At 35.8% G+C, this 72,089-nt stretch overlaps 3 protein-coding genes across 6 annotated transcripts; 2 read left to right on the top strand and 1 right to left on the bottom strand.

Moving 5' to 3' along the window:
* Positions 1-10,620: 10,620 nt before the first annotated feature.
* On the top strand, positions 10,621-11,590 carry LOC113052504 (parathyroid hormone-like). Its single transcript, XM_026216918.1, has 3 exons — positions 10,621-10,690; positions 10,767-10,866; positions 10,972-11,590. The coding sequence occupies exons 2-3, from the start codon at positions 10,775-10,777 to the stop codon at positions 11,177-11,179; spliced, it is 300 nt and encodes a 99-aa protein (XP_026072703.1). The 5' UTR covers positions 10,621-10,690; positions 10,767-10,774; the 3' UTR covers positions 11,180-11,590.
* A 2,265-nt stretch (positions 11,591-13,855) lies between these two features.
* LOC113051766 (BTB/POZ domain-containing protein 10) lies at positions 13,856-25,747 on the top strand. The gene is made up of 8 exons (XM_026215821.1): positions 13,856-14,018; positions 17,303-17,487; positions 17,581-17,866; positions 18,813-18,915; positions 20,806-20,926; positions 21,333-21,530; positions 24,214-24,324; positions 24,863-25,747. Exons 2-8 carry the CDS (start codon positions 17,334-17,336, stop codon positions 25,183-25,185), a joined length of 1,296 nt encoding a protein of 431 aa, XP_026071606.1. The 5' UTR covers positions 13,856-14,018; positions 17,303-17,333; the 3' UTR covers positions 25,186-25,747.
* LOC113051765 (aryl hydrocarbon receptor nuclear translocator-like protein 1) lies at positions 25,541-52,511 on the bottom strand. Of its 4 annotated transcripts, XM_026215816.1 has the most exons (21): positions 52,392-52,498; positions 49,568-49,617; positions 45,588-45,655; positions 42,399-42,537; positions 37,973-37,993; positions 37,630-37,698; positions 36,797-36,835; positions 33,371-33,397; positions 33,120-33,277; positions 32,379-32,458; positions 32,196-32,288; positions 31,981-32,098; positions 31,276-31,425; positions 30,939-31,185; positions 29,254-29,360; positions 29,017-29,167; positions 28,854-28,942; positions 28,511-28,607; positions 28,315-28,411; positions 27,660-27,753; positions 25,541-27,591 (listed from the first exon to the last, which is right to left on the bottom strand). In XM_026215816.1, the coding sequence occupies exons 4-21, from the start codon at positions 42,527-42,529 to the stop codon at positions 27,440-27,442; spliced, it is 1,920 nt and encodes a 639-aa protein (XP_026071601.1). In that variant the 5' UTR covers positions 42,530-42,537; positions 45,588-45,655; positions 49,568-49,617; positions 52,392-52,498; the 3' UTR covers positions 25,541-27,439. The 4 variants fall into 4 exon arrangements, with proteins under 4 accessions (XP_026071601.1, XP_026071602.1, XP_026071604.1 ...); XM_026215817.1 differs by lacking the exons at positions 37,630-37,698; positions 49,568-49,617 and having other exon boundaries at positions 52,392-52,511; XM_026215819.1 differs by lacking the exons at positions 37,630-37,698; positions 37,973-37,993; positions 49,568-49,617 and having other exon boundaries at positions 52,392-52,511.
* Between the last annotated feature and the right edge of the window lie 19,578 nt (positions 52,512-72,089).

Genomic DNA, 72,089 nt, shown 5'->3' on the forward strand with positions numbered 1-72,089 from the left:
TAAAAAATAAATCTCCCATCGATGTCTTTTTATTTTATTTTACTGATTTAATGAAGCAATGGAAGTTGACAACTGTGACAGCTGCTAATGTAACAAACTGCAGCAAACTTAAATTATAAGTTTTCTTATCTTACATTTACTTTTTTTTTTTACGTTTATATTATAATTGTACATGTGCTTTAGTTACTCAACACATCAAAATAAGTGTATACGTTTTATAAAGCACAAGAAAACACCTTTTAAAAGTGTAGTTAAATGTATTTTTTCATTCAATTTTTTATATTATGTTGATTTAATGGAGTTCACAAATATTATTAAGTATCAACATGTATGAAGTCTCTGATGTTTATCTAAAATAATGTACGCAAGTTGAAACAAATGTGGCAGTTGTTGACATCAATTATATAATTTGGTCCTGAAATAATTTGATGAGTAATGTTTGAGATCATGTTAAATTCTCTGACTTTTCTGCTGGGATCTTTTTATTTCAGGAGAAAAGTTGTGAAAAGCCAGAGACTTGGATGCAAAAGTGTCCATTTAACTGCTGTCTGGGAGAAACTAATTTGTTGATATAAAGCTGAATGACATAATGGGCTTCAAAAGAATGAAAACAAAGAGTTCCCTTTCAGTCGGTCACGTTCAACATTACGAATGGGATCTCGCCCGAGAGCCCAATCACCTTCGAGTGGTACAAAATGAGCCAATGGTACACAAAGTACCTTGGTCTGCGGAATTTGCATCACGGGCTCCACCCCGCAGACCGGGTATATAAGGAGCAACACGAGCAACTTGCATTCAAGTCTTTGCTGAGGAGCCGAGCCAGTGACCCGGCCGTTCAGCGGAACAGCGATGTGGCAAAGGGATGTAACGTCTCCGTTCCCTCCTTCAGGGAACGAGGGTTACATACGTAACCAAGACGTTCCTTTCAGTCGGTCACGTTCAAGGTTATGAATGGGGTCCCTTACAAAACTCCACATGGCTGTCTTCCAGTGACTCGTGTGACTGATAGCACCCTGTCATGAGGCCAGCATGAGTGAGGGCCTATAGCTCGCACAGAATACACTGGGTAGCATATTCCACCTGGACATATGCTAGCAGGCTGCCTGCCCGTGGGAGGACTTACAGAAGGCAGGTATCTACCAAGGTGGTGATACATAAGAACTCTGAGGTACCCAGCCCGCAGGGTGGAAGTTTCGACGACAGAGCTGGCAAGGGGCTTGCCAAGGGAAAGACACATGCTGCGGAGATACTTACTGTGGACATACACACGTGGGATTACCCAGAAAAGGGGAATCATGACACATGGAGGCACCTAGTCCCACAGAGGGCTGACCAAAGGGCATGTACGCAAGTGTTTGACATCAACAGTGCTGGAGGAACCCAGGGTTCTGACTGACAAACTCACCTGAGGGGAATAGCGCACGCATCCAGTCCACGGAGTGGCATGGCACAGCAAGCGGATTGATACCGAGCAGGTCCTTACTGGCCCGAAGGGGCGAGTACCCGGGAGGACACGGGCTCTACACGGAGATTAGAAAATCTCGCGAATGTGTTAGGTGTCGCCCAGCCCGCAGCTCTACAGATGTCTACAGATGTTCCCTTCAGGGAATGAGGGTTACATACGTAACCAAGACGTTTTCCCAACTATTAAAACTCTCAACTGTGAGAGGGAATTAAATAATGGCTCGTTGCTGTCAATGCGGCCACAATGTTGGCTCATTAAACACACTTTCTTTTGTTATCCATTGTTTATTTAGAATCACTTTAAGTGTATTGCTTTACATTATTGCAACCCACCACCAAAAAAAAAAAAAAATACCAATGAGGACTTGTTCTTGGCTGTTTTACTAATACATAAATAAAAATGTGAAAACTCTCAAAGGGCTTGTTATTTTTATTGTAATTATTCACAGATCTCACTAAATCATAGCACTGGATTCTTACCCAGGATGTAATTAAGAATAGGCCCGCTTTCTTTCAGCAGGGTATACAAATAACACACACACACCAGACATGTACACAAGTCTTTCATCTGAAGTCTGAGCCTGAAGTCAAGTCTCAACAAGTGTGTACCAGTGGGCAGGGCTAAAGTGGCAGTGATGTAGAAGCAGTCGTTGATCTTCTCTTGTGGAGGCAAAATTTTCTGAGCTTGGTTTCAATAAAAGCTGTTTTTAAACTAATAAGAAAGTTTTGAGTTTTGCAACTTACAGTATGTTTTTATTGTACATTGGCCTGTTATGTCAAAAGATCAAGGAAAATTTGTGAGGGAGTCATTCAATCATTTATTTTACTTACTCTTAGCATACTATGATAAGAGTCCAGTCAACATATGGGGAAATACGTGACGCAGATATTGTAAATGCATATAACCAAATCCCAACTTTCTTTCTTATGTAGTTAAAGGATAATAGACTTGAGTTGTATTTAAAATATTCACGAGTCCTTCTTGCCGAGTCAAGTCTGAAGTCTATTAAAATGAGACTTGAGTTACCAACTAGATTGCCCATCACTGGCACACACAAACACAAAACAGTCTACGTGGGAGCTCTGTCTAATTGGCAGTGTGTATGTACTGTATGACCTGTGTCTAATACATGGGACATGAGTTTTGCTCTCCTTTAATCATAGCTGCTTCATCTTGAGTTGAGTGGCACTGACAGCATTGAATATAATTCAATTACAGTGGCCACAAATAATAATTTATTTATTTTTTGTTCTAAAATCCAAGCATTAAGTTGCAGGTTTTGATAGGGTGTAGTCGGGATTAGCAGACTTAGTGTCAGGATGGTTCTCTACTGTCTCAGGAATCTGTTTAATACCCTATACATGGACACTGCCCAGCTTTGTGGAGCAGAACCGGTCATGCTTAATCGCCAGAAAAATTTTACTGGAAGACTTTGTGATACAGATTCTGACAGAATTCTGTTAGGATGAAAGACGATGGACTTGAATTTTTGACTTGACCCTTCTGTCTTTCTCTATTCAACACATGCGTATGTTTAAGTAATGCTAAAACAAAAGACAACTAACTCCGATGTATCCTAGTGAAAAAAAAGAAGTACAGTTTATCATACTTCACCTCACCAAATAATAGCATATTGCATACTTCAAGATTAATTGCATGTTAATTGCAATTAAATGGTAATGTATCAGAATATAAATGTATATTAAAATCAGTTATCTGATGTACTTTCATAATGACTTAACTACCTTTGAAATACGGTTAAAGTGTACTGCTGAATGTACTGACAAGCATTTATGGTAACTAAAATTTTCACAGGGTGCTACGGTGCGGCAGCACGGAGTCAGGAACAAGGAGACCAGGAGTACAAAACCAAGGAGTTTAATTATCTCTTGGGGAATCACACATAGTACAGGAAGTAGATATCAAAAATACCGGACAAAGAAACATGGAACTGAAAACTGTTAACAAAAAATGTCAGTTTGCGATCTCTAAACCAGAACATAACCTGCCCTGCCCTGATAAAAAATATATTGCCGTTAATCTATTCTCAAAGTTGGGTTGGGAGCTGGGTCCATACTTCATGAGCTATGATGACTTTCACCTTGATATTTTAGGGCGGATGTATACCTAGCCGAATCTGTAGAGGGCGAGAACGAGTCTTTAAACCTGTGTATATTCCTACTGTGAAATTACCACATCAGACGTGACGTGCTAACATGGATGCAGCTGAGGCCGCCGGGTTTGCTTCAGGGACATTTTTGTATTTTTTTTAAATAAGCTTCCCAATGGAAACCTCGACAAGACTCACTTTTGTTTCACACATACTCCGTCTGCAGTGCGTATGCAGTCCGTGTGCAGTCCGTATGCATTTTGTATGTGTTGCAGAAGCAGCACGGACTCATACTCATTGTGCTTTCAGACGCAACGCTCCTGGAACGCACTGACAGACTGCAACCGCATGAATGCTGGAATCCGTTAACATGGGTGCGTAAAAAAATATGCAACGCATACGCACTGAAGACGGATTATGTGTGAAACAGGCGAAAATTTTGTTTGCACCTTGTGCAATGTGGAATTCGTTTACAGCTTTCTCAAGCAGTTTGTGATTCATTTTGGAAACAGGAGATGAGACCCTGGTCTAATGCACCACCTGTCTTGAGAAACCCATTCTCAAAGACTTAACGTTACTTTTAGCCATTATTTTATTTGGGTAGCACACATATTCTGAATGCTTTTGGAGGAATTCAAATAAACCATTTTAATCTAGATTAATTTTAAGATTACAGTGAGATTAATCTAGATAAAAAAATGTATCTATGCCCACCATTAATATATATGATAAATGATTTGCAAGTACAGTTAAATATATATATATATTTAATATTTTAAGTACTGTACACTACAAATGAACATTCAGTACAGTTAAGCACAATTCTATTTCACATACACATCACTAGAAACTAAAGATGATCATTTCATTGTTTATGTCAGCACTGCATTTATTTGCATACGAACTGTTGACTGTTTGACTTGTTTCATTAATCCATTTATCAATAAGTGGGATTAATTTAAGCATCAGCATTTTTACATATTATCACATACTGACACCTTGTGGACATCTTACATGTAATTTATTTGTTTTTATTTTTTATATTTTTTGCAAGTCATCATAATAAATTCTGAAATATTGTGGCACATGAGTTGTGCACGAAATAACTGCATGAGTAAAAGTGAGAAGTTTGACTTGTATTTGAAATATAGATGCAGTAATACATTGTTAGAAATACATGTAAATTGTATGTGATTGACCTTGAAAATAAATAAATAAATAAACAACCATATAACAATTTAAATACTAAACATTAAATATTAAAACTCAGTGTGTTAAGTGATGCAGAAACAGTGAATTGACGTGAAAACTGCAGTTTTATTGCATTGTTTTATTGTAGCATTTGTCATTCAAGGTTACAGTGTAAATGGAAAATGGTTATAGTTTTGGAGGAAGTCGGGGACCCACTTTATATTAAGTGGCCTTAACTACTATGTACTTACATTTTAATTAATAATTTAGTACAAATATACTTATTGTGTACATACTTGTTTTTACATTGTACTTATTTTTTATTTATCAGTTTATTTAACAGGGACAATGCAGTATAACATTGCTACAGTTTCATGCAGCCGATGCTCTACATATAGGCTTCTAGCCAATGGCTAATTTGCAGCCCCAGTCCCTGGTTAGGCTAAAAAAAATAAAATATAATAAAAAAAAATAAACAACTAATTCTATGTACAACCATCAATGTTCACATATCTGCTTTTGTTTGAACCACTTTTTCAGTTTTGTTTGAAAAATATTCAACTGTGTTTGCATTTTCAATTCAGCTGACAAGCTGTTCCATAACAATGCACCTTGAACTGTAAATGTAGATTGTGCAAATTTAGTTTTTCTCTGTGGTGCTATACAGTTCTGTGTAGTTGCACCTCTTGTAGCGATCCCCCTACTACTCTGTTTTGATATTAATTCGCATATAACTTTTGGCGCAAGATTGTTTAAACATTTAAAAAACATTTTAATAACAGATGAATTTATAAAATTTTCAAAACTAAGCAAACTATATTTTTGTAAAATGCTACAGTGATGCCATCTGGTTGGTTTCTTATCCAAAACTTTTAGTGTTTGTTTATATAGGGATCTAACAGGTTTAATAGTCAGTTGAGAAACCTGACTCCAGACAGTCACACAGTAAGATAAGTGTGAAAAAATCATTGCATGCATGTATAACTTGGCTGCTTTCAATGATAAATATGGTCTAATCATGTAAAAACAATTCAGATTTGTTTTGATTGTTCTACATAGCTTCTTAACATGCATATCAAATTTCAAATGAGAGTCTAAAATAACACCTAAATATGTAAAATGATTAACCGTTTCAATTTCCTTTTGATTGATCTTAATTATAAAATCACTCATTTCCTTCTTTCTGATTGAAAAACACATTGAGACAGTTTTTGTACAATTCAGGGTCAAACAACTGTTCTGTAACCACTGTGTCACACCAATCATTTCATTTGTTAATATTTCTGCGGCTAAACTTGGAGTCTTTGCAGATACATAAATGACTGTATCATCTGCATATAACTGACATTTTGTTTGCTTACAACAGTTTGGAAAATCATTAACATATAAGGAAAACAACAATGGGCCCAAAATTGACCCTTGAGGGAGACCCATATTATTATTTCGTAAAGCTGATCTTGAATTATTAATTTTAACACACTGATCTCGGGATTCTAAATATGATCTAAACCAATTCATTGCTTGCTGAGTGAAGTTAAATAAATTTAATTTGTGTAGGAGAATTTCATGATTCACAGTATCAAATGCCTTTTTAAGATCTAAAAACACTGCACCTACTACATTACCTTTATCTAAGGATTCCTTAATAAATTCTGTGAGATAGCAGTTTGCCATTTCTGTTGAATACTTAGGCCTAAAACCAAACTGTTTAGAATAAAGTAAATCATGTTTTTCTAAATAATTGATAAGTTGTTCAGCTACCAATTTTTCCAGAATTTTTGAAACTGCAGGAAGAATAGAAATTGGTCTATAATTCTGAACCTCATCAGCTGATCCTGTTTTGAAAATTGGAGTTACAATACTAGTTTTCCAATTTGAAGGGAATTTATTTTCTCTAATTGATAAATTTATCAGATTTACCAAGGGCTTTATCAAACAAGCACTATATGTTTTTACAAATGCAGTATCCATTCCAAATATATCTTTAGCCCTTGAGTTATTCAGTTGATTAATAATTTGAAGTATCTTATGTTCATCAACCTCAGAAATATGAAAGGATGAGGGTGTGCCATTTATTACATTTTGAGGTAGTTGTATAGTTTTAAAACGCATAGCAAGCTCTTCCACAGACTGAGTAAAATATCTATTAAATTCATTGGCAATTTCAGTGCTATCAGTACTTAATCTACCATTTATGTTCAGCTCCACTAAAGGTTTTCTTTGTGTACCCTCTTTTTTTAGAAAGTTTATTTATACACTTCCAAAGAGATGAGCTATTTCCTCCTGATTCTGTAACCAATTGCTCAAAATATGCAGTTTTTGCCTTCCTCATATCACTAATTACTTTATTTCTTAATGATTTAAAATGTATAATATCTGTCTGCGTTTTTGTAAGCAATGACTTTTTCAAAGCTATATCTCTCTTTTTCATTAGTTGATAGATATCTGAATTTAACCATGGTAGAGATAAATTTTGTCTACATTTTAGCGGTTGTGTGTATTTTTGAATTATATTTTTTTAAAAAGCTACATGTAATTACATCTGTATTTAATTTCTGTAATTACATTTATAATTACACTGTTGACCCATACTTTACACCTTAACCCACCATTAAACTTACCCATACCTCCAACACTCTCTCTAACCTTACCCCTATCCCACCTCAATAGCAGCAAAAGTGTTTTACAATACAATATGAACACAATAAGTACATTATTCTTATTTTTTTATGTAATTACATAGTAGTTAAGGCCACCTAATATAAAGTGGGGCCGAAGTTGGCTCAGGGGTTATATACTTTTGTTAAAGTAGGATTTGAGTAAAATTCCAGTTGAATAAATAAATATTTGTTTCTATGATTTATGATATTTTTATAGTTGTCATGTGTAATTTTATACAGTTAATAATAACGATTGTCCTGACTCTGGAATTTGAATTCAAAGAAGTCATGAATTGTCTTACATCTTTTTAATTGTAAAGAAATTGTGACAACATATCCCATTTATGTATGCATATGCCCTGCTATTGAGATGTACAACAGGTTAAAATATCCTCATTCAGCTGCACGTTTATTTACTTTTGACTTAAGTGTTATCATCTCAAGCCATTCATTATTTATGTCTTACAAAGAATAGCTGAAATGCATTTGAGGTTGCATACTCATAATTTCAATTTCTCACACATGCCCAGCTAAAAATAACTCTCCAATTATTGACAGGCCCAATAAAAAAGCACTGGCTTCAGCCAAAGGTTAAACAGCTCTATGTCTAGAGCTCATTTTAAAGAAGACCTGCGTGATTTTCATGTGGCATTTCTGACATTGTTACAAGGGGGTGACCCCTGTTAATGGTTTGTAAGCAATTCTTCACCTTAATCCTAAGCGGTTCACCCGCACACTACTGCTGCTACATGCCATTAGTTAGATGACAAACATTGTGACCACATGAGGTAATGAGAACAGTTTGCTTGTGTTGACTCAACACGTGTTAAGTCTGTACACCAATCCTCTCTCAGGTACACAAAAGTTATTAATGTACAACATAAGGTAAGTTTTCTAAGCTTGTTGCCACTTTAATTGGAGCATATGTATTAACATGGGATGGACCTTGAAACAAATAAGCCATTTTCTGATTTTAACAATGTCCAAAATTATTACTTATTTATTATTTTGAAAGCATTAAGTAAGCAGAAATATTAAATTATTAAATTATATTATAGAATGATTATGGTATGCTAATATATGTGCTGTTATTTTTTTATTATTTTTTTATTTTTATTTTTTTCAGTAATGTAAAATGGGCAACATGTAGAGCAACATGGCTTACATGTGATATGTTTTTTTTTTTTGTTGTTGTTGTTCTTTGTTTGGCTGCACAATAAAACATAAATAAATAAATAAAAGAAAAAACAAACAAACAAGGGAATCTGTGTGTGATATGTTGAACTGACCCTTCTCAACTCATCTGACACTGTAATAACTAAAATAGCCTACTTTGTGACACTTATCACACTCAGTAAGAAAATCCTAGACATTGTCAGAGCAATGCCAGGCTTCAATAACATGGTTTTGGGGGGGACATCTTGACAACCCAAATCTTTAATTTTGTATGCAATAAAGCACTCATTAATAATTATTGAATATTTAAGAAATATTAAATATATATGAGTTATTGCAAAGTAAGAGAGGTTTATAAATACCACAGTGACATTAATTGAATGGCTATACACTGTATCTGTACTGTGAACCGTTTTATCAATCACTTGTGGTGTTCCTCAAGGCTCTGTGTTGGGAGCAAAATTGTTTTGCTGTGCATATTACTTTCATTTGTATTCATCCTTCAGTTTTAATGATCTTAATGGTTTAAATGTGTATGCATTGCAAATGTGCGTATGTATATATATATATATATATATATATATATATATATATATATATATATATATATATATATATATATATATATATATAGTACTGTATTTCTTAGACTTATCGTCCCAAATATCCAGCAATAAGTGTAAAATCCAAAGTTCATATTTGTTGAAAACAACTCTCTGTTTTTATCAAGGAAAACAGGTACATGCTCTGAGGTTTAAGGATACAGTGAAACCTAGACTTGGAAATGGTATTGGGGAATTACTGAAATTGTAATACACCTTAGAGACGAATCATAATCATATAAATGCATAAAATGCTGACCATAATCAAATCAAACATCCTTGAAGTTTTCATTGATTTAATATATATTTGTTTTGGTTCTTTCAGTTTGGTCACTTGCTAGGACTTACTGCATGTGTCATGACAGCCATTCCTCTTCCACATTTAGAAAACTTCTCTCATGGTTACCTAACGTGTCCCATGAGAGTATGGCAAGGTTATACACCTCCCATAGATCACTTAAACTTCAGGTGGGCCTCGCTTGCACATAGATGTCTGGCACAAACTGTTGTTTTATTTCCTCTGTCTAGCCTGATAAACTCCAAGAATGAAATACCAAAAAAAAATAATAATAATAATAATAATAATAATAATAACTAAAACAATAAATCGTATGCTTTATCTTATCATGAAATGTCATAAGCAACACGCAAAATGAGTTACACAATTTACTCTGAATTCTCCCAGTTACATATAGGGCAATCATTTTCACATGATAAATGAATAGCTGGGTAAAAATGTTGGCTATATAAATGAAAATATCATCCTTGCCAAAAGTTTTTCCCCCAGTAGACAGTTGTATTTGTCGTTTCTCAACAGTGCCACTAATACATCAGTTTAATGTGTGATTTAAAGTGTAAGAAAGTTTGCAGTCACCAATAATGATAAGAATAATAGTGTGTGTGTGGGGGGGGGGGGGGGGGGATTGGGTATAGGATTGAATCCTTTATTCTCTAAGCAGCATTCCACAAAAAAAAAAAAAAATCTACTAAATGAAAGTAAAGTATATATATATATATATATATATATATATATATATATATATATATATATATACTTAAAATCTGTCTTTGGAATAATAATTATTTAATAATGATTACTAATTCATTTTTAAGAGTCTCTGAACATAATATAATGAAATGCATACTTTGTCGAAGGTGGCACCATGTCTGACCGTCAAAGCCGTACATGGTACTAGTTCTCCAGCACTGTGATCATGGGGGTCTTGACCAAGGTGTTGAAAACAGAATTAGTGGGGGTGTTGGTAGCCATGTGTCGTCATGTGCATGCCAGCCTCCATCAAAGCATGAATGACATCACCATCAATAATGGAGATAGCTCATCAATGACCAACGGGAGGGGGCTTGTGCATATAAAAAGAGGAAGAGTAGCCCCAACACACAAATACAACACTGAACAATACATGGGCCCTCTCAGCACAGCAGCTACGAAATACTGAAGCAGTCAAATTAAAGACAACAAGACGTGGTAAGTTTAAAGGCCAGTTGTGGACACATTATCTTGCATATTATAGAACTTATCTGATCCTTAACTTATTCTACAGGTATCACTATGTTACCCATACGTTCTTTGGAAAGAATCATGCTTATCATTGTGCTGTGGGATCTTTGCAGTTTGTTATATCTGGAAGGATTACCACTTAAGTAAGAGAAAATAGGATGCAACATATTGATCCAAAATGCTCGTGTTCTTTTTAATTTTGTGATTTCAATTCCAATCTGACTACTTTATATCTCCATCTGCAACAGTAAGAGGTCAATCAGTGAAGTACAGCTCATGCACAACGTTCGGGAGCACAAGGAGATGTTAGAAAGACAGGACTGGCTTCAGCTGAAGCTCAACAATATCCTCATACCCTCATTTAATGTCTCCCAAAAGGAGCAAAAAGGGAAAACCAACAGCCCATCTATCAGATGTTTAAGAAAACGGGAAGGTGCAACATGGATCTTAAATTGACATTGTCAGAACTGATGTTTTTGAAAAGCTAATGAACTCAAAAAAAAAGAAAAAAAAAAAAGAAAAGTGATTTCTCAGTAACATCAGTGCAGGAGGAGGACACAGTAAGTGTTATTTAAAATATACTATTGTATTTGGAGAAAGAAAGTGCACTGCTCTACTAACATATTTTTATTTATTTTCATATAGTATTTATTTGTAAATCATTGTTTCTATTTAGATATTGTAGATATTTGTTAGTTGTTATTGTAGGCTTTTTGTGTGTGTGTGTTAGTTGTAGTACCGTACTGTCTCTTTAAATGTGCTTTCAATTTGTACCTTTATTTTTTAGGTATACAACAATTGCAATAAAATGTGGACCAACTGGATGTTTCTAACTGTCCACTTTCTATTACATACTCAACAAATTTACCCACCATCAAGACTTTCTTTCTTTATTTCTTGGTCTGTGTATCTTTTGGTCATTTGATTTTCTACTTAAACAGAAATAAAAAGAAATGAGAAACAGTTTGATTTTAATGTTTTCATTTTATTTAAGAAAGGGGAAACTAAAAAGTAGCTGGATTTTTTTGTATTTTTGTTCATGGATAAAAAAATTGATTATTCTTTAATATTTGCTTTAAAAATTATATACAGTACAGTTTGGAAACATTAATATTTTTTATGTTTTTGAAAGAAGTTTCTTCTGCTCATCAAGCCTGCATTTATTTGATCAAAAATACAGAAAAAAATGTAATATTGTGAAATATTATATATATATATATATATATATATATATATATATATATATATATATATATATATATATATATATATATATATATAAAATATTATTCAAGGCTGCTGCATGTTTTTGACAAAACTGAAATTAATTTATTCAATGGCATTTTTATTTTTACTGCATGTGATCTACAATGATGAATAGGCCCATGAATTTTTTCCTACTCATTTTATTCTATGCCTATTTAAGAAAAAAACTCAGGTAACATTTTTTCATTTGCTACTAGCAAGTAGTTTACTGCACTTCTCCGGTCTTCTAATCCTGATCCATACGTGCCATCCCGATAACAGCAGAAAGAGCTTCAGTTTCTGTAACGACTCAGAAATTAACTAGACTCATGCATCACAGACACAGAACCAAGTCTATAGATAGCTCGAAATGTCTACTTTTAAACTAAACAATTTAAATAGAAAAATATATAATTTTATGTTTATGTAATTCATATGAAACCAATGAGAGGTGCAGTGTTTCCCGTCTGAACTCATTATCTGTAATGTGGTAACAACCACTATATTCATATGGTCATCATCCACAGAATTTGTGAATTCAGTTCATAATTCCAAAGTATATTTTGGATTTAAGAATTACAGTAGACTAATTATGGTGAAAACTTAAAGGGATAGTTCACCCAAAAATCTAAATTGTGTCATTAATAACCTCAGTTTATCTTCGGAACACAGTTTAAGATATTTTAGATTTAGTCTGAGAGCTCTCAGTCCCTCCATTGAAGCTGTGTGTACGGTATACTGTCCATGTCCAGAAAGGTAAGAAAAACATCATCAAAGTAGTCCATGTGACATCAGAGGGTCCGTTAGAATTTTTTGAAGCATCGAAAATACATTTTGGTCCAAAAATAGCAAAACCTATGACTTTATTCAGCATTGTCTTCTCTTCCATGTCCTTTGTGAGAGGACAACACAGTGCGTTGTCTGTGTTCATCTTCAGTTCTCTCTTCACAGCAGTTCAGTCAGTGTACTGTTTTAGTAAATTAATTACTCCGGGATATTGGTTTGTTTTAACTCAGAGGGAGTGTCAACCACATTAAAAAAGTTAACAGCTTAAGTCATTTGTGGATTAATGCGTATTGGAGATGCGAACAGGTTAAAAATACAGTTCGATTTGGTGTACTGGTTCAAAAAGATCCGGTTACATCAAATGATTAGTTCGCGAACCGGATATCACAAACTGCTTTGTTTTGAACTCTCTCTCACAACAGACATGGAAGAGAAGACAATGCTAAATAGTTTTTGCTATTGTGGGACCAAAATGTATTTTCGATTCTTCAAAATATTCTATCTGACCCTCTGATGTCACATGGATTACTTTGATGATGTTTTTCTTACCTTTCTGGACATGGACAGTAGACCATACACAAAGTTTCAATGGAGGGACTGAGAGCTCTCAGACTAAATCTAAAATATCTTAAACTGTGTTCTGAAGATAAACTGAGGACTTGGAACAACATGAGGGTGAGTTATTAATGACATAATTTAGATTTTTGGGTGAACTATCCCTTTAAGAAAAGATGATCTTGTAAGCCCACTAGCAAAGAATCTGCAGGATCAATAAACTCAGTTGAGTACTCTAAAAGAGTTGGGCGCCTCGTGGTTGCCTCCAATCGGTGCAGTACGAAAGTAATGAAAGAGGGGTTTCAGCTCCGCCCACACATTCAAAACATATTAAAGCATAATCTCATTTTTTTTACCCATGAACAAAAATCCTCGTTTCCCGTCTCTTAAAACGAAAATCAAACCGCTTATCATTTTTCTTTATTTTTTTTTTTAAGTAAAAAATCGAATGACCGAAAGATGGACCTTTCTTTCCTTCTTATTTTTGTAATTTGATCAATTTCATATAGCCCGTTGACTACGTGACGCAGTTCTCGCGATACTTTAGTGAAGTCGCGTTTCCTGTCAGCAGTTGGTGGAGATCAGATTCGCTTTTTCAGAAGAGCTGATTGTTCTCTTCAAATTTTATAATTATTACTTTCTGTTTACCTCACGAGAGAACACCAGTAATTAGCTATTTTACAAACTATGCCCACGACACCGTAAAAAGGTAAGGATTTGTTTGATTCATAATCTAGACGTCTGTTGGGTTGTTGTTGTTTTGTTGGTTAGCTTCGGTGGCTAGCTAACGTTAGTAGTTTCTAACGTCCGCTGAGGTTTTTTGTGTGAAGATGAGTCCGCTGCCTAATAGCACACAAGACCCATAACAACACATTTAAGTTAATTATAAATCCCTGTTTAATTAATGAGTATGACGAATAATGACAAATAGCGCTTTATGTTTATGTTGTCATTTAAGCGTTTGGACGGATGTCAGTCCTGTGGTTTTTAGATCAGATCACAAGACTTTTTGTAACCATTTTAAATAAATAATGTTATGAAATCTGGCTATTTACATATATTTTCCTCTGGCCTTAAAATTATTTGTACCCTCTGAAGCATGAACTAATAGTTTGCATAGGAAAAACTAAGTTTCTTTTTACTTCAGAACAACGCTGTAATTATTTTGAGCTTATATATATACATGTATGTGTGTATATATATATATATATATATATATATATATAGGGTGGGTGTTGTTAATAGAACTTTACAGTAAACAGTAAAGCTTTAGAATAAACTACACATTAAACATTACACCAACATAAGTTCTTTTGAAATGTAGGATAATTTGTTATGTGGTAATATTGAATAAATAGCATGTTTTAACTGTATTGTGTATAACTTTTCCTTTTAAAATGACTAACCTTCTAAAGTAAAGAATACAACAATTTCTCATTCTTATTTCACTAAATGCTGTTTGTGCACTATAATATATAGAAGAAATGCTGAATTTCTTAAAATGTCATGATGAGAACAGGCATGTTAAATTATGGGAATGTGTCAAAAGTAAGTAATGTCATGGTGGATTGGTTGTAACATCACATCCATAATGGTTCAAAAATTAATTTTTGTTGAACAAATTCCACCACACACATCAGAGGATTAAGCCACACTTGAAAATGATGTCAATATTAAATACTTAAAACATTTAGAAATGTTTTTATTGTGACTTAAGTCTCCAAAATTTAATTGTAATTTGAATCCCCCAAAACATTAATTAGCAAAGAAACATAACGTAAAAGTGACTGTTGTGTAAAAACAGTACAGTGGTTGTTAATTAATGACAGTATATCAGGTTATGAGTCTGCTAGTAGTTTTGAGGCACGACCAGCATCACATGCGTTGTGAAAAGTGTGTAAACACTACAGATTACTCACACACTGCACAGGATGTTAAATGTAGCAATGAACTTCCTTGTAAATGTTTACTAAAACTACTGGTTTATCTACTTATTAGTCACTTAACCTACATATTTCAAAGGTTAACATTTTGTGGTTTTAGAGACTTTTTAAGACCCTTGACTTTTAATTTTGTGCAGCAACAATGTTTTTTATTTACTACACTGACTTTTTTTTATCTATCTAGAGTAGAATATATGGTGCTTGGCACAATATGTAGGAATGGGAAACTAGCCAACGGGTTTATCAGAAGTCCTCAGCTATGCTATCTGCACAGTTATGGGTGAGGAACAAAGGGGTGGTCTCTGTCTCTCTGTATTTGTTGTTTTCTTTTAAGGGACTTGTTTAAATGGACGACTATCTTAGGAATTTCCTGACTTCCTGAGCTTAAAAAAATAAAAATAAAAAAAAACACACACACACACACACTGGGGCTGGGCCGAGGACAGAGGGAGTGGTGTTGTACACAAATGTCTGATTCATATCCCTTCTTAATGGTTGTCCAATAAGTTTTACATATTATGACACAAAGTAATAGTGGTACTTTTTTCATTTATGTTCTACTGGTGTGTATGCACACAATGAGCCAGCAGTGTGACAAACACCAGGCCCAGCCCCGTTTCTCCTGTGTGTTACACTTATGACATCCAGCTGAATTTCCCCAAGGCACTTCCCTGATCAACTGGAACAGAAGCCGTTGAATCACACCCTTCTCTCACTCTTGTGTGCTCACTCTCATCTACTGCCTTAATTTAATCTGCCACATTTCTTTTTGAGCGTCCGGCATAAACAATTATCATAAATGTGGTGTTGTGAATTACTACGTTAAAGGGTGTCTTTCGGAAAAGTTTATTGGTTTATTTTCTCCTTTTTTCCCTTTTATTTTTTACCACCAGTAATTATGTGCTTGTTTTACAGTACACATACTAGTTATTTGTATGTGACTAAGGGTGGTATTTATGCTTGCTATATACACTGCAAAATATACAGTAAAAAAGGCAGCTGTGGTTACCAGAATTATACAGTAAAAAATACGGTAACACCATTTTGGGTTTAACAGTTTTACCTTAAATTTTATAATGTTAATATACCAATTTATTGAAGTACTGAAATCAGTTTTGTATCTTTGTAATACACTGAGCTTTCACCAAAAGCAGGTGGTGATGAGAAAGTCACATGATGACACAAAGCCCATCACAAGCAGCTTTTAAATAATAAGGTACATAGATACATAGTCATTCACACAAGCACTAAACACCATCATGGTGAGACTCGTTAAACTGAAATATGCAATAAACATTAATTTAACAACATTTATATGTAATATACAACCATAATAAAAATATCAGGTAAAAAACACAGAGAATGTCCATCACCTGCTTTCAAATGGAGCAGCACTTAATAGACAGAGCTGTAGTTCGCTGACAAGCTACGCAATATCGCGTTCATAATCGCAGGTGAATCGCATGTGTTTATGAACGCGATATTGCGTAGCTTGTCAGCGAACTACAGCTCTGTCTATTAAGTGCTGCTCCATTTGAAAGCAGGTGATGGACATTCTCTGTGTTTCTTACCTGTTATTTTTATTATGGTTGTATTATGGTTGTATGGTTGCGAACTACAGCTCTGTCTATTAGAAATTAGAAAAAAAAAACTTTGTGTTTTTGGTCAATATTTTTTATTTTATTTAAAGTTCTTAGTTATTTAATTATTTGGCTACTTATAGTTAATTATTTCAGTTTTAGTTATTTTAGTGCATCAAGTTAAAGTAAAATGAAAATGATAAATGTTTGTTTCAAATGTCATTTCAGTCAATTTCTATTTTATTTAATTTTTATTTTTTAATGGTAAGTCTAACTATAATAACTGGTCACGGTTTTTCTACACAGTGATGTGAACAATCCTGACATTAGCTCTCTGTGGTGTTTTGGGAGCCAGTTCACCTTATATTACAAATATAGTCTGTTCCTCTCAAGGGGTTCAATTATGACACTTGGACTTGTCTTCAGAGGTGTTTTTTTTAAGGTTTCGCTCTTATTTTTACTTCCTGCAGGGGCCAGATGTATTAGATTGTCCAGGTGGAAATGAACATGCATGGTGCCAGTGGAGGCTGTGACCGATCCAGAGATCGACGTCGCTCCGGTGACCGCTCTCGGGACTCCTCACACGAGCGTGGAGAAGGCCAGCTTACACCCTGTATTCGCAACCTGACCTCACCCACACGCCAACACAACAGTGGTGAGAAAACAATTTTTATTGTTTAGGTCCGATGTGGCTCTTCATTTAAGTCCCATGGTTTGTCATCATCTTGTATACGTGTCATGTGTCCAGATCGTGAAGGCGGCTCATCACGGCCCAGCAGCCCCAGGCCTCAGAGGATCTCTCCCAGCAGCAGCAGCAGCAGTGGGGTGGCCAGCAGCCGCAACAGTAGCTTGTCCAGCTCGGAGGGAACATACAAGAGCATGGTCCCCGGTGAGATGGTCTTCATCTACGAGAACGTCAAAGATGGAGCCCGCAGCGTCCGCACATCAGAGAAGGTCACGCTTATTGTGGACAACACTCGCTTCGTTGTGGACCCCTCGATTTTCACCGCACAGCCCAACACCATGCTGGGCAGGTTAGGAGCAGACCAATCATCTTTCAAAGAGTTCTGTCTTGAAGGTGTCTGTTAAAAAAACATGTTCAGAAAATATTTGTGACCACATTTGTAGCGTTAATAATAATCTGCCAGGTTTTATATTTTAAAATGTGATCTCAATGCATGTACGACACCTTACTTCTGGTTTTAAAATCAAATGTTAGACTTTTTATTAAGGCCTGCACAAATAAAATCAATACTTTTTGCTCATTCAGAACAAACCTGTAGTTTCCAAAGAAAACTGCATGTTTAAATAAAAATAAAACATTTCAGTATGTATTGAAATCGATTTACATACAACATGTGTCAGTGCATGCAACAAATTAGGTTGATCGACATTGTATTTTGATGATAATAATCCTTCAAGAGTTTTCACATTAAAACATGCAGTGCTCACATTTATGTAAATAATTGTTGCTGCTTGCATATTTAGTTTGGGCCATATCACGATTCCTGTTTCTCCATTACCAAATTTAAAGGGGTAGATCTCTCAAAAACAAAATTCTGTCATCATTTACTCATGCTCATGTTGTTCCAAAACCATACGACATTAATCTTCAAAAGATAAATTAAGATGTTTCTGTCACCTCCTTTGGAAGTCCAAGTAACCAAAACTTAAAGGGATAGTTCCCCCAAAAATCTTAATTATGTAATATTTGTGTTTTAAGGATTAAGTCTTATGGGTTTAGAATTGATTATGTAATTTTCATTTATGGGTGAACTATCCTTTTAAGATCTCTCAAAATAATAATGGAGCCTTTTGTTACACACTTTAAGACTTTATTACCTTACATTTGATCAAACTGAATTTAAGACATTTTAAGATCATGCAAGAAAAAAGAATAAATGACATGAGGGAGAGCAGATGTTGACAGAACTAATCCAATAACCCATCTCAATTAGTTTTTTGTTTTTTTTTCTGTAGAATGTTTGGATCTGGACGAGAGCACAATTTCACGCGGCCCAATGAGAAAGGAGAGTATGAGGTGGCAGAGGGCATCAGCTCTACTGTATTTAGGGCCATACTGGTAGGTCACTGTCACTAAAAATCTCACCTTCACTGTCTCACTGCACACATTAAAGGATTCATTTATTTTTGTACGGTTCTCTAAGGTCCACTTATAATGTTTTCCAAGATATTTTACATTAAAAAACAAAACAAAAAAAAAGAATGGGAAATTAGAATGTAAAATTTTCTGTCCTGTTTTGACCCCCTCATCATGAAAACGCTGTTTGAAATGGTGTGTGGCGAATTTTAGACTTGAAAGTAAACACCCACTGGTATGATTGGCTAACATTGGTATGATTGCAGTTTTCCATAGATGGACGCCGCTGTGATTTAGGTTAAAAACGCATAAATACTCAGTTCATATCAAACAATCTGTAATAACAGAAAAGCAATAGTGACCACGGTTAGTAATAAAAAGAGTTACACTTGTGTGGCACGGCATTACTGTCAGATCATATATATTCGACACAGCATCGTCTTTTAGTTTCAAACATGCTGAAAATCTTTGTCACTTTGTGCCTTGTTTGTAAACAAAACCACAGTGAACACAGGATGAAGTTCTTACTGACTCTTTCTGGAACTTTGTTAAAAATAAAGTTCAGGCAGAAATGTAGACGCAGACCTTGATCTTCTGCAGAGGCTGTGTTTAGCCAAACTATTACGTAATAAAATGGCACATTCCACAACCTGTCACTTGGCTTCAATAGAAGATGTTTTAGACTACGAGAAAGTTCTCCGTTTTGAAACCTACAGGATGTCTTTATAATACAGGGATCTCCATGTTAAAAGTGCATATGCAAAATGCATATACAGAATGATTAATTTTATATATGATTCCTGTGCCATGTTCTACATGTGGTGCTTCTTGTCCCATGTGTAACCCACTTAAGAAGCTCAAGTCTATCACAAATCCTTAGCTTTGGTTTCAGGAAACATTAATTTGTTTCAAGGATATCCCAAATGGACTCATGTGTATGACAATGAATGGCAACATTTTAAACTTGTTAATTTGGAGACCGTGCACTGATAGATTTGCATGGGGAATATTAAAGTTTAAGACAGGTCTGTGTTTTAGTAACAAGCTTTCACTGTGGGCCGCTTCAGCTTGAGAACATCTCATAATGAGCTTTCAGCAACAGCTTTTAAATAATGCTGTTAAGTGCAGCATAAGTCTGTCATCAGCTTTGCTGTATATCCCGGTATAAATAATCCTTCACTTCAGTAAAATCTGATAAAATTAGATGAGTGCATTCAAACAATGATACTGACTAGTAATCCAGAGAGAGGATGTGTTGAGTGTGAGAGCTTAAACAGAGACGCATGCATTTGAAGGAACGATTTGAATGCAATACAGTAATTACTGTTTTTGTGGAAGAAGGAATGAGAGGGAGAAGCTACATCAGCTTTGTGAGATATTTGGCTCTAACGTGTCATGGATATATGGTCTACTTTTTACTGGGACTTTAAAATGTTTATACTGATAAGCTAAAAAATATTTTTATGTAATGGACAGTAACTGATAATGGCCAGTATTAAAGTTTCATGCTTCATTTTTGCATTAGTGCCAAAATAATACAAATTTGTAGTGCTGCAAGTGAACTTGGGCATCACAGCATAATATGTAAGGTATGAAAATTGGATATTAATTATTATATTTCCTAAAAGTTGTTTGTTGTTCAATTCTTAAGAGTTTTTAGAATTGAACCTGAAGTGAGTGAGTGATTGTTGTTTTGAGAGAGTGAATAATTTAATTTTAATGAAACTTAATTGTAGTGTTAAGTCTAAAATAAAATAATCAGCACTTGCACAGTGCAGTGCACATGGATATGGCCTACATCCATGTGTTTTTAAGTGGTGTAGCTTCTGTAATAGCATCTTTTGTGTTGTCTGTTCTGTCTCTAACTGGCAGGATTACTATAAATCTGGGATAATCCGCTGTCCTGATGGAATCTCCATTCCTGAGCTGAGGGAAGCGTGCGACTATCTGTGCATCTCTTTTGATTACAGTACTATCAAGTGCCGAGACCTGAGTGAGTAATTCCTGAAATGGCCTTCCTGATACACGAGATTCAAGTTGATGGAATAGTTCACCCGAAAATAAAAATGTTATGACCATTTACTAATTTTCAGACCAACCAAGATGAGTTTGTTTGTTCATTGAAACTGATTCTAGAAATTTAGCTTTTACATCACTGCTTCACAAATTAATCCTCTGCAGTGAATGGCAGTCCAAACCATCATTAGGGCATGTCAGAGGACTATTTTTCATTTTTAGTTGAACTATTCCTTTAATCTTCTATCAGTGAACATGTCAGAACTGTGATCTGATAACTGTAGTATTTTAACATTGTTTTCTGCCTCATTTCACAAAATGCCAGATTTGCCTGCTTCGGTTTTCCTCAGGTTTTCAATTATTGACCCAGTTTGTTTCTTAAGGTGCCCTGATGCATGAACTGTCCAACGACGGCGCTCGGCGGCAGTTTGAGTTCTATCTGGAGGAGATGGTGCTTCCTCTGATGGTGGCAAGCGCTCAGAACGGAGAGCGGGAGTGTCACATCGTAGTGCTCACAGACGATGACGTGGTGGACTGGGACGAGGAGTACCCACCTCAGATGGGAGAGGAGTATTCACAAAGTAATCACACACAACTTTCTGTAACATCTTAAAAACATTTTAGAAGTGTTTTTAGTGATGCACCGACATTTTTTTCACTGAAAATCACTGAATTAATCAAATTCATTTCATAATCAACACTCAAATAAAAACAAAATAATGATAAGAATGAAAACAAGGCTGTGAGAGCAAGAAGTACAGTGTCCAATCTAGGGATGTCAAATTTCGATTATTTCCATGATCGATCGTCGTTTAAATTAACGATCAATTAATCGATTAATCGTTAACCATAATACTGCAAAATGCGTCTATTGCAGGCACGCAGTCAGCGGTATGACAGGATGTGCAAAAGCCACACACACACACAAAACGGTGTAAATGGTTTTGTGGTGCTCGTTGTTGTATTTTAAAGCACAATTGCAATGTTTGCAATGTTTTCAACTGACATTATTGTATAAAATTATCCGAGATGTGGAGCGCGTGTGACTGCGCTGCACATTAAGTGAACTACATCGGCGCTGCTGCACCAAAACACAGTTGCTCACATTAATTTGATCCTGCTGGATTCTGTCCTAGAAAATGTCAGATTTTAAAAAATCCGGCATACAGCGCATAAGATCGTGACAGTGCATGCGTGCAGACGAGGATGAGCGAGCGCGGCTTTGGCTAGATTTATTTGGAGGTTATTGCTCATGTCTCGTTCGGCACAAATCGAAATGTTTCCATATTCGCAATGTATTTGAATGTTAAACTATTATTTATAATGTAAACTAGGCTTGTACTTAACACGCATTCGCATATAGACGGAAAAGATGATCCTCTTCATATGAGCAAAAACGTCCTTGGCATAACAGCAGAGTGGCCCGGTATACTACGGTCTATTTAAACTGACCAGTGTAACCTTTTAATGTTTAGTTGACATTTTATTTTGATAATGAACAGACTGCGATGTAAGTTTGAATCGCTAGAATATACGTGTGCAGCAGGCTCCGGGGCGATCGAAACAGCTGAGACATTAAAAAAATATATATATTTTCCGCAAAAGTGTTTACTTTCATTTGTGCACACTCACAATAAAAACAGAAGATTTGTGCTCTTGTAAAATAAAGCAAACAAACAGAATGCGTTGTCATCCTTTTTTTTTTTTTTGTGAACTTATGGAGCGCCCACACTTCTGTTTTAAATCCGTTAATCTTAATTAGCCTATTTAAGTCGGATATATTTCGCATAGCCTATTAAAAAAAAAAAAAAAAAAAAAAACATGAAAACAAATTGTTATTTTTATTTTGGGCCTATTACTTAGTAGGCTATAAATTTTCCTTAAAGCATCCCATTTTGTCCCAGGGCTTAGAACCTGTGCCCTAGTCAGGTCCATGCAGAAACTTGTGAACGATGCTCGGCGTCACCGTTTAGTGACAGCAGTGAATGCTCCAGGAATGTGTCGGTCACAGCGCCTATTAATCGCTGTTTTGAATCCAGCAATTATTTATTTAGAAATGATAAGATCTGATTATTTATATTTATTAGAGGAATAATAGGTTAACTGGAAAATGTTAGATTGCGACCATGCTTTTGGACCCCATAGTCTTCATTTACGCGGCTTTGTTCTGGTTTGCCGGTTGGTCACGAATTTCCACAAATTCAGTATATTTAGGCATCGTTTCTTTTCCTAAATCTTCATAGTCTAACCCTCTAATTTCCCAGGTTTATTTTATTATCTTTCGCTTTTAATAACTGTTTTCGCATCTCTTACTCTGGTAAACATGGGAAGGGAAATTAAAGATTTCATGAATTAAGAATTCGTTCGATTTATTAATTTGTTCCCTTATTTCACTTAAATCATGGGTTATTTAGGGAACAAAATTAATGAAACATGGACAATTGCCACATTAATAATTCGTAGGAATGAATTAACAAGTTGTAGGAATGAATAGACTACCTGTCCTGTCACTGTGTCCCGCAGCCCTGCAAAGCGCACGATATAAAACAGTTATCTGATGAAATGATTAGTAACTACATTTCTATTGCATTTAATGTTGAAGAACTTTTATGTTGTTTCTATTTTAATGTACTTTAAAGTTTAAAATCACATTAAAAGCTTAATTTGTACATTGTGAATGAATGATGATGCTTTTATATATCGTCACCGTCACTCACAGCCGCTCGCACGTGTTGAGTGCGCACGAGCCGCACGCAGCCCAACATTGAATCGGTTAACCGACCATCGATAGCCTTAATCGATTGCATCTCTTATCGACAATTAATCGATCATCGATTAATCGTTGACATCCCTAGTCCAATCAACTGTACTGTCAAAAGTATGCAATCTAGCACCTTCGTGTTAAATTCAGTTTGCCATCTAACCTCATTAAGGCCTGTTGGATCCAGGTGTGTGACAAATAATGTTAAGTGAAATTTTCTTGATGCATCAACAGAAAAAAAAACATGGATTGGGATTTAAGAATTCATATTGGTTCATCAAAATGAAGATTGATAGAAATTGAGAGATTGATATTGTCAACCTATTCCTAGTGTCCACATAGCTCACATTTTTACCTGTTGTTGTCTAACATGCCATTTCAGCCCTCCAAAACCATTTCAGGAGAATACTTTTGTTTGCTGAAATTTCAGTGCATCTCTAGTGTCTTTGTCTTTGTGGTTACAGCAAATATATTAAAACAATTATGTTTTTTCCCCCTTTTAGTTATATACAGTACAAAACTGTATCGTTTCTTCAAGTACATTGAAAACCGTGACGTAGCCAAATCGGTTTTAAAAGAGCGAGGACTTAAGAAAATTAGACTTGGTATCGAAGGTAAGAATTCTTTGTCTTGCATGCTGCCTTTACAACATTATACGCATTTATTCGAACATGCAATCTAATTTTAATCATTCAAAGGGATAGTTCATGCAATAATTGCTTCAGTTCTCTGAAGAAGCAATGAATCAAATATGGCAGCAGATATCAGGCTTGACATTTGGTCCGACAAATCTGAAAACCAAAGATGATTGTTACTGTCTTCGAATCTGATGTGATGTTGATATATCTACAAAGTAGGATGGCCGGAATGCAATTAAAGCCAATGAGATGCACACAAATCTAATAAAATGAAATGTGAAATTACTTTACACAGTATTTATTCAAAATTCACTACACCATTTGAAAACACATTGAGAAAGCAGAGTCATTAGAACTGGGTCTAGACATAATGGCCAAATATTGGCTGATATATCAGTCTTCCTCCAGTCGAAAGGTGCCATATTTGATTTGAAAGCTACAAAAAATTGCAAGAGTTTACATGATATTATGTAAATATAATGATAGATTTTGAGTATCAAATCTGCATCTGTAGGTTATCCAACATACAAAGAGAAAGTGAAAAAGCGTCCAGGCGGTAGGCCTGAAGTTATCTACAACTACGTCCAAAGACCCTTCATCCGCATGTCCTGGGAGAAGGAGGAAGGCAAGAGTCGACACGTGGACTTCCAGTGCGTGAAGAGCAAGTCTATCACGAATCTGGCAGCAGCCGCGGCAGACATTCCCCAGGACCAGCTTGTGGTAATGCATCCCGGACCACAAGTGGATGAACTGGACATTCTCCCCAACCACCCTCCTCCTGGCCCTCACTACAGCAACAACGAGCCTGACCCCGACGTCCCCTCGCCTGCCGTCTGAGAGCAGACGCCCCTTCACTGCATGCTGCAGCATGAACCAGAGTGACACTATAACCAGATTGCCTTCTGCACCTCCTCCACAGCCTTAGAGCCTCAACTGTCTAGTTACTGTATTTAAAAAAAACAAAAACATCATGGACTTGGGATACTGGCTTGGGCAGTGCTCTCGTGTTTCGTATTCACTGTTCTCTCTCTTTTTTTATTTTATTTACTTGACCAAAGGAAATTTATTTTTGTTTGTTTGAAATGAAGTTAGCAACCTCACTTATTTTGGGCCTACAGTATTATATAAATATTATGACTATTGTTATTTTCCATTTTATTATATTTTACTTTTAATTTGGGTTTGGTGCCACTTTTTTTTTTTTTTTTTTTTTTTTTTTTTTTTTTGGGAAAGCTCTCCCCTTGATCTCCTCAGAACTCTTGTGTCTCCTCAGGAGGTCCATTTGTCTGGTGAACGAATGGTGTGTTTTTCTTGGATCTACATTAATTTATCTGCTTAAGGTCCATCTGTTCAAATGCTTGAAAATCATTGTATTAATAAAGGTATATAATATAATGTACAGTGTTTGACATGAAGAGTAATTTTTGGTTGCTTTTGGTGTTTTGTTGATGGCAAAAATTTAAATATGATCAAAATCGTACCGTTACAGAATAGATGCAGAGAACCTGAGAAACAAAATACACTGTAATACAATGAGCTAGAGCTATTTTACTTTGCAATCAAGTTTAGGAATACTTGGTATTCAGTTTAAAAGCAGATCTTAATGTAAAGAAATATATGCATATTTTATATGTTTGCAGAGAATGTAATGTCTAAACCAATTCATTGTTTGGATGCTGATCTAAAAATTTCAGAAAATGCTGATCTACTTAGATTTTCATGCACAGCATTCTTTAGGGCAGGGATAGGCAACTGCCTGGAGGGCCACTATCCTGCAGAGTTTAGCTTCAGCCCTCATATAAACTCACCTGCATGTATCTATCTAGTAATCCCGAAAACACTGATTGCCTTGTTCAGGTGTGTTTAATTAGGGTTGGAGCTAAACTCCCTCCAGGACCGGAGTTGCCTATCCCTGCTCTAGGGATTATTGAAAATGGTCCAAAAAAGAGAAAATATACAGCGAGTGGCTGTTCTGTGGGCAAAAATGCCTTGTTGATGTCAGAGGAGAATGGCCAGACTGGTTGGAGCTAATTGAAAGGCAACTGTCATTCAAATGACCACTTTTTTGCAAATGAGGTATGCAGAATGACATCTCTGAATGCACAACATAATGAACCATGAAGGAGATGGGCTACAGCACCAGAAGACCACACTGAGTGCCCCTCCTGTCACCTAAGAACAGGAAACAGGCTACAATTCACATGGATCACCAAAATTTGATTAGTAAAAATATGCAGAAACGCACAAAAAAGATCAGAAATGCTGAGGTGGTGGATATTTATATAAATCTGTAAGCTCAACAGGATTTGTTACATTTAGTTGTTTGGCATTAAGTGCTCTATTCTGTAGACTGAAACGATATCCTTAGTTATTGTACAAGCAATGATAATGGTGTGTCGCAAGATGCTGTGCGATTGAAGATCGTGTCCCAATCAGGTCCTATAAACCAGTTTTTGTCCTCAATTAAAGTAAAATGGTGACAATATCATCTATTTGACACCAAGTTTGCCGCACACGTTCTGAAAAGTTAAGGTGGGTGGCTGCAGTAGAGGTCACAAACCATGTAAACCAATGTAAACGAATGGGACTTAAGCCAAAAAAAAAAAAGAAATTAAATTATACTTAAAATCAACTTTTCCCAAAGATAGTTTCTATCATTTCAGATCTTTTTTATCACACCAAAATATGTTTAAATGTTTGGAGTCATGAGCATGAGACTGTGATTGGGTCTGGGGGAATTTGCGGGGAACTTTGATACCACCTCACGATCAGTACTGTGCAAACACGGGCTCCAAATGAATCACTACTATGCAAAATCTGTCTCAGAATCATGTCGTGTTTGCAAGATGACAGTGGCAACAATGGGATGTTTTGGCTTCACTTTTCATAGTAGAGGAAAGTGGAGATGTGTCATCCATCTTTTTTTTTTTTTTTTAAGTCTATGTTTGGCACATTTGAATATAAAGCTGTGGAATGAGGTTGAGGACCAATAAGAATTGGCTGTGGGTGCAGCTTCCTGAGTCACTGACAAAAACAAATGCAATGTCACCAAAAAGATGGAGATGGATTGTACACATGATGGGCGACGGTCTCACAGCGGCCAGGGCAGGTCACTGAAGTCCACGGGACCTCCCAGACCTGCATCCGCCTCCAGCAGGCTCATGATGATCGCCATGGCAGCCTCATCACTGCTGGAGCCCGGCTCATCCATGAGGTCTCCGATACCGATGTGGGAGTTATCACCTACGGATCAGAGACAGTATTGTGAACCATTTCAAAAGCAACACAGACAAATCAGATTATAAACTTACTTAGAATCGAGCTGTTAGAGTAAGGATATCCTGTGTTGTCCTGAGCCGACACCATCCCTGCTGAAGGGATGTCTGGAGTTCCACCATTTGAAATCTAAGCAGTTAGAAAAAATGTAATCAGATGCTATTACAATTAGTATTAACACATAAATGTAGCATTACGTGAATTTTTTGTACATGAACCTTAAGGCATACTCCATCCAAAAATGAATTCTCACATCATTTACTCACCCTCATGTTACTATGACTTTTGTTCTTAAGATGAACACAAATTTTATTTTTTATATTAACCGGAAAGTTTCAAAAGCGCTTCAAAAACAGCCAAGTGAACTTGAAGGTAACTTCATATGTGGATGAATCAGTTTCTCCTAAATATCTAATTTGTATTTATCTGAAGAAAAAAAAAAACATCTGAGATGTAAATTTGTGTTGGCAGATGTAAAAAATAATATATATATATTATTATTATTATTATTAAATTTAGTAAAATAATGTCAGTTATTTTTATTTTTTTTACAAAAATAAATAAATAATAATAATAGTTTTAAGGCCCTTGTATGTGTTTTTATAATTTTAATCATTATCAAAAAAAGCATGTCTAATTAAACGAAATTACGAAACGTACAATTTAACAACATTTCAACACAAAAGTTACCTTCCTGCCCTCCAGCGAGGATGTGTCAGGAGGGGGTGTGCTGTTGGTGATGTTGAGGGGACTTGAGCCACAACTAGAGGGGGATGAGCCTCTTATCCTGTCAATCATATCAGTGAAAGGTAAAACCAGCGGCAAGGTCATCAAGATCATGACTCAAACGCAGGTTATTCTGCATTTTATAAACTGATCAGCATACCTTTGTATCTCCATCACTTCCTCAGCGATCATGCGGCCGATCTTTCCTGCTCCGGGTCTCGTGCCTCCAGGGATTCCAGGGACAGTCTTCCCTGAGCCTGCAGCAGAACAACAGGAAAGGTTCATCACAAAGTTTCTGAAAGGTCTCTAATACTCACCAAGGCTGCATTTACAGTAAAAACAATAACACTGTCAAACATGATTGCAATTTAAAATAACTTGTTGGCTGTGATATTGAACTGAAAAATGACTTGTCGCAACTTTTTGTGCCTGGTTAGGCCATGCTTTAACATTCACTTGTGTTTTGTTCTGTAAGGTGTCAAGATTAAATGAGATCTGCCTACCATCACCAGCTGTAAGGACGCTGTGCATACTCTGGAGTGAGGCAGTGAGCTGAAGATAACCAGGCTCTGCTCCATCAAGAGAACTGTCTCTGAAAACACAGCCATTTCAAGTTAGTAAGCTAAACATATGGCAATCCCATCACTGCAGATTTTGTTCACTCACGAGACGACTGTATTAGTCGAGACAATGTACTCTACTTCTTTGGTCCAAGGGTTCATGAAACTGAACCAGCGACTTCTTAAAGTTATAAAAGAGCCATCTTTAATCTTGAACTTGTAACAGCTGGTGTTGATCTTCTCTCTCATCTGCAGCACTGCAAACAGAGACATTCAGATCGCGAGGTCAGCACCAGAGATCTGGCCATGCTGCACTTCATGGAGAGCATCGCTCTACTATTACCCTGTCTATGGCATTCAGTGAGATGTCCGATGTCATCCTGATGGAAATACTCATAGAACGACGTGCCCAGCAGCTCTTGAGGTAGATAGGCTAGAATGGCTGTGGCCCTAAAATGAAACAGAGGCATCGGTCAAATACAGAAGAACGAAAGTGTTTTTACAGTGCTTGCAAGCAGGTAGCTCTCTAATGCTCAATATAAAGTATACGTTTTGTAGATAATCTCAGCCCTGAAGGGTGTCCATAATGACAGCATCAAAACAATCGAAAGTTGTTAATTTTCAGTGAGAGTTAGCAAGATCTAACACTCTGCTTTTTCTGAGTTTTCTAATCTTTTCTTTAAGGCTTTTTAAACTTTTTGCATGTATTCAAAATGGTATTGTGCACAGTAAAATAAGGCACTTTTATCGAAACATTGTAAACCGACAGAAACAGCAGAATTCTCTTTGGTGTCATATAGAGTTCAAGAGCTGGGTTCCAGAATCAAAAACTCCAATTATTAAATTAAATTAATTTTAAATGATAACTCGACCTTTTAAAGACAGACCTGTTGTGATCTCTGATGTTGTCAATCAATAGTATATGCTTTTGTCGATAATCTACATTACCCATTATGCACCAGAGAGTCACGCCATGCAAATTACTGCCAAAATAGTTCCCCGTAAAAAATTTTTTTGCTTCAAATGAAATGTTCTACTTTTCTTTCTACTGCTCTCTTTCTTACAATCGACTGCAAGCTCACATTTAGATCTGCCTCTCTTTTTGATTGCAATGTTTCTCAAACAAAGAAGTCCCCATTATTCTTTTTTTTTTCTGGATAAGCAAAAACAGTATGTTTAGCAGTAGACTTTAAGACCACATACGTAAACATTAAGACTCCACAGGTGCCGCTGACATATAAAAACCAAGCAGTGTTTTTGCCATTGTATTTTTAGGTGCACTATGTGCCCTATATTTCTAGCCAGACTGTGACATTATGTCTGTCTGCACCATGGCTGTATTTGTATTATTGACTTGCATTGTGCTCGCAAAACCAAATAAGCTGCCATGATAACTTAAAGATTGGTCATACAGTCAGCATAGACACCAAACGTTTAATCCAAGTCAGTTTATCCATCAGTAGACAAAACAAACCTCTACCAACCAATAATCAATTTTACCTAACAGTTTGCTTACACTTACACTAATTTAATTAAGAGTCTGGAAAATGATACCATATTATTCAAGTATGTCACATTTTGTAGTGCACTGGCATTGTTTAAGGTTACTGAGCAAGTTAAGGTGTGCTCACATTCACCATTGCTATGAGAAGGAAAGCAAAATATCCAAAGCTATTCTTGGCAGCTTACTAACAAACCAACCAACCATTAAAAAAAAAAAAAAAAAAAAAAAACGCTTTCCAAACAGCCTCTTAATGGAAAATGTAGTAATTTCAATAAGTGGTGGTGAGTAAACACTTCCAGAATGAGTGCCACTCCCACCGAGGGTCTTTAGTTTTGCTTGTTAAATTAAAAATCTCATCCACATATAGAGGTCACTTTTGAACCAAGAGTCTTGCTATTGGTTGGCGCTGTGAGTTTAGTGCTGATTCCCATTGAAAAGGCCTGGATCTAGTTTGCAAAATGGTAAATGTGACCACACTTTCAAACTGAAACTGCATTTCAAGGCACCCGATGGCCACCACTTGCCTTTGGTCCACAAAGACAAACTTCCCATCGATGGCATGGCGTGAGACATACTCTGTGGGCTTCACCCGGATGTCTGCATTTATGGGTTGTGGGATAATATGAGGATGTAATCGGCCAATGGCCACTAAGCAGCTGAGATTACAGCCTTCATTATCAGGCTCATTGTCTTCATCTAAGCCCATCTTTGTGGGCGGCCAGCTCTTCAGATAGCCAGTGCTGTGGATGGTGCAGAAGCTCTTGGGATCGGCTGCAGGGAGAAGAAATCAGAAGTTATAGCAATGAAACACTGTCTTTGAATATTGAACAATATGTAAAGTAAATTAAAGAACTGATTTACCTTTCTTTTTGGAGCAAGTTGATGGGAAATCTTTGTCTTCCATTTTGACAAGGGGTCTGTTGCACTTCATTCTGCAGAAGAAGGAGCGTCGGGCCCCCGAGCACAGTCTGGAGGGACTAGGGGCAATGTCTGTCCTTACTGGGAGCCCAGCTGAGAAAATAACAATGTATTGTAAGATAAGTTCAAAAACTAATACAACCAATGAAATTTAAGTGAATAAAGGCTGGTATTCACTACTTTTTGCCCCAAGATTTTTTGCCCATTTTGCAGTCTGGACGAGTCAGAGCCAGTCTGCAGATTTTAGATAGAGTGGATAGATTTCACATTAAATCATATACTGTATTGTATGATGGAAACATTTTAGATTTGTTTAACTATGATTCCATCCAGTCAGAGGATGTCAGACATACTTGATAATATGAGCTGATTTTAGAACACAAATTGTTTTCATTTGTCATGTGTCTCTAAGCAACAACTGACATGTTTCTGCATGAGTTTGTTATGTTTGGAATGACTTGCAAATCTGGTAGTGTGAGATCCTCAGTCATTTAGTGCATGATGCCCAGCATTTACAAAGTCAGCAGTATGAATAATGCAAAAAAAAGCTAGACTTTTAAAATGGAAAAATATAAAAATCATACAGTGTATTCCAACCTTTAAAGTTTTTCTGCATAATGGTGTATTTATTAGCACGTGCTAACTTACTTTTAGCATCGATGAGTCTTTCACGTGGGGCTGTGTCGGAAGATGATAGCTGCTCTTTGACTTTTGCAATGTCTTTAGGATGTAAATAATCAAACAAACTCTGGCCAATCAGGTCATTCTGTGAGACAAAGAGAGCAGGCGATATAGTGAGTCACTTCAGTCTGATGATCCGTATAAGCCGATTGGTGAATCATAGTAGCATTAGAAGGCCTTACCTGACGGTAATTTAAATTTTTATAGACAGACTCTGACACAAAAAGGATCTTTCCCCGATCACAGCCCACAATGAACAGAAAACCGTCAGCAGCCTGAGATGGAAAATGAATCACCAGTGAGTCACAGCCAGGGTTTGTCACTCAGCAATAACACAAAAAGATTCATTTCTGTAGGTCACCTACCCTTAATATTAAGTGCTTCAGCTCATCTTCTGATAAGAAGGCTGGCTTGTAGTTAGCTTCAGTATAAGGGTTTGCAGCACCTTAACAAGACAGTATAAAATAAGCATTTGTACAAGTAATCAACGAACTTCTTGCGAGTACTTGTGAACCAATTATTCAAATAGACAAAACATAATGTGAAGTACATGAATCACTTGCTGTAGGAACCAATGAAATATGCTTTCACGCTAAATCCTTCCTAGATTTCGCTGTTACAACAGAATGCATTGGGTGGCAATGTTTATATGTGACATTCATGTAATGGTACGCTTTTGGAAAAGGAAAAATGATATCATATCATCACAAAACGTTTTCATTCCCAAGTGTGTTCACTTTGCGAAACTTTTGTGAAACTTTGTGTTTGTTCGCAAAACTTTTGCATTCTCTCATAAAAGTACTGCATATTGCAAAATACAGTTATTATTAAAAACTCCATTTATATTATTTCAATCACTAGTTTTGTGTTTGCTCAGGGAGCAAATGCAAAAGCATTGAAAGTTTTGTTTTCTTCACCATGTCCACAGATTGTTAAATTAAACTGTTTTGCTTCCATTATTGGTGATATAATTGTTTGAGATGTACATGTCATACTTTTTTATGTACAGGTACAGTATTCAACTACAAAATAACTTGAGTGCACATCTCTAGTATAAATGGTATGACATTAAAAAGCTCTGCTGAGAATGAAAGTGTGAATCTCACCTCGAAGTGTTTTCATATGCTGGACCGCCATGCGCAGCACCGTGAGTTTGTCCAGCTTGCGGGACATGGCATTGCAGGTAGGCACTAATGAAGCCAGCTGATCAATAAAGATATTCATCTTGTCTCTTCGTCTCTTTTCTATCTGACTGTGAGCCTCCCTGTTGATGACCAAGAGTCCCAAATAATGATACACTTGGAAGAAAATGCATAGGATCAACAACAGCATATATAAATGCTCTGGATTACAGCACCTTGCATTCTTAATCTGCTGATCGAACCTGTTGAGAGAAAAAAACAGTTTAACGTCTGAGAGATAATTAATCATTTAGCCCAAGTATGAACACCAGATAATCAGATACAGTCACAGGTGGAATAACTAATAACCATTTAATATGTAACACTGTAGATTAGGGAACACATATTCACTGTTAATTAAGAGTTTTCCCTCAATAAACAACTAATTTGCTGCTCATTAATAGTTTTTAAGGTAGTTGTTAAGTTTAGGTATTTGATCGAGTTAAATGATCTAGAATATGCACATGCAGAATAAGGCATTAATTTGTGCTTTAAAGTACTAATAAACAGCCAAAATGCTAGTAATATGCATGCTAATAAGCAGCTAGGTAATAGTGAGAATTGGCCCTTAAAAATAAAGTTTTTCCATTTAATCTTGAAAATGTATCATACACACAGTGGAGTTAAAAAATCTGTGAACCCTCCAGAATTGTATATACAGTATTGTTCAAAATAATAGCAGTACAATGTGACTAACCAGAATAATCAAGGTTTTTCGTATATTTTTTTATTGCTACGTGGCAAACAAGTTACCAGTAGGTTCAGTAGATTCTCAGAAAACAAATGAGACCCAGCATTCATGATATGCACGCTCTTAAGGCTGTGCAATTGGGCAATTAGTTGAATTAGTTGAAAGGGGTGTGTTCAAAAAAATAGCAGTGTGGCATTCAATCACTGAGGTCATCAATTTTGTGAAGAAACAAGTGTGAATCAGGTGGCCCCTATTTAAGGATGAAGCCAACACTTGTTGAACATGCATTTGAAAGCTGAGGAAAATGGGTCGTTCAAGACATTGTTCAGAAGAACAGCGTACTTTGATTAAAAAGTTGATTAGAGAGGGGAAAACCTATAAAGAGGTGCAAAAAATGATAGGCTGTTCAGCTAAAATGATCTCCAATGCCTTAAAATGGAGAGCAAAACCAGAGAGACGTGGAAGAAAACGGAAGACAACCATCAAAATGGATAGAAGAATAACCAGAATGGCAAAGGCTCAGCCAATGATCACCTCCAGGATGATCAAAGACAGTCTGGAGTTACCTGTAAGTACTGTGACAGTTAGAAGACGTCTGTGTGAAGCTAATCTATTTTCAAGAATCCCCCGCAAAGTCCCTCTGTTAAAAAAAAGGCATGTGCAGAAGAGGTTACAATTTGCCAAAGAACACATCAACTGGCCTAAAGAGAAATGGAGGAACATTTTGTGGACTGATGAGAGTAAAATTGTTCTTTTTGGGTCCAAGGGCCACAGGCAGTTTGTGAGACGACCCCCAAACTCTGAATTCAAGCCACAGTACACAGTGAAGACAGTGAAGCATGGAGGTGCAAGCATCATGATATGGGCATGTTTCTCCTACTATGGTGTTGGGCCTATTTATCGCATACCAGGGATCATGGATCAGTTTGCATATGTTAAAATACTTGAAGAGGTCATGTTGCCCTATGCTGAAGAGGACATGCCCTTGAAATGGTTGTTTCAACAAGACAATGACCCAAAACACACTAGTAAACGGGCAAAGTCTTGGTTCCAAACCAACAAAATTAATGTTATGGAGTGGCCAGCCCAATCTCCAGACCTTAATCCAATTGAGAACTTGTGGGGTGATATCAAAAATGCTGTTTCTGAAGCAAAACCAAGAAATGTGAATGAATTGTGGAATGTTGTTAAAGAATCATGGAGTGGAATAACAGCTGAGAGGTGCCACAAGTTGGTTGACTCCATGCCACACAGATGTCAAGCAGTTTTAAAAAACTGTGGTCATACAACTAAATATTAGTTTAGTGATTCACAGGATTGCTAAATCCCAGAAAAAAAAAATGTTTGTACAAAATAGTTTTGAGTTTGTACAGTCAAAGGTAGACACTGCTATTTTTTTGAACACACCCCTTTCAACTAATTGCCCAATTGCACAGCCTTAAGAGCGTGCATATCATGAATGCTGGGTCTTGTTTGTTTTCTGACAATCTACTGAACCTACTAGTAACTTGTTTGCCACGTAGCAATAAAAAATATACTAAAAACCTTGATTATTCTGGTTAGTCACATTGTACTGCTATTATTTTGAACAATACTGTATTTCTGCATAAATAAGACCCAAAGGATCATCAGATTTTCACACAAGTACTGAAAGTTAACAAAGAGATCCAATCAAACAAATGAGATAAAAAATATATACTTTGTAATTTATTTATTCTGGGAAATGATCCAATATTTCAAATCTGTGAGTGGCAAAAGTATGTGAATCCTCAATTTTTAGCAGTTAATTTGAAGTCCATCTATTGGTGATTGGAATCAGTGGGGTGTCATTCCCTGTCCTGTTTTATTTTAAGAACAGGGATCTTTCAAAGTCTTATCATGTTTGTGGAAGTGATTCATAGAATGAACAAAGAAGATCTCTGGGGACCTCAGAAAAAAAAAAAAAAAAAGTTGATATTGCTCATTGGGCTGGAAAATGTTACAAAACCATCTGTAAAGAGTTTGGACTCCACAAATCCACAGTCAGACAGATGGAGGATTCAAGACCACTGTTAAACAAGACATGTAATAGACTGTGAGGTTGCAAAAACCCCCTTTCTCTTCTTGGTTTCTGAACACTGCTGCTGGTCTGCAATTTGCTACAGATCATGTGGACAAGAAGCCAGAGGGCTACTGAAGAAATGTTTTGTGGGTGGATGAGACAAAAATTAGTTTAAAAAAAGAAAAATGGGGGGGGGGGGTAAATGAGAAGTGCTATGTTTGGAGAAAGGTAAACACTGCATTCCAGCAAAAGAACCTTATCCCATCTGTGAGACATGGTGGTGTTACTATCATAGTGTGAGCCTGTTTTGCTGCATCTGGGCTAGGACTTGCCATCATTGATGGAACAATGAATTCTGAGTTATAGCAGCAAAATTCTAAAAGAACATCTGTCTGTAAACTGAATCTCAAGAGAAAGTGGGTCATGCAGCAAGACAACAACCTCAAGCACACAAGTCTTTCAACTAAAGAATGGTTCAAGAAGAACAAAGTTTGATGTTTTGGAATGGTCAGTTCAAAGTCAGGACCTTAATCCAATCAAAATGTTGTGGAAGGACCTGAAGCAAGCAGTTCAGAGAATGAAACCTGCCAATACTGTACTGAGGAATGGGCTAAAATCAAGCCGTTGTGTGGGACTGATCAGCAGTTACAAGAAACTTATCGCTGCAGTTATCGCTGCAAAATGTGGTCAGACCAGATACTGAAAGCAAAGATTCACATATTTCCCCACTCACAGATGTGTAACACTGCGGTGACAAAGAATATATTATTGTCTCACTTGTTTGACTGTGTTCTCTTTGCCAACTTTCAGAACTTTCAAATTCACCAAAGGTCATGTACATACTGTACACAAATCAATCATTTAATTTACCTTCCATGTTGTTTGTCCTTGTCTATGTCCATACTGTCCCTTAAAAATGAACAGTAAACAAATACAAAGCTTAAATAGTTCACAAGTCAACCTACATAAAGTCATCTGAATGGGAAGATGTCCTGATTTTCAAGTAAAAGGGCAAATTATTTCTCAAAACCACATGAAAAGTATTTATTACAAATGAATTCCTCTCTTCCTCGTCTATAAATGACTAGGATAAGAACACATCTGATTAATTTCTCATAATTAAATGTAATTGCAGGATAAGGATCCCACAATATGGTGAAAAGTACACTGACTTGATATGATCTCATGCACCATCAGCTCCAGTTTGGTTGTTTCATAATGACTTGTTTCCTAACTGACCAGAATGAGAGGAGTTTTACACATTGTTTTCCTGAGGGCTTGACACTGATAACATCTACCACAGATTGTATTTTCCTCTTTGTTAAATAAATGTGTTTTTTTTTTTAATTAGAACAGGCTTTTTACTCACCTAAACCTGTATGATCTCAAATATAAGCTTGATGGATAATATAATACAACTACATACTCTTATTTGTAAAAAAATAAATAAATAAATAAATACATCACTTGATACTTTTTATAAGGATATGCCAATTTTATCTTTTTGTGTAATGTTTGCACCTGATTCACAAAAGTATTTTCTGCAAACATTTATGCACAATAATTGCCCTTAAAAACGCTTTGCTCTTTCTCTCTGCATGAAGTTAGAATGCAGATACCAAAGTTGCTGGACTGCATTTGTCTTAAAACAAGAACAGACTGCACAGTTGTCAGTTGGCATGTTTTCATCCATACTCACTGACCATTCACTCTCAGCGGATTGTGTAAACTGTGAGATTGGGATGAGGAATCTCATCCATGAAGTCTCAGATCTAAGAGGATAACATTTTTATTGTTCTCATAAACAAAAGGGTAAGTTAATATATTTCTATATTTTTTTCTTTTTTAATACGATGAGTAAACTGATTGTCCTCAAAAAGAGACACACAAACGAAAAGGTACTCTGACAATATCATGGTATACTGATGTTTCAGTGATTATATATATATATATATATATATATATATATATATATATATATATATATATATATATATATATATATATATATATATAGTAATTTACATGTTTTGTTTTGATACTTACTCAAATGAAAATCCATCAATTCTGTGAAAAGAAACATAATTCATATGATTTAATTAAATGCATATTTCTCCCCAAAATAAAAATTATCACAATTTACTCTCCCTGAAGTTGTTTCAAACCTGTATGATTTTCTTCTCTTCTGTGGTACCTAAAATAAAATATTTAGAAGAATGTGGGTAACCAAACAGTTTCGATTCCCATTGACTTCAATTGCATTTTTCTTTTTTTGTCCATTCCATTCCATTTAAGTCAGTGGGAACCGATGAACTGATGTTTGGTTACCAACATTCTTCAAAATACCTTCTTTGTGTTCCACAGAAGAAAGAAAGTTATAAAGGCTTCCTGAGGGTGAGTAAATATTTAATTTTGTTTTGACTAAAAACTATAGAATATGCTAAATCATAGAATGTTGATGAAATGGTTTAGAGCTGATGAAAAATTTAATTATGTGACAGATAAGTACAAAATCAGGAATTTAAGTGGAGAGCATCACACCAAGTTCCCTCCCCACTCCAATTCAAGTCCATTCTGGGTTTTTTCAGTTTCTTGCTTCACACCTGCTTCCTGCTTCTCACCATTTACATATGAGAGGGACACATTAGTATAATGATTAGACTGTGTGAAATAATTTTATGGTTATGGATGATTAATTTTTTAAAAAACTTTTTATCCAAGAGCCAAGAGTGATGTATTACCCACAATTTTAATGTTTACATCAGATTTTATTCATGGTCTCATTCACATGAATCCATCAGTTTTCTTCTCATTCATTTACAGTGGGTATAGAAAATAATCACACACCTTTAAAATAATAAAATTTTGTTGCTTTGCAGCCTGAAATGAAGACAGACACAGTTTTATCTAGCTGTATTTCCTCAGTGCAACTTATTAAATTCAAGTGAAAGACATAACACCAACATGTTTTAAAAAAACAGAATCACTGAGTTGAAAAAAGGATCACCCCCTTGTATCAGTATTTTGTTAAATCACAATTAATTACAGCCTTTAGTCTGTTGGGATGTGTCTCTACTAACTTTGGACATCTAGACTTTGCAATATTTGCTCACTCTTCTTCGCAGAACAGCTCAAGTTCAGTTCAGTTTGATGGTGAGAGTTTGTGAAATGCAGTCTTAAAGTCATTCCACAGATTTTCAGTAGAGTTTGAGTCTGGGTTTTGAGGACATTCACCCTTTTCTTCTTCAAAACTAAACTCAACTACTCCAGTCCCTGCTTTAGAGAAACTGCCCCAGAACAGGATATTACCTCCATGATTTACTGTAGGAATGCTGTTATTTGGATAGTGAGCTGTATTGGATTTCCGCCAGACATATCATTTAGTGTTGAGGCCAAACAATAAAATTTTAGTCTCATCTGCCTGAGAATCTTCAATGTGCATTTTGGCAAAGCTTAGTCGTTACTGGATGTGGCCTTTCTTGAGGAGTGGCTTTTTTCTTGCAACCCTCCCATACAAGCCACATTTGTGGAAAACTTGTGATACTAGCCCCATTTACATGAAGCATTGTATTATAACCAGTTTAAAAGACCAATCTGACTGAAAATACTCCATGTAAACACCTTAATTGAAAGAAAATGCCCAGACCATTTGAAATTTTTCAGTTGGATTGAAAGAGATGGTATAAACCTTTTCTTGAACCAATCAAATGAAAAATTACACCATGTAAATGAGCTGATCTGAGTACTTTGTGTGTCTGTCCTTCTGTGCATGCCTGGTTTTGATGTATCAGGTGTGTGTCCTCAGAATACAAAATGGTGGCGGCGGCAAAATCAAACTCCCACCTGTCGTTGTTATGCACCTTCATCCACATGCTTCGGTCTTCCAAGGAGGGAGGGTAGAAAACTGATGCTTCGTAGCAAAACACCATGACCAAATAGGCCAGATTCTTGCACCCACCTTCTTCTTAAAGTTTGCAGCAACAATGCATAGTCTCACTGTTACTTGATTAAAATAAATACAATGCCAAACTAACGCAAGGATTAAATGATTCACAAGCTGTTTTTGCATGTCACAAAATTGGAGTGGTGGTCAGCACACTTAAACACCAGGGACGTATGTATTAAACTTATCAGAAATGCTCTTAAGAATAGTCTTAAGATTTGACTTAAATGCCAAAATTCTGAATAACAATAGTAGTATACACTAATAATGTAACTAACATAAAACTATTTAGTTAAGACACAATATTTTAGTATTTAAATTATTGATTTAATGCTTTGCATTGTACACAATTATCACAAATTGTTACTGATCTATTGGTAAATCTCCTTGTTTACTTTTGGAGCACTGATGTGAACATCAATGGCTTCAACAACTCTAGTAAAGGTCACAATCACAAAGTGGCTTTATTTGAAGCATGGCTTGATGGTTAGCTGGAAAGTCAAGGAACTGCCATATAGTAGTGGCCAAAAGTGATGTCTGGCCTAGGAAAAATTAACATCTTCACCCTTAAAGGGGTCATATGATTTACATTGTTCCTTTCTCTTTGGAATGTTGAAAGCTCTTGGTGCATAAAGAACATCTGTAAAGTTGCAAAGACTATAGTCTCAAATCCAAAGAGATATTCTTTATAAAAGTTAAGAGTCAACCACTCCTACCTAAAACAGTTCATTCTAACACACCCCCACATGCCTACGTCATGATTTGGGAAGATTTGCATAACGTCTCCCAAATGTTCATGCAAAGAAAGAAGCTGTGTTTTTTTTGTTGTTGTTGTTGTTGTTGTTGCCACCACCATGTTGTGGAGATGCGGTGTGTTTCATTGTGACAGCTAAGCTACTTTGTTTGGCCTTCCAAAAGAGGGCACAGCTAGAAATCAATAGTAGTAGTAGTAGTAGCCCTTTATTGTCACTAGTCACAAGTACCAGCGAAATTAGCCATCAACCTGTCCATACATACATACGTACAATATGACATATAATATAATATATAACATTTATATCTTCATAGGAAATCGTTCTCTCCTCCTCTTTGCTGGCATCTTCTTACTCCTAATTGGTTAAGGAGACCTCTCCAGTTCTCTTAAATAATTTTTGGAGCTGATATCTAGTATTAACATTTAGGAACCTTTATGAATCACTCTTATTCTTAAGACCAAGAAAAAGAGTAAAATTACATCATTCTTAGAATTTTGACACACTTGAGACTAAAATTTAACTTTATATAGCAGCTTTATATATATGGGCCCAGATCGGTTTATATAACATCCTATTTAAACAGTCAAAAATAATCCGTCAAATCGGAATTATATCAGTCAGAATTGCAAAAAAAATTGTGATTGTGAACAGGGCTACTGTTTTCACATGCACACAATGATTACTCTTTGTCATAAATTCCTGCAACTGCTCGAGAGCTGTAGGCCTCTTGGTCACCTCGCCCAGTTTGGAGTGACGTCCTGATACAGGGAGGGTCTGTGTTGTACCAAATATCTTCCACTTCTAAATAATAGGCTTCTATGTGCTTCAAAGGCATTGATAAAGCCTTTAAATTTTTATTTTTTTATCCATCTCCACCCTTAATTGATTGTTTGCTTCAGTTGCACTACCAAGGACTGAAATGCTCCAGGAAAGCTCTTTTCATGCTGAACTGATCGAAATAAGCTGATCACAGTTGAAAGTCAAATGGCTTTGAGCACCATTGAAAAGCTTTTTAGTAATTTTTAGGAGGGGGGACTGATCCATTTTCCAACTCAGTGATTATGTTTATTTATTTATTTTCTGACATATTGGAGTTATATCTTTCACTTGAATGTTATCAGTTGGACTGAGGAAATAAAGCTGGACAAAATAAAAACTGTGTCCGTCTCCATTTCAGGCTGGTGATTCTTTTCTATACGCACTGTGTGTACAGTATGTGTGTGTGTATGTATGTGTGTATAGTTTTATCAAATCCAGATCATCATATGAGTCCAATACGTCATATCTTAGAAGTAGTAGTAATAGTAGTAGTGGCCCTTTATTGTCAAATATATATGTTCATATTTCATTAATACATTATTTTTTCAATCTTATTGCTAAGAGAGTATCAAGTTTGTGCTCAAAATTATGGATTCATAGTTGTATATGTGATGTTTGTTTTAGAGTGATATCAGTGATATGCTTTGTACCACTTACGTATTGTAAAACATTGTACATTAAACAGTATTACAAATATACAATATTATACATTATACCATAATATGCATTTTTGGGGGGAATGTGATACATTGTACTAGATTCTCCAAATTACAAAGAATAATACTTATCTGAAATATATATTTTTTTACCATTATAAATGTCTCTGCTGTCACATGATCAATTTTACTGCATCCTTGCTGAATAAAAGGTTTTTTTTTTTCTTTCTTACTGACCCCAATCATTTGAATGGTGCCATATGAACAGAGTAAGAGGATCTGTTAGGACTTGCTCTTACTGATAGTCGGTGATGCTGCCCTTCCTCTTGCGGGTGTAGTCCATGACCGTTGAGCTGCTGATCAGATCAGTGGAACTGGGAGACATGAACTCATTCATCGTGGAGGAGATGTCCATTCTTTGGTCTGCCATTATATCATCTGCAAAAAACAAACATAAATTTAACCCTTCAGTTTCTTGTAATCTGTTATGGTAACAAAAATATTGAAAGAATTCTGCAATTTCTTAACTACTTAAAAACTTAACTAGGCTCTGCAAGGGAAGAAAGTTGTGGTAAAGAAGGATATATAATCTCCATCTTAACAGAGCTCGAGCATTTCATAACCCAGACACGAGAGAGGGTTTTAGATGATGTAAGTGAGCAGACAGCCACTCCTGAATGTTATACGCAAGTCTGAGCAAAACAGTGAAAATATTTTTTTTAATCTAAAAAAATAAACAAAATTTTAACATTAACAGATTACATTTAAAATATAAAACGAAATGTTATGGCCTAAAATGAATATATTGCTGATTTCCTGCAGGGATGGGCAGTATTTTAAATACAGGTATTTGAAATAATATTTTGTTTTTAAATACATTATTTTTGTATTTAGTATTTTTGTAAACTTGTTGATACAGGAAATCAGCAGTCTAATAAAAATACTAAGATTAAATGTATTTAAATACAAAATAATTTTACATGCATTCTGTCGTCGGACTGATCATTTACACTTTTTTAAATAGTTTTTATACTTTATTATGATAGTTTATACCTTATTCTGCACAAGCTATAGTAGATTCATTAATCCTACCCAATACCTATAGTTACACATTGATTTCTGCTGTGAAATCTTTATTGGTTTGTAGAACGTAAACAAACAAATAATTGTATTTTGTTAGTATTTCATGACAGAAGCAACCTAGGTTTACTTTATTAAACACACATCATTTCTAGAAAAACTGTGTTAAATAAAGGTAACACATATTTTACTCAACTTAAAACACAAAGGCATTTTATTTGTATTTATTTTTTTCAATAAACTGTTCTATTTCAAAACATTTGCTATTGCTATTAATATACAGACAAAATCTTTAACTACTTTTTGTATTACAGAAATACAGAATTTGTATTTTGATATACTGTAAATATCCTAACTGCTTCATTTCACATTATGTGAGGAGACATAACCCGTTACCCCCAGATTACCTCATCTGTAGATTAACTCTATTACGTGGACGCTTAAGATATTGCTTAGCTTCTCAACATAGTCTAGTTTTCATCTTAAAATAGGATACATCTTTTTATTACATATTACTGTTGTAAGCCACTAAATTCCCAGAATCCATCTGTCACAGACTTGTCATATTACTAACTTGTCTGTATGCTTCACATTCACATTTCATGATGCAAATTACAGGTGTGAATAGAAGCAGACAGGTGTCAGTCTGACTTGATACTGTAAAGAGAACAGATTGTGCCAATACATAATCGAATGTGGGCTGCTGATGGCGTGGAGAGATCAGGGTATTACAATACCAGGTTTAATTGGGTTTCACGGCACTCTGGACCTGTCAAGTGTCAGCTGGTGAAAAGTAGGGCAAAGATTATGTCAAGTCATGTCAAAAGTCATGGCCTTATGACAGTAATAAGAAGAAAAGAAGCCATCTTGATTAATTCTCTACATTTAATCATCATGCACCCCGATGACAATATCTGTGAGGAACTGGAAGTCAAATGAGAAAATATATATTCCCGTGCCTAATACTTAATAATAATAAATTACATCCAAAATTTTGTGCCTTCTTGTGCAGGACTTAAGCAATCAAACATACAATTTTCATCGGGTGGACAATAGATTAGATTTTTGAAAAAAAAATATAAAAAGATGTGACCAGAATATCATAGAGGCTTGGGAGTTGGCCAGTAAGTGACCACCTACTGTAGCAACCATCCAAAATGCCCTAGTAACCATCTAGAATACATTTGCAACAATGTAGCAACACCCTGGAAACCACTCATATTCTCAAATAGGCAAGAACCATTCACATTTAATAAAACAAATTGCTCTATAGATGAACGTGCAGTCAAAGTTTCAAGAGTTAACCTCCTGAACTTTCAACAGGTTATAAAATGTTTTTGGTTTGTCAAAAGTATAGTTTTACATAAGAGATGTAATGGCCATTACATCTAAGCAAATTTATCCAGGTCTAAAAATATTTATAATGCATATAGGTCATTTAACAATGTATAACACCACATTAAGCTAGCTAGTTTTTTTTATGGATCAAAGAATTGAGCCACCATTTTAACTTAGCCCATAACTGAAGTTAAGTTAAAATAAAAAAAAATAATTGTGTTTCCGCCAAAATCAGTATTGTTTATGGGCGGTATTTTTAAAGTACATTTTTTATTTTTTCACAAAATGCGATATTCGCCGAGTTATTAGGTCATATTTTATACCTTTTTTTCCAACCCCCGACAAACGGCAGTCTGCTTTTTTTGCAGAATGTGATATATATGCTCAACCAATCACAGCGCACCATTCCACACACTCTAGACAGTAACAGCAGCGCTTTGAATACACCTGGCATCTTAGTTTTCCTCATCTACTTTGTACTTTGTTATCAACAAACAAGTGCCACACAATAATTCGCATTTGATTGTCTTGTGCATCTCATCAGTAAAGCCGGTTCTTTGATTAATAGCCTACTAGTAAATCTCCATCACATGCTTTTAGATCGAGCGACATTTAATACACAGAGCGGAAGATCACTGACAAGCTGCACTATATCGTGTTCATTAGATGAATCGCATTTGATTATGAATGTGATATTGCGTAGTTTGTCAGTGTTAGTGTTTCTATTAATGCCATATATATTTTTGTTATTACTGCACATTTCAGTAATCAACTAAATGAATGTAACATGGCAAAGATGAATGTACTTTTGGAAGTTGAATGAAAGGGAAATGTCATTTTGGGATTTTCGTGGTCTAAAGTGATGTTGTTGTTCATGTTCTTGTTCATGATGACATTTTCTTGTATTGCTGTAATTAATTTATACCATTAACAAGATGACTCATTGAATTCATTCTGGAAGTGATGACTGATGGATGTACTATTTTACTATCCCCAGTCACCAGTCCAGTCACTAGCTCAGACCAGTGTGAACTACATTTCTCAGCATCCCAGGACAAATGAGGACTTACCCTGCTACTTCCTTGGGTACTTACCTGTCTTCAGTTCCAGTCTTCACTAAGCATTCACTAGCCAGCATCTAGAACAAACAAAGGACTGGTTAAGCCCAAGCTAAGTGCTTTCTAGTGATGAGAGCGAATTGAGGCACAATTGTATTGGGAAAAAATTCACTTCTCTAAGCTTTTCAACATGGTTTATGTTGTGGCTGTCTAGTGGTCATAAAAATTAATAACACTTTCCAAATTTCTGTGTTCTATTATAGCTGCTGCCTGGTTTCACATCTGGTTCTACAACTGATTCTTTGTTTTATTGTATTGTATAAAATTGTCCATATATTTTGTATAAATTGTGTTGGTGTAATGGCAGTAAAGTAAGTAAAATAAATTAAACAAATTAATATATTGAATCTGCGATCTGTCTATTTTAACTACTTGGTTTTCAGACGAACTAAGCTTCAAATTTCATTGATCACGTGCTTTTGGTAAAACTAATCAAGCTCCAATACAATGCTTTGATGCGCAGTGTGCTGCTTTTTTAATACAAGCTTCGGAGCTTCCATGTTGAGCATAACATCAATAGTCCAAACTTCATTGAATTATATACCCACCTCTTTAACAAGCAGCTTTTCTGAAATACCTAAGAATAAAGACTAAGGGCCCTATTTTAACGATCTAAATGTAAAGTGTAAAGCGCATGGTGCAGGTGCATTCAGGGCGTGTCCAAATCCACTTTTGCTATTTTAACAACAGAAAAACAGTTCGTGCACTGGGGCTGCATTTTTGGAATGGAATTATCTTAATGAGTAATGGGCGTAACGTTTAATAAACCAACCAGAGTCTCCCATTCCCTTTAAGAGTGGATCGCTATTTACATGTCGGAATTTGTTGGCGGAAAAGCTGAACGCTTCTCAAGCAAAGAAACTGATCTGCTTGTGCTCGCAAGCAGATCATCTGCGGGACAAGCAGGAATCCACCAAAGCTCCATGCAATGAGTCAGTTAATATATATGTGTTTGTATTGCAACAATTGTTCAATTAATTAGCCAATTTAATTCATCATTATAAGTAGTAATAGGCTGAATTGCCTATAAATATAAATAGGTAGCCTAATTATAATAGACGTAATGACTATCCAACATTACATTTTTATATTTATGTAGCCTACACAATAATATTATTTTACACCGTAATCCTTTTGTTTTTAATATTTGGCATGTTTGTGTGATGTGCATCCCTGTGTGTAATAAGCAAAGTCAATGCGCACGGTGGACCTGCCCAGAGGCAAATTTTCAGCCAACGTGCTCTTTAAATAACAAAAAAAATATTGCACCATTTACTTCAGACTTTAGACCAGGTTTGAGTTGGTCTATGGTCTAGTCTATTTTCAGCTCCTTAAAAAAGCAATGTGCCAGCAATGCACCTGAACACACCTCTTTTTTAGACCAGCACACCCATGGGTGCACAATTGGGTGCAAATGCATTTGCTAATTAAACGACATCGTGTTGAACGGGAAAATGCAAAAATGCATCACATTCCGCCGGGTGTATGATAGGGCCCTTAGTTGTTGACATTATCTCTGAGACTTTTCCTTCTGTACTTGTGTCAGAAACCAGACCTAATTCCAACAACTATGGACACCCTATCCTCTAACCCCGTGAATTTCCTCCTCTCCATTTTCCAAGATGGCTGTCCAAATTAAGGATTATGTCAAGGAATTTCTCTATATTTCCTACAGGGTACCACGGAGTGATGACACCCTGAAGAGTGCAGATAAGACAATGATCTGTTTCAACAGATACCGGCATCAGCTACCACTTATTCTCTAAAGCACTATCTTGATTATGCACTGTGGCTAAGTGGCTTGTCCCTCACTGTTGGTGAGGTCACTGACTGCCCTATGGATAAAACCGTAAACCCCATGTCTTCGGTCTCTGCTGCGACAGCTTCAGTATAGTCACAGCAAGTGCTTCCATATTCCCTTGGGTGAGGAAGGCTATCTTAAATAGCACAGCTTTGGTGGCAAAGCTTGCGGATCCACCTGCCTTGTCCATCAAGATGTCTCTGGAGATGAATTTCACACCGCAGTGCTCAAGTCCAGAATCCAAACCCAATCAACAATCATTAATTAATTCCAGTGAGTAACAGTCCCAAGATCTACTCCTTAAAAGTGTCATTTCCAAAATTTGTTCAAATAAATAATTTTCTCATGCTCCTCAGGTTCCTGAAAATGAAGTTATGGATTATGTAATTCCCAAACCTAACACAGTGAAGCCAGCCCTCCAGATGGTTCCAAATCAGCCGGCCGTCCACACGGTCCCAAGTCTGACATCCTTCCAGGACATGGCCTTTGAGGCTATCTGCTTTACATTCCAGTCCATCCAGATATGCTTCGGCACCATCTCCGCTACCGTGGTGGTGGTCTGCTCCACCATGGAGATCTTCAGTTCCATCTACATTGCTTTGGTGGTCATCTGCTCCAGTATGGGAATCTTCTTTTGCTCTGCCATGGTGGCCTTTGGCTCTGTGTCAGAGGGACTCAGCTCCATCTGCTGTGCCTTGTTGGCTTACTATTGGCTGGCTCCACCCTGGCTTGAATTATCCTGGTTTCTTCCTCCCTCTACTGCCCAGTTGGGCCTATTTTTGTGTGAGGTCACACCCTCCGGGAGGGGGGAGTACTGTCACGATCCACAGTGACCAGTCCATTCACTGTCATAGTTCTCAGTCACCAGTCCATTCACTAGCCCAGTCCACTGGGAAATGCATTTCCCAGCATCCCTTCTGGTCAAAACTTTTTATGCAGTAGTCATATTAAATAAATATGACTGTTTGTAAAAGGAAAATGTATTATTAAATAGTTTTTTAAAGGAGGCAAATTTATCTTTAAAATTGCACATGGGTTTGAATCAGATTCAGTTAGATGGTCAGTTTACACCCAAATGGTGCATCTTACCCACTGACTCAGATGAACATACCCCTGGGGTAAATTTAGCACTTTTCTATATATATTAACAGTTAACAGCTTTTAAAATTATATTAAAATATAAAAATTATATATTTATAATATAGAGCTCTGAAAACATAAATCAAATGAAATCAACCACAAGATCATATCAAGACGATGTAGGTTACATGAACAGAGAGGAAACCAAAGGCATAGCTTGTGAAGGTCATAGAGGAAAAGAAACAAGCAGAAATTCACAAAAGCGGCAGTGAATGTAGGTCACTTGAGTAAGTCTGATCACTTACAAGATGTTATTATCCTAAAAAGACAGGAAAAGGTCTTACGTGATTTGTGTTGATTACGGTTTTCATGAACAAAATGATTAAATTATATTGAATATTTTGGTATTTAGGAAGCATAAAATAGTTTAAAATAGTTCAGTACATTGTTTAATAATGTCCAAAACACAGCTTTAAGCAACAGTTCACCCAAAATTTTAAATTCTGTTATAATTTACTTACCTTCATTCTTGTCATAATTTTGCATTACAGTATGCCAGACTCGGAGATGAGAATAGATATGACATTACATATTAAAAAATTGCTAATATTGCTATTGCTGTGACCCTTACGTTTTTGACATGTCAAATCCTTTTATTTTGGTGGAATGTTAGTGAAATGCTGTAATCTAGTATCTACAAAAAGTTTACAATTATGTGAATGCCAATTAAAATAAAGTGAACTAAGTGCACATTCCTTACCCAATAGCACATTAACCACATTAACCCTGCTTTTAGATAGATAGATAGATAGATAGATAGATAGATAGATAGATAGATAGATAGATAGATAGATAGATAGATAGATAGATAGATAGATAGATACCTTGGTATTCATAGTGCCACATTATTGATTGATTGATTGATTGATTGATTAAAAATCTGTGATTTAAGGATGAGTAAATAAATATATATGTATATTGCTGGATGAGCTATACCTTTAAATTTGTTGGGGACATTAATTTCCAACATTATTTCCAAATATCCACGTACCTCAAAAAACAGCACTGGCTTCTGCGGAAATACACAAAACAGGCACTGGACTTAAGAGGGCACAGACCATAGACAGATGCAAAAAAGAAAAAACAAAAAGAAAGAGCATATAAACACTGGTAAAGCAGCATTGTTCCACTGAACTGCTGGGCAGATTGTATGAGGAATCATTGGTAGTATCAGCTGTTGCGATGAGTAATGTCTGTGACTGCGCAGACAGCAGATAGGTTCTGTGCACAATGCTGTACAATTAGCAGAGGATCATGGGAGGACAGAGACTCTGAGTCCAGCTGAACATGCTGCTTAACTGTATAATCGCCACCCAAAGCAGCAGATGCTGTGACCTCACCTGCACAGTGTGAAGTCTGTCAGAGAGGTGTCAAAGTGCACTCTGATGCAGCACACTGCCTTGCAAATAATCAAGTGTCTCACAGCATGAGAACCAGGCTGATTACTGAGGCTGAATAAGATTTATCAGTGAAGATGGTGGGAACATTCTTCACTGTCTATCTATCTTTACCTAGATCTTTCTCACAGAACTACTCACTGCTAAGACTTCCTGTTGTACACTACTCATCAGATTAAACACAACTGAACCGATGTTTCCCATGATCTTAAAATCATACAATTCTTAATTGAAATGCTTAAAATAAGTCTTAAAATTTGTATCTAAAGGCTTAACGATAAAACATTTGAAATTAGTTTTGCAGACAAATATAAATTGTGCCTGTGTATGAAATTTTTAAACTGTTTAACTTGTTAAACATTTTTGCTTTTTAGTCACTAAACAGTATTATTTTATCTTTTGTATGTATTAAGAAACTCCTTTTTTATTCACCAAGGATGCATTCTATGGATTAAAAGACAACTATGTAAGTATAATATATTCAATATAAATACTGTACTTTTAATTTTATTAATCAAATAATTCTAAAGATGTATCGGTTTCCACAAAAAAAAAAAAAAAAAAAAAAAACATTATTAAGCAGCGCAGCTGTTTTCATTGATAATAATAATACATGTTTCTTGAGCATCAAATCAGTAATTAGACTGATTTCTAATGATGCTGAAAATTCAGACTTGCCTTCACGGGAAGAAAGTTATGTCACAGTTGATAATTATACTATTTTCTAAAGTATTAGAAACATTAATAACAAAGAAAAATAAAATTACCGTAATTAATATGTGTAATATGACTAGACTCTGATAAATAGATTGCATTTTAACATTCTGTCTCCAACTTACATTTGATGACAAAAAGTGAAACTACACAATACCACAGATTGTTTTTGGACATATAGTCATACCATGGTATTATTTGAAGTATTTCTGAGTAACATGTAATGATAATTAGGGAACAGGCACAAACCAGCACTAAGGTACTGCCACAGTTTTAATGTTGAAGTGAAGTTCAAAAACTTTTCTCTTTCTCTAAATAATTATTATCCAGCTACATTATTTAAACTTCTACTGGCTGATCCACTGGGTGATCCACAAATATGCTACACACACAAATGAAGGTTAAAAATGCAACTACGTTGCCTAAAACACATGCCTAATGAGGGATGTTTAGACATGCTGTCTTTACCATGACAGAGCTGATGAAGCTCTAATGATAAGAAACATCTTTCAACAAAATGAAGTCAGCTGCTTATTACTCAAGCTTTTGCTTTAAAATTTTACATCAGACATTAAGGGGATTGAGAATAAATGTTTATGTTTTAATATGTTTAAAGTTTTCGTTTTTTAGTCACTACATTATTTCCCATACACATACATTATCATTTTGGGTCAGTATTATATATATATATATATATATATATATATATATATATATATATATATATATATGTATGTATATATATATATGTATGTATGTATTTATTTATTATTATTAATTGTTTGTATTAATATTAAAACGAAAATTATTACCAGTTTTATGCTTGTGTTCATGCCCCTCTTGACACTTAAAACATACTTTGCTAGTATCTTTGTTTTAAAAACATATATGTGTGTGTGTGTGTGTGTGTGTGTGTGTGTGTGTGTGTGTGTGTGTGTGTGTGTGTGTGTGTGTGTGTGTCAGTGTATAAAAAAAAATCTAATTCTCTACTCACTTTGCTTCAGTGTTTTACATCAGACATTATAGGGTGAACTAACAATTCAAACTCAAAACTGAAACTCAAAAATGTTAAATCCAAATTAATCCCCAAAACACCTGAAACTAATACTTCTGTCTCTGATGCCCAGTGATTCCCTAAAATTCTCCACAAGCCAATGAAGGTTACAAATACAACATGATGCCCAAAACACCTGCATGCCTGAAGCTGAATAATGAAAAATTATGCTAAGAAATGTTGCCTATAGGTAATCATTGGATTCTAGATACATCTGTGTTCACCTGAGGAAAAGGGCACGAGAGCTGATACTGTGTCATGCATACAGTCACAGAGGGATGATACTTATAAAAAAAGTTTTATTTAAACCATTTTAGTTTTTTCATCAGAAATGTGACAGTCAATGAATAAGTCACAGTCATTTGACCTCACATAACCTGATATGGATTTAAAAGAGAAGTGTGAGTGTGGAGCAAATGTTTCTATAGTAGCATAACTTACTAATTTTGTATGCACCACCGTGACATAAATATGAAATTTTGAGAATGTGGAAAATTATTGTTGTCTCGTACCCGGTCGAGATCTTTAAAACTTAAATGTAGCCTATCTCGCGGTGATTAGGGAATTAATTAAATCGTACAGCGGTATTTACGCATAATCAACAGACAGCACAGTTCAGCGTCTTTATAAACCAAACATGTCTTACTTACGTGAAGAAGGCAGAAAAGCGCATGTATGATGATCAGGCGAATAGACGGCGGTAGGCAATATCATTATACAGTCTCTATGACCTACTTTCCTCCCGGTCTAATAACTACAAGACCACTAACCTACTTATTGAGCCAATGGCATTACAGTGTACTGTAGACTAAGCGATGACTCCTTTGTCCAATCAGAAATCGCTTTACCTATCTAACATCCAATCAGAAAACACGGGGATTTGCAACTTTATAAACAGTAAACAAAGTGCTAGTGGTGAATTCCGAAACAACGTTACCTCGTTTGTATGTCATGCAAATTATTATTAATTATGTTAAATTAACACTAAGGGCTCTTAGGGTCAGACTCAAAGAAAACATTATGTTTAGCCCGTCATGAATACTACTACTACTACTAGGCTACTAAGCGTAATATTAATTATAATAATTCTATAATAATCTACACTGGAAAGTTAATGTGATACATGTTGGATACATGATAGATTATCTGTTATTAAAAACAAAAAATCTGTTCACATAAAAGCCCATGCTCGTTTTACAATAGAACATACAAACACTTACACATGTTAAGCATTGGGTGGCGCTAAAACATAACAATGGCACTTGGCACTTGATGGAGCCTCAGCAAGGACTGAGTGAGGACACTGGAATCAATTCAGGGTGTCATTTAAAATGATGCCATTTTGGCACTTATTGGTTTTGATTTTGTCTTGGTTTGGCTGTTACTGTATAGCTGCAATCTATGACTGTGCAAAGAATGAAAGCCACAGAGATGTCAGCAGAAATAAAGCTTACCAGCCATTCATTAAACTGATTTTCAGTCGGATTAGTATATCACACGCTATATGACGCATAGAATTGTGTCTTCATGATTAGTGAGGTAAAACAAGGCAGGCAGCAAAGACAGCGTAAACAATTATTTACAATTTTAAAGTTAAATGAAAGTAATGTAATGAAAGCATTAGAAAATGAGCTGATTCTATTAATACCTGTAGCCTACTTTAGCTTATTAATATTATAGTAAGATAAATGGCAAAATGCTAAACTGTAGATGGGCTTTGTTCACCTTCATGATGTATTAGTCTGACCCTAAAGGATGGAATAGGCTGTGGGACATTTCAAATGTGTTTAGTGTGCAGACCGACCCATTAGGATGGCTGAATACACTTGGGATTTTTGTATTTCCAGTGAACATCCAGTATATGTAAATAAGTCTGTACTTTAAAGTATATGAAAATAAGTCTGTACTGTCCACGGGGATCAGTTGCATAAAATGCTTAGACTAGTCTTATAAGTTGCAGCTAATTTAAGTCATCTTTTAAGTCAGTTACATAAAAATATAGGTCTGTATATTTTGAATACTATAAGACTTATTAACCCTTGGCAACCTGCTAGTTGGTCAGACAAGCCTTGATCTTGTAAAGCCTGACATATGAAAAAATAAATAAATAAATAAATTTAAAAAACTTAACAGCTTACTGAACTTTTTAGACAAAAAAATTTTGAGTATCAAATCATATGTTGATGCATCAGGCTTTTATAACTCATATAGGATGATATAGGAGAATATGGAGCTCATTCTTTTATTCAGAATTTTATTCAGAGGCCCAGACTGAGCAACAGTTTGCAATTTTGATGCAGTTGCTGATATTTAAATCGCCAAAAGGTTGAAATTCTGATGGCTTATAATGTAAAATAATGAGATCTTTATAACAGTAGAACAGACTACTTACATAAAATGTATATAAATGTAAATTGTCACTGTATATCTCCCAATAATATGTCTTAGTAAGATGATACCTGTACAAAGACATCTTGCAGTGAAAATGTTGCACTGCTTTAACTGACCAAGTCACGGCTGAAGGAAAATGATTGAAATGGCTCTGCTTTCAGTCACTTTCTGCCCATTCTGTGTGGTTTTGTTTGCTTGGCACCGTGCATGATCGGTCGGTGACAGCTCCTTTTCAAAGAACAGAAAAGAAAAGTGATTGGTGAGCAAACATGGCCTTTCTTGTCAGGCATGAAGACCGTATAAAGAGAGGGAGGATATCCACTCACATAGCAGTGTCTGAATGAACACTTTTCACTGAAAAATCTCTGACATGACAAACACATGAAAGTTCAAATGGTTCACACGTAACATGAACTGTATAACGCAAGAGCTACTAAAAAGCAATAAAACAAAGCAATTGTTGGCTAATAAGTCAAGGTTTCTTGCGTAAATGCTTCTCTTGTATGTTCCTCAGTAAAGTCAAAGGCCACTGCTGACAGTACTTTGATGCAGAAAAACAAACATATAGTACAGGCAAGTGGATGAGGAATGAGCCAGAGGAATGTACTCTGGATGGCAAACATCCCAGCCTTGTTAAATTAAGCTTTTCACACAGAAAGCGCTCCTGATATAACTCATAAGAGCATTTCAACTCTTCTGTGTGAAACTGCAAGTACTGTATGGCTGCATGAGCAAATAAGCAAATAAGTCTTAAAAAACTATAAATGTCGGAATCCAGCAAGGCTCAATAATCAGAGTTAGAGGATAAAATACCCCCTTTATATTTGAGGAATTAAGACATTTTAATACTATGTTACTTTCCAGGAAAACATATTCTGTGAGATCTGACATCATTCAACTAAACTCCTCAAGATATCCCACATTCAATTATGTTTTATTTCAGAAATTTCTGTATTACAATATTGCCCTCTTAGGCTGATTCTGACACTACTGTCATCTGTCATCTTGCCACAGGCATTTATGTAATAAAAGCAAGTTGCACATCTTATATTCCATAAGTATGTTAAGGATAAAAGTTTGTTACTGCCACGTGTAAATGGAATTTAATGGGAATAGAGCTCATGATATCTTATTTTCAAACACACTTCAGAAGAAACACAATCCTTACAAATTGGGATAGAGTAGGAATCGCTGAGACCAACATCATTTCTGTTTTAGAGGAAGAAGAGTATCCTTGTTAGGAGATACATGCATAAAGTGTTTCTACCGGCGCATTTTAAACAAAGCAGATATAATAAAGAAACTAGCTTTGAGAAACTAGCTCTGAGAAAAAGAAACAATGAAGCATGAACAGGGTGTAACAGACACACACATAAACATTTGATGCTGTGGTTTGTCTTTTAGTTATTTTATGCCTCTTCTATACCAAACTTTCCCATGCACATAAGGCAGTCTGTTCTCCAGATGAAGCGGTCGTGCTCTCCATGCGATTTCTTTAGCCGCTCTCATGCGAGAATCAATGAGATCAGATGAAATCTTGAGGATCTTCTCAGAGACATTCCCCATTGGTTTCATCATTGAGTGCATCAGAAGTAATGAAAGTGGGACATTCATGCCATCTGAGAAGGTTACCATGTAATTATTTCCCTACCAACAAACCTGTGTATCTGAGTTCAGTGTTTAAAGTTTAATTGAGTGGCTGTGTATTAAATTAACCCTTTATCTGTATCTCTATTTGACTCGACATCTATTTTAGAGCTGAATTAACTTTTGCAAGTTTGATGTGTACTACAGTGGATTTTTGGTGGATTTTTTCACTTCAACCTTATAGCACTGCATTTACTACATAATACAGGACATACCATTTCATTTGTTATTTAATTGCTATGATAATGCGGTCACATTACGGCAATTCATTTTTGTAAGGGTAATGCACCAGTGAAGCTTGCTGTCTGCATTTTAAAAAAAATGAATTTTCGCTTGCAGTTAGTCACTCATATTTAATGCAATTTTGTTCTCCTTGCTTGTCAAGTAACATCAGTCCATTCCTGACAATATAATAGCCTTAACTAATTTGTGGAATGTGTCACGTTTCTGTGTCGTCTTGCTGACCTGCTGCTGTGTCACTAATACAGCCGGGCACTAAAGAGGGCTGCTTTTCATTAACACCCTACCAAACCACCAGGGTCCTACAGGGGGCCAATCAGCAATGGCAATGGGCTGACCTGCTCAAGCACTCTTCACCTGAACCAGTGACTGTTACAGGGCCCTTAGAGCTGGAGGCAGGAGGGTTTCCGAACGCTTTGTTTCTGAGAGCAGAAAGATCAGAGGCCCACTGTGGAGGCACAGTAAAGTGTCCTCAGGAATTACGCTGGGCTCCACTTCATTAGACGTCGCTGTTTGAGAGTAATGACAGGTGTACCGGGGCCCTGCTGTGGACTTTTACCCCATTCACAGTGTGGGACAGCAAAGTCTCAACCACGGTAGATTTCCACCTTTGTAAAATGACAGTTTGTGGATGGGGCAAGGCCATGGAGGGAAACTTTACAAAATCCAGAAGAAATAAATAAAAAAAGACTGAATGACAAATTTGATATTGAATGTTAATATAGAAGTAAACTCTTGATTGAAGTGCACCAGACAGGGGTTGGTAAAGTTCTTACACTATCAGAAAAGTATCCTGATAAAGCATAATCTATAATCGAATAGTGTTTTTAACATAATATGTTATGTATGTTCTGGGGGTTTTGAGTGCGTTCCTATGCAGATGTTAAGACATTGTGTGGTGGTTTGCTAGGGTGTTGCTTACTGACACATTAAAGAGCCCAGCCCAGTCTTCATTCAGTCATTAATACCAAACCTCTTCTCAACAAGCCACAAAAAAATATCCTTAATATAAATAAACAAGTTTCACACCAAAGTTTAACACTTACATAGAGTTGAGGATTTGTTAAAATCTTTAACCTGATGTATGAATAATAATAATCTTGCCTGAACAAGCACTAATAATTACTGCAATGCAGTCAAATGTTCCTATTGTTACTGACATTTTATCTTGGGGATTATGTATTCCATATTTATTGGCTTACTAGACTCTTACCCGAGGCTAATGAGGGAACTCGCTTTAAAACACCATGAACTTTGCCGACTGTAAAAGGAAAAATTCTGCCTGAATATACTTGAGAAGAGTCTTGAGGAGAGTCAGTGCCCAACTCTGAGTTTACCTTGTATTATTTCAGTTCCAACATTTCATCCTGTCATCCTCAGTTCACCTCCATCCCAAGAAAGCCAATAGACTTGCAAGTCACAGCATGAACAGAACTGCCCTGGTTCTTTATAAAGACCTTAACACATGTTCTAGGTCACTGTGGCATTGCACTTACCGATCTAATCTGTCAGACTGATGGAAATGGGTTGATTTCCTCTGGTTTGAAAGACAAACGTGAGTTTAAAGCCTGCCATTGGATAAAGAGCTCAACCTTTATTTTGTCAAACCTGTGTTAAACTGGAATAATCCTCTCGATGACCCTCGATGACCCGGTTCTCAATGTCAGCAAATCACATGCTGACATGGAAACGGAGAAGAATGCAAGGTATGAACACGTTTCGGAAGTTGCTTGGTGTGGGTGTTTTGTCTGTGTCCACAGATGTGTGGCTGAAGGAGTGCTGGAGACGTTGCCCTCAAAGGAAACATATTAAGCCTAACCTTAGCTGTAAAACAAAAGAATGGATGTTGGGAGATTAAAAGAATAAAAACATATTTTCACAGCTATTTTCAGTTTTCAAAGTGATTTTGCCACAATTGTTTTACATGCAATATTTCCAGAGCATTTAACTCTATTCCCCATAAACTTCAATAAGACGATTAACTAACATTTCCATAATTTTAACATTATTTTATGACATTCAACAAGACAAAGTTTTATAAACAAGATGAACCGTATTTAACAGCCAATCTGATTTAACACAGAAACTGAATTTAAGCTTTTAATTTGAAGGTCTTTTTTTTTTTTACATTGCTAAACTTTGAATTAATTAAAATAGTAAATATTAATATTTTAAAAATATATATATTTTAAGTATTAATTGTATTTTTACAATTTTACGTACACAAATATCTCCAAAGCATCAATAAAAAGTATTCAGGTATAAATATTTAGTAAAATACAAAATATTAAATTAAATTAAACAAAGCAGACAATTTATAATGTTCATTATACAATACAATAAAACAAAAAACAGTAAAATATTCTATCTATTGATATAATTTACTACCTTTAAATGCATTACTATATTTCTAGCTAACCAGAGCAGTAAATGTTGATGTTTGGTGAGATAATGACAAGTACAAGATAATACTTGAACAATTGATAAAACAATTTGAAGATGAGATAGTGTCAGACATGCTCACAAGGACAGATTGGATTCACTACCACACCCTCCGTCTGAAAGAAGACGAGCTTTTACACATGAGCGTATAGGAGCAATTATCTGCGCCTATAGCTTATTTCTAATCGTGCGCTCCACACATGAGTTTGGTGTCAGTTGTAAAAGAACAACATGGGAATGTCTGGGTGTTGCTGGAGCTCCTTGAATGATCTGCACCTCCATAAAAGTGAATGGATAGTCCCTGAGGCCTATCCCACAGTATCTCACATACAAACAATTGCTTCAGTCCCATGCTTTATCAGTTCAGGATGGTAAGTTTGTTTCCTGTCACAATAGGTTTGTATTAAATTTCACCATTTTTGTAGGACAAATTCTTTATACAAACAATGTGAATGCACAGCAAGCAGGAAAAGATTCAACAGAGTTCTTCCATGTGGGTTTGGTAGCAAACAAAATAACCAAAAATGACAGAAAAACCCTTGAGGTAGTGGAATTATGCACTTGTTGATAAACCGATTGAAATGTATACTCGTTTTTCTTTCTGTCTTTTTCAGTTGTGAATGGTTTCCCCATTTAACCTTTCTCCTACAGGCATCATATGTCACAGCAAACAAGAAGTAGTGAGGCACAAAAACACTGAAAGTGCTTTTAAGACAGATGACAGCCGACGGCAAGTTCCCACACATGGTATGTATTATGAAGAATAAGCTAATAAATTCATAGTTTCAGTTAGTAAATTCGGTTATAAATAATGAATGATGAATGACTTTTAATTAAGTTCCTGTACTTTTTAAAAAAAAACTAACAGCAGTTTGGATGGCAATGCTCAGAATGGCACAACTTTAGATATGAACTATACTTGGGACTTAATTATTTAAAAAAAATATTTTGACATGTAACCCACATGTAAAAATGTACATCCCAACAGGAGAAACCATGGAATGTGGTACAAAAAAAGATCACAATCGGATCATTTTTATTAGTAAAGAGATATGCCAAAAGATAAGATGTAATATTTGTAAAATATTTATTGCCAAACAAGGAAAGGGTTTCTCACAGTGTCATTATCAGTTTATCAAACCATAACTCTTCAACATACCTGAGGAACATACCTGTACCTGATCACACTCATCAAAGCAAGCCAAAACAATGATACACATTTAGACAGACATGGACAGAGAGGTTTTGTCAAGTATTTTTGAGTGTGCAGGACATAAAATAATAATAATAAAGAAAAAGATTTAAAAAAATGAAATTAAATGTTCTACTCCTCTGTATTACTAAACTGTAGCTTTAGCTACTCTATGTAGCCTACAGTATTCTCGAGACAATTAAATAATAAGTTTAGCCAATTAATATTTTAGCCAATTACCACATTACATTTAATAAAGCTTTTATTCATATTTTGAATCTGTTTCTATTTTTATATTTTCTTTTCTTGAATATTAAGTAATTTTGGTTTTGTCAACTTTGGTAGTTTTGTACTTATTTTAGTACATAAGTTAAAATGAAAAATCTTGCCTTGGAAACTACCTCTATATATATATATATATATATATATATATATATATATATATATATATATATATATATATATATATATATATATATATATATATATATATATATATATATATATATATATATATATATATATATATATATATATACGTATATACACACATTTTTAGTTAGCGTTTATTTAATTTCAAGCATTGATTTAAGTTTCATCGTGTTCTTCACTGTTATATTCTTTAAAAATTACTTTAAAAGAAAACAAAAATACTCATTAGGGCAAAATTATTGGTCACGACGCAATGGGAAGATAGAGTAAAAAAAATGGATCTTTGTAAACGATAAATAAATATTGTAAAATAAAGTTTATGGCTGTGTTTATTTAAAAATTAGTTTGAATAATCAAAGTGTTATATTTATTCAGTAGATCTTCTAATTCTAAGATTTAAAGGATAAAACAATAATAAAATATAGACATAGGAGGAATTTGAAAAATAGCAGATACATATACTGTACAGAAATCTGTTTTTAATATAAATCAGATCTTGTTTCTGTATTTGAACAAATACCTATAAAAACTCTCCTTTCAGTGTCCAATTCACTCATGTACATACACTACACTGACATCATGCACATTGGCTCTAGACAAAAGGAATTTCACACTGGGTATGTCATATAACATAAAATAGCCAATTAGCAATTAGTTCTAAAATACTTCAAATTGTCTGCATGGTCTTCGGCTTTGTTCTTAGCTCACTCTGAAGTGGAGTATAAATGGTTCTTTGTGGCCGTCATTTAGGGGTGAAGCCAAAAAGTAAAGAGTGAACTTAGTTTTACCTTCCTGTCGACATGCTTGACCTCGAGACCATCTCCAACCTTTGACATTTGACCATCCCATGGGGCACTAATGATGGCTAAATCATCTGCTAAAAAGCACACCTGGTGACAATATGTTTCATAAAAGACCAGTCAGGGATTCAAATAAAAATGAATGCAATATACATATACGATCTGAAAAACCAAGCGAGTGATAAAAAAAAAATATATATATATATATATATATATATATATATATATATATATATATATATATATATATATATATATATATATATATACATATATATATATATTTATCACTCGCTTGGTTTTTCAGATCTTTTGTTAGCACTACTTTTCTAAATATTTGAAGTTCTGTAGCCTGCAAGAAAAAAATAAATGAATCTGTTTTCTCAAGACTCACATGTGCAACCATCAAAGGCCAATGAACCCACCTTGCACCTCAAAGCTCAAAAGTAGACACCCTTAGGGTCGGTTTTTGCTCATGTATAATCACTAATGTGATCAAGTAAACCAATACAATAAATTAGTCATGTTGAATATAAAATATACCTGCACTTACATGTTTATTTGACTTTTTTATTTTAAAATATTTTATAACAATCTGTCAACAACATAATTGTGGATTTGGTCGTAATTGCTCATACCCCTGCAGGGCTACAATAAATCTGTACTCACTGAGGTTCAAACATTTAAAATCAGAAGGAAACCCACTCAATGAGGGTTTCCCATGCTTGAATTAACCCACCACGTCCTCAGAGTAACAAAAGATCTAAATCATGTCGTACTGCTTCCCACAGATGGGCTGCCTTCTTTGTTGACAAAGGCATGCAAAATAGTATTTACAGATGGCAGAGCGGGATCTGGCTCTCCAGCATACAGGCTTCTCTTTTGAGAGCCGTTTAAGGGCCATGAGAAAATTTCTGAGCTGAAGTGTGTGGCGCTTGTACCATGATCCACATCCCTCCCTCCCTCCAGGACCACATTGCTGGAGTCTTTCACAGCAGCCTGTGGATTTAGGAAGCAGATGCACACAAAGACGCCACTGCTGTGAGGTCGTATAGACAATGTGATATGCATGTCATGTTCTGCTCCCTGTCGCCCATTCTCTGAATGCACAGTCCGATGAGTATATGTGGCATTTGTTTGCACTGTCAGACTTCTTGAGGCCCTGTGATAATATGTACTAAACTCTCACATCTCTGAGACTAGGATCCGCCATGCATCTGATCTTTTGGGACTGACCTTTGCCCTTAACTGCATTTGTTTTGTCTCCCAAACTGTAGCTTGATCGGGAAATGTTTGCAAAGTTACACAGATTGTGCCCAGTATGTCAATGATAAGGTGTAAGGTCTTGTAAAGGTTATAAAAATGTGATTTCTGTTCTTTAGGTATGTGTACAAACTGTAGTAATAACAGTAAATTATGCATATTTACATACAACTAACCCTAACCCTATGGTACAAGTTATTAAAATATTGCACAGTACTTAAATATGTTATTATAGTGTAATAAAGACACCGTTAAAAAAAGTGTAACACAGTTTTGTTCTGCACTCTCCGAAAAACATACAAAAGTTATCATCAGGGCAACACCTTTTCAGAAGTACCTAATTTACCCCTAAAGTGTGCATATTAGAAACGTAAAGATGTTACAACCTAAACATATTACAGTCATTGGTCAATTGGTCAAAACCAGATAAAAGCTCAGAGAAAAATGTAATGTAAATCTATTTTTGTTGGGTCTTATAATAATGATTAGAATTTGTTATTTTCATTTTTTTTTTTTTTTTTTACATGTAAACACTCAACACTGGAGTTACCACGGAGAGTTTTTGGGCCAATTCGCAGTAGAAATTTGCAGTAATATGTTTAATTCCACATCACTACACATCCTCTCAGTTGTTCTCCATCTGTGGTCTGATGTTATGAAGCTATTCCCTTCAGGAGGGTCAAGTTTGGGTAACTGGATGTGCTTCAGTCAAATTCTAGTTAGTCAAATTATAGTTCAGCTGTAAAAGTTTAAAAAGTGTTGGATGTGGTATTTTAATAGCGTCATGTGAAGCAGCATTCTTCAGAGAATAGTGACCTACATTTGGTCTGTTCTTCACATAAACTGGCTTTAGAAGACTTGGAATATGCATGAGTCAGTTATGGTGTGTATTTTAATTTGGGTTTGGAACAACAATTCATTAATGGTGGAATTTTTTGTTTTGTTTGAACTGGTCTTTTAATGGAATTGAACATATTAGGCATGAAATATCCCAGATTCTTATGACCAAATGGCAGTAACTTGCTACATTAATCTTTATAGTTGGGTTGTTTTTTTGTTTTTTTTTTCTTTTCTTTTTTTTTGTCATGAAAAAACAGTCAAGATCCATGCTGGGACTCATGATTTGGACAGCAGAATATCCAGCTTAGAAAATGTCTCTCATCTGGCTCTTCTGTGTCAGCTATTACTGAAGCACAGTAGGACCCCGCAGATAGTGACACCACACAGGAAGAGCTCCAAAACATCCACTGGGACCAGAGGAAGTGGGGAAGAAACAACAGATGCTGTGAGGGCATTAACCATGGAGCTGAAAGCAGTCAGATGTAAAAAATCACAGATGATTTTAACTGCATGAATTTAACTGGAATATTTATCTCTGTACATTGTAAAGATCTCTTTTACATGGTCCACTAATCTTCATGACATGGTTTTAGATGACATATTAGATTCCAGTTATTAAAGATATGAGAATAATAACTTTACTGCATTGTAAAATGCTTCTTGTCAACAAAATTCACAACTAAATCTAGTTGGCTGTCAGCGAGCATTTCTTCACTTTACTTTTACACGTCTTGCTTTTAGAGTCATCTTTGTTGGTGGACCACTCCTGGGGAGGTTAAAGTGTTAGTTCGCCCAAAAATGAAAATTATCCCATAAAATACCTCATACACCACGTCAACCGCCTGGAGCTGCTTCTGTGTACAAAAGTGAGCTCAAGCTAGATTAAATTGATTATTAAGTTTTAAATATTTGTATTTTGATTCACTACAGTAGGCCTTTGTTCACCCCCTGGAGCAATGTGAGACATTTTTTATTTTATGGATGAGTGCTTTTATTCTTTTAGACTGATACATGCAACACTTGCTTAATGCCATTAAACATCTTGAAAGATCAAATAAAATTTTATATACATTTTTGGGTGAACTAACCATTTCACAGTGGTCTTGAATTTCCTCCATTTGTACACAGTCTGTCTGACTGTGGATTGGTTGAGTCCAAACTCCACCTCTTAAGGGATGGCTTTGTAACCTTTTCTAGCCTGATGAACAACATTAACTCTTTTTCTGAGGTCCTCAGAGATCTCATTTGTTTGTGCCAGGATACACTTCCACAAACATGACCAAACTTTGACAGATCCCTGTTCTGTAAATAAAACAAGGCACACACGGACAACTCTGAACAGATGGACATAAATTCACCTTCAAATGGACAGTTAATCCTAGGGATTCACATACTTTTGCCTCTCACAGATATTATACAATAATAAGTATATATTTTCATCTCATTTTGTTTGATTGGTTTCTCTTTGTCAACTTGCATGAAAATCTGATGATTTTTGTAACATGATGTAATATTATCATCATCAAAAAGCTGCATGTAAAAAAAAAAGTTTTTTATAATGCTGTTTTAGATTAGATGTTAAGAACAGCAGCAACCCAATACATGAATCCCTGTGGTGTAAAACCTGATGATACAGTTAAACAGAGCACAATACTTATTTTTCATAATTCATATCATAATTTCTTTCAAAAGAGATTTTTAAAAAGCCACACAAAAACTCTCATATTATGTGCACTGTCTAAAGAGTAAACAAGCACATGAATTGCCTAAGATTTTACATTTTCCCCAATAAATCTCCTGTAAAACAGGTTTGTTTCTTTCCTCATATAACAGCCATAACCACAAAATCTGTGGGTGTACTGCTTGTTCAAAGATATTAGCAGCTCGCTTAATGTTCGCAGATGCTTGATAGCCACGTCTGACTGGACTGTGTAAAACGTCCGGCAATCAAATATTTCAAATAATTGCATTTAAGGCAGAGAGCCATTTTAAAGGTAAACTTTTGATAATTATTTTGGGGTATATCAAAATGAAACCGGAAATTGGAATAACAAAATTGGAATAGCATGCTCTTTAAAGGCCAAAAACAGTAACGTGCAAGTTGTGCAAGAAAGTCTTGTAAATATTTAGATTTTTAAGTTAAAGTTAATAAAATGATGTTATTAACCTTCTAACTCACACAACGTCTCAGATGTTCTCCTTTCAGAAGTGCATTAAATTATGTCTCAGATTCTGCGACTGACCTGAAACATTAGGTCTACAGAAACTGTGTTCATACTAAAGTGTAGTAAATCTCAAGCTTAAATAATTGCCACTTGTCACATTAAAACAAAAGGAGTGCTAGTATCTTATTTTCAGGCAGACTGAAATTTCTGAGAGCATGTGCTGGATGCATTAGATCATGTAAATAACTCAGCTCACTTGATTGTCATGCATGTAGGTAACAATAGTTTAAAACCTCAATTAGTTAATAAATGAATTCCCTGTTGTCTTAAATCATAAGAGATATAAAACTACAAGATACTAGAAGATACAGTTATAGAGCCACATAGCCTATATGTTCCTAAATCTGTGCATGGAGAATCTACATCAGCATTTGTGTTATCTAGACTGTCTCAGCTTTCAAGGGGAGATCTGGCAATGAAAGATAAATGTGGAAGTGCATCACTGAAACCCTAAAATCTAGAGGAGGAGAACAATATCTTGTTTTGGGGAAACTGGTGCAAAGTATAATAAATAATGAATAATAAAAAGTTACTGCTTTTGGGGAAGCCTGTAAATCCTTTTCCTGATCAAATTATTTGCACAAAGAAGAAATGCAATAACAAATGCTGTCATGTAATCTTGTGTTCAGAGACAGATGCATGATATTTGGAAATTGAATATTACTGTATGTGCATCTTGATGTTTCCAATTTTTTAAAGGGGTAATATGATGTTACTAAAAATAACATTATTTTGTATATTTGGTGTAATGAAATGGGTTTATGTGGTTTAGGTTTCAAAAAACATAAAATTTTCCACATACTGTACATTATTGTTGCTCCTCTATGCCCCACCTTTCTGAAATGCGTTGATTTTTACAAAGCTTATCGTTCTGAAAAGCAAGGTGTAGGCTGATTGGCCAGCTACCTCAAGCATGTAACGGAAATGTTACGGCCCTTACTGTGATGCAGTGTCCCCCGAAGCGCAGAGACACAAACATTAAAACCCATTTTAATTGAGCCATTTGTTTCATCCAGTTGTTACATAATTATGGATTATAATGACAATACCAGCGGTTCTCAATTCCAGTCCTCGTGCCCCCCAGCTCTGCATATTTAGCATGTCTCTCTTTGCTAACACACCTAATTCAGATAATCAGGTCATTAGAAGTGAGCTCCATGCATGAACTGTGTTCCGATTGACATGGTCCCTACACAGTGTTCATTGCTCCTTACTCCCTGAGGAGGGGACTTTTGTTGAAATTGACTTCACTTTGGAACATTCATTCATGTGTGACAACATATACCTCTGTAAATAAATACAATTTAAATTTACGTCTCGCCCACATCAATCAATCAATCAATCAATCAATCAATCAATCACCTTTATTTATATAGTGCTTTAAACAAAATACATTGCGTCAAAGCACTGAACAACATTCATTTGGAAAACAGTGTCTCAATAATGCAAAATGATAGTTAAAGGCAGTTCATCATTGAATTCAGTTATGTCATCTCTGTTCAGTTGAAATAATGTCTGTTTTTATTTGCAATCAAGTCAACAATATCGCTATAGATGAAGTGACCCCAACTAAGCAAGCCAGAGGCGACAGCGGCAAGGAACCGAAACTCCATCGGTGACAGAATGGAGAAAAAAACCTTGGGAGAAACCAGGCTCAGTTGGGGGGTCAGTTCTCCTCTGACCAGACGAAACCAGTAGTTCAATTCCAGGCTGCAGCAAAATCAGATTGTGCAGAAGAATCATCTGTTTCCTGTGGTCTTGTCCTGGTGCTCCTCTGAGACAAGGTCTTTACAGGGGATCTGTATCTGGGGCTCTAGTTGTCCTGGTCTCCACTGTCTTTCAGGGCAGTAAAGGTCCTTTCTAGGTGCTGATCCACCATCTGGTCTGGATACGTACTGGATCCGGGTGACTGCAGTGACCCTCTGATCTGGACACAGACTGGATCTGGTGGCCATCAATGCATTTTGAATGGTATATATACGTTCATTTCGAACTGGAATCATTGCAGAATGTCCTGTGATGTCCACTTAGCAGGGCCCTTGCATTCGAATAAAACAAACGTCTGAAGCGATAAGAGAAAATGTGCAGAGCAGGGGGATGCGAGGACTGGAATTGAAAACTGCTGACTTCCATTGCGCCTGCAAGTCTGCATTTGTGATTGGAGAAATGACAAACAAAACCTACTCTACACTGCTCAAAACTCGCGTTTGGATCATCAGTGACAAATCCTTCACATATGTAAATGTACTTACACACTGTGAGTCAGAACATCTGAAACAGTCCTCCATAAAATGTTTCTGCACACATCTGATTATTTGGGTTGAACTGTTCCAGAACAGTGTTGTAAATACAACTTAACCACTGATTTTTAGTTGTGTCCTCTTTTGGGAGGCCAAACAAAGCAGTTTCTCTTTCACAAGGAAACACACATCATCTCAACAACATGGCTCCGGCGCTAACAGTGAGAATAAAAGTTGTGCCTTCTTTCTTTGCATGAACATTTGGGCGGTATTATGCAAATCTTCCCATATCATGACGTAGACTAGAATGAGCCATTTTAGGAGAACGTGGTTGACTCTTAACTTTTATAAAGAATATCTCTTTGGATTTGAGACTACTTTAGTCTTTGCAACTTTACAGATATCCTTTATGCACCAAGAGCTTGTAACACTTCAAAGAGAAAGGAAAATTTGAAATGGCATCAAATGACCCCTTTAATGCAATATTGCAACATTTGCATAAAAAATATGTGGAAGCTAACTGTATGTGGATGGTCATTAATCATTATGACAACTGCATGGATGGTAATTAATGTGATTTATGTAACCAGTTTTCAGAAATGTCTTTATATCACACCTGTTGCGTTTACGCTGGGAGGAATAAAGTAGTTCTCCACCTTGAGTTTTACAAGGTAACACCCATTTAGTGCAAACAAAGCCTGGAACATTAAGAATGTCAACCAACAACCCCAAACTGAGTTTTCTAGTTTCTGATATCAAACTGAAGCTATAAATCACACAAGAATAAATAAAAGAGAGAACCTCAGCCTTGTGCAGTTCATCGGGTGCAATGCGATTGTTGAATTTGACAGTTGGAAAGCGTATGGATCTTCCAGTGCACCTATGGACATGCACATTCAGAGCATCACAGCAAAGAGTTTTTTTTTAATATATACACACACATGCATATATATATACATAAACATATGTATAGTTTATTTTCTTAGCATTAAATAAAAACACATTTACTTAATAAGAAAAAAGACGTACAATATTAACATGTTTTTTTTGTTTTTTTTAAGGTCATTGTGTATTCTCTGTATTGCGGTGTTTACTTTGAGTTTAAGTGCTGATTGACATGATAAAACACACATATCTCACCTGATTCAATCAATCGATGTATGAAAAATCTAATGCAATGTATTAAGGGAGATCATAAGGTTATACAACAGGCAGCTGTAGAGGTGGGATGGACAAACATTTTTTGTATATGTCAAACATCTCTGTTTATTGTGCTGCTGCAGTCTCTGATTCTGACAGGATCATCTGATTGTGTTCCTCTGATCAAAGCCCTGTACTCTTATCACAGAGCAGCCAGGCTTCAGCTGAGGGCTGGATAAAGTGAGAAGGATCTTTCATCACTGGCTGTAGGGCATGTCTTGCACTCTCTTTGAAATTCTAGAGAGCCATGTGGTTTTGGTCCAGTGCTCTTAGGCATGACATGCATGCCTCCTAAAAAGAAAGAAAGAAAGAAAGAAAGAAAGAAAGAAAGAAAGAAAGAAAGAAAGAAAGAAAGAAAGAAAGAAATAAAAAAAGAACATTGTTGAATTTGTATTGTATCTCATTTTAAAGGGCCCCATAATCAGCTGTTACAATAACTAGCTACTGTAAGTAGAGGGGCAGAGTGACAATTCACTTCATGACTGTTACAAGTATCTTTATTTATGATTACAAAATAACCAGATACAATATACTGAATGGTTTTGAGAAGTTACGTATTATATTATTTTCCAGTGTTCATTGTCTGGTCTTTTCATTACATATTACACACACGCATGCACACACGCACACACACGCACACACACATAAATCAGTCTGATTTTCACATACTGTTCTGAAAAATGTTTAAAAAACAGCGGTGCTATAGATAAAGTAAATGCAAATTAAACCAAAGAAAATCAAGCTCAGTGACAATAGATGGTTCTAACAGAAAAGCAGTAGCATTATCCTGGTACACAAATTGCCTTTCTACTTCTGACATCTGCTTGTTATGGAGATGAAAGTGAAACAGTATTTGCCTGTTTGCTATGTTTTTTGTTTTGTTTAGTTTTTTTTTTTCAAAAAACATCAAACACAAGTGTAAAGAGACAAGGATACCAGTTCCAGATTCTTCCTCTGCTGTTCACTGTTGCTTTGCAAATTTCTCTGTTAATGAATACAACCAAGTCAAATTTTTATGTAACATCAATGGCTCTGGTCATGTGACCAAAATATTTTTTATCACCCGCAGGTAGCTGGCTGCAGTTATCTAATACTCCAACCCCCCCACCCCAAAACTTTTACAAAAGAAATGAGTTTTCAGCTGTCATTTTAAAACTGTCAGGGATTCAGCATTCAGGATGGGGATGAGAAGATCATTCCACCACCCAGGGACGGTGAATAAAAATGTTCTGGAAAGTGATTTTTTGCCTCTCTGTGAAGGTACCACAACGGATGTAGACTCGTAAGAGTGAGTGGACATAGGACGATGCTGAGCCTGTGGTTGTTCTTTATGAGAGCATCGATGTCTTGAATTTGTTGTGATCCGTAACTGGTAGCCAGTTCATGGAGATAAAAAGAGGTGTGATGTGGGCCCTTTTAGGCTTGTTGAACATTAGGTTAAATTGTGCATGACGAAAGCCAGAAGAGCATTGCAATAGTCCACCAGGGTCTTGACAAGATGTTGTGCATCATGCTCCATTAAAAAAGGGCCTGATATTTTGGATGTTGTTCAATTCTAACCTGCAAGATCGAGCTGTTTTTGCAATGTGGTTTTTGAAAGTCATCTGGACATCAAAGATTACACCAAGATTTCTGACCAAACATGATTGGGTAATTGATGATTAACCTAGCTGGATGGTAAAATCTTGCTGTAGAGTTGGAGAGTCAGGGAAGATTAGAAGCTCAGTTTTTGCCAGGTTGAGTTGTAGGTGATGTTCTTTATCCATGCCGAGATGTCTGCCAGGCAAACTGAGATCTGTGCAGCTGATCAATGAAAGATAGAGCCGTATGCTGTCAGCATAGCAATGGTAGGAGAAACCATGTGCCTGTATGATGGATCCAAGTGATGTAGTGTATATGGAGAAGAGAAGGGGTCCAAAAATTTATCCCTGAGGAACCCCAGTGACCAGTTGATGTGTTCCTTCTCCCCAAACCAGCCCGGAATACATACTTATGAGATACTTTTCAAGCCAAACCAAAGTGGAATCCCTGTGTGGCCCAGTTATGAGAGGGTGGACGGGAGGATCTGATGATTCACAGTGTCAAAAGTGGCAGATAGATCCTGCAGAATGAGAACTGATTATTTGGAATCAGCTTTCATAATCTGAATGGCTGTGAGAGAAGCTTAAAAAAAAATCTAATTTCCCTTTAAATAACTATTGCACCCCAAACCTAAGGGTAGTAAAAGGAAACTCTTAATAGAGCATTATAAAACTAGGATGTGGTAAAGTATGAAACACTCCGTTCGTTAATCAAACAAATACACAATGCTAATCAGGAAAAAAAAAAAGATTCCATTCATTTTAAAGGGACAATAAGTAACTTTTTAGGTATTTTATTATCTAAAATCAATATTTTTATTCATAAATATGCCCTCAATGGTGTACAAATACCTATGCCAATGTTTAAACTAATCCTTGTAAATGAAGAATTTATTATCTTTATATACATGGGACGGGTAGGTCGACGGAGGCTTCCATGTAGTTCCGCCATCTTGCAAAACTATAATAGCAGAGAGGGACAAAAAGTACTAAGCCAGCGCGTTTTCGGTCAGAGCCAGAAACGCAGGTGCAGAGCAGTGAGAGGCGCTTGAAACTGCACCGGCAAGTTTAAAAGTCTGGATTGCATTCTTATTATGGACCATACATATGCCGCGCCACAGGAGAAGAAAACATCGTCGCCAAAAATAGAACGTAAAAGGAAACGTGACCGTAGATTACAGAAAACAAGAGTTAATGTCGGGGAAGCTTTTTCTAGGTGGAAAGAGCTAATGCTTGATAAAGATTTCAAAAGAGACGCTGAAGTGGCCAGTTTTCTTCTCGACAGGTAAGTCAGTGTTGCAATCTATATTATAATATTTTTTTTATATCTAACAATGCATATAATTCAGAAAATATAATGAATAAATTAGACATAACTACTAATTACAATATTTCATGTCTTCCACAGTCAGTAATTCATACTGTAACATTCGTTTGTTAGTTGTCATGTTGCAGTTTGTTTGAAATAACACACCTGTTCACCTGAAGGAAAACTCGACGAAGTGCTATTAGAAGACATCCTGTCAAAGCTTTTTGGTACATATCGCCTACCGTAGATGCAATGCGCATTTGAAAAAGCGAGGCGCTGGAGAGCAAAATTAGTTTGAATGCAAAATACAATTTCACCACTAGATGGGAGTAATTCCTACTTAGTGTCCCTTTAAATTAGACAAGTGGAATAAAAAGCATTTCTTCAGGGTGTCACAAAAGCCAAAATAACAAACAAAACAAATATAGAAAGCAAAACGGGGAAATAAATAACCTAATCGAGTAACAAAATAAAAGTAAATTTTACTTCCCTAACTGCTTAATCCAAAGCAAAAACCAAACAAGGTAGCCAAAATAAATAGGCAGGA

Source organism: Carassius auratus, chromosome 32, assembly GCF_003368295.1.
Source record: "Carassius auratus strain Wakin chromosome 32, ASM336829v1, whole genome shotgun sequence".
Lineage (NCBI taxonomy): Eukaryota > Metazoa > Chordata > Actinopteri > Cypriniformes > Cyprinidae > Carassius > Carassius auratus.

What these genes read in the sequence shown, in the direction of transcription:
- LOC113052504 (XM_026216918.1), top strand. Translation starts at nt 10,775, where the DNA reads ATGTTACCCATACGTTCTTTGGAAAGAATCATGCTTATCATTGTGCTG. An exon ending in CTGGAAGGATTACCACTTAA is followed by an intron (nt 10,867 to 10,971) that starts GTAAGAGAAAAT and finishes CATCTGCAACAG; the next exon opens with TAAGAGGTCAATCAGTGAAG.
- LOC113051766 (XM_026215821.1), top strand. Translation starts at nt 17,334, where the DNA reads ATGAACATGCATGGTGCCAGTGGAGGCTGTGACCGATCCAGAGATCGA. An exon ending in TATCAAGTGCCGAGACCTGA is followed by an intron (nt 20,927 to 21,332) that starts GTGAGTAATTCC and finishes TTGTTTCTTAAG; the next exon opens with GTGCCCTGATGCATGAACTG. An exon ending in GGGAGAGGAGTATTCACAAA is followed by an intron (nt 21,531 to 24,213) that starts GTAATCACACAC and finishes TCCCCCTTTTAG; the next exon opens with TTATATACAGTACAAAACTG.
- LOC113051765 (XM_026215816.1), bottom strand. Translation starts at nt 42,529, where the DNA reads ATGGCAGACCAAAGAATGGACATCTCCTCCACGATGAATGAGTTCATG. An exon ending in AAGACTCATCGATGCTAAAA is followed by an intron (nt 31,426 to 31,980) that starts GTAAGTTAGCAC and finishes TTATTTTCTCAG; the next exon opens with CTGGGCTCCCAGTAAGGACA. An exon ending in TTTGTCTTTGTGGACCAAAG is followed by an intron (nt 29,361 to 30,938) that starts GCAAGTGGTGGC and finishes GTTTCATTTTAG; the next exon opens with GGCCACAGCCATTCTAGCCT.